Source organism: Lissotriton helveticus, chromosome 7, assembly GCF_964261635.1.
Source record: "Lissotriton helveticus chromosome 7, aLisHel1.1, whole genome shotgun sequence".
Classification (NCBI taxonomy): domain Eukaryota; kingdom Metazoa; phylum Chordata; class Amphibia; order Caudata; family Salamandridae; genus Lissotriton; species Lissotriton helveticus.
The window spans coordinates 1,943,697,136-1,943,769,224 of NC_136068.1; positions in this window are offsets into that span (position 1 = coordinate 1,943,697,136).

The following is a 72,089-nucleotide window of genomic DNA, read 5'->3' on the forward strand; positions in this document are numbered from 1 at the left end:
CCATCGATTTTGCCTGGTGGTGCTTGGTCCTGCGAGGGTGCGGGACTGCGAGTCCCAGGCGGCAGTGCGCGGTGGAGATCGAGCGCACCTGGGACTCTTCCCGCCCCCTTCTTCCCTGGTCTACTAAAGCACGCCCACTGTACGCGCATCCCGGGACGCGCGCGGGCAAGCCGGGCGAAGCCCGGCCAAAGGGCAGGCCGTCTTAGGCCGTCAGAGGCAAGAGGAGGCTGGGCTGGGCCCTCCCTCTAATGTTTCGTTTTAAACCCCATTACGCTTCCAGGACTTTGTGACAGTAAGCCTATCAATCAATCAATCAATCAATCAAGTCATTTATAGAGCGCACTACTCACCCGTAGGGTCTCAAGGCGCTGGGATGGGGGGGGGGTGCCGTTACTGCTCGAACAGCCAGGTCTTGAGCTTCTTCCTGAAGGAGAGGTGGTCTTGGGTCAGGCGCAGGTCGGTCGGGAGTGAGTTCCAGGTCTTGGCAGCCAGGTAGGAGAAGGATCTTCCTCCTGTTGTCGCTCTTCGGATGCGGGGGACGGCGGCGAGGGCGTGGCTGGTTGATCTGAGGAGGCGCGTGGGCGTGTAGAAGTTGATCCGGTTGTTGAGGTAGCTCGGGCCTTGGTCGTGTAGGGCTTTGTGCGCGTGGGTGAGGAGGCGGAAGGTGATTCTCTTGTTGACCGGGAGCCAGTGCAGATCTCTCAGGTGTCCGGAGATGTGGCTGCGTCGGGGGATGTCGAGGATGAGTCTGGCCGAGGCGTTCTGGATCCGCTGGAGTCTCTTCTGGAGCTTGGCGGTGGTTCCGGCGTAGAGGGCATTGCCGTAGTCCAGTCGGCTGGTGACGAGGGCCTGGGTGACCGTCTTCCTTGTCTCGGTGGGGATCCACCGGAAGATCTTACGTAGCATGCGCAGGATGTTGAAGCAAGACGAGGAGACGGCGTTTACTTGTCTGGTCATGGAGAGGGAGGAGTCCAGGATGAAGCCAGGTCAGGACCGACCCTTATTTTCTCCTACTTGCTAGTTACTGTATTGGGGCTGTTTTGCAATTTGGTGAATGATTTGTCCACATTTGATTATTTCTTTTATTGTTATTGATCTTATGATCCAGGATGTCTACAAGCGTTCCAAACTCCTTACCCTCTACCGTTGGGGTTTCTATACTTGGGCCTTTAGACAAGTATTTCGCTAGGGCCACTAGAGAAGTAGATAGAGAGATTGCGCTGGCTGACAAACGTGCTGAGCGCCGTTTTTCTATCGAACTACTTAAAAATAAGCACCCAATTTCGGTCCAGAAGGATGTACAAACTCCACAAATATTTAACAACACGTCAGCAGATGCAGACGCGGAGCTTTTTAGTACCGAAAGTATCCCACTAATCTTTCAAGATAGGTCACCACCAATATCTGTCACCGATACTAATTCTGAAGTTTCAATCAATGGGCGGCCTATCACATCGAACCTTTTAATAGATTTAAACTCCCCAATAGTCCTTGATGTAATCTCCCAGACTCAGTCTAATATCGATGCCTCATTCCCTTTACCTAACCTACTAGAGGAGGCTGTAGTAGATACGGGGTTGCAATCATCGATAGTAGTTAATGTACCCAAAGAAAAGTCACAAATTAAGAGGCAACAGGGAGTACACTGTTCTCCACCTAAAAAAAGGAGAAGGAAGGGAGGGGTTAGAAAAGGTGGAAAAATTTCAAATATATCTTTACCACCTCTGGACCCAACGAAAAAGCTAGGGGAGGAAGCACTATCGGGCCCTATAATAAAACAAGTATGTTTCCAGAACCCTTATCGGGTAAAGGGATAATGGAGGCTATTGAAAACCTTCTAAGATCTTGACTGATGCCACTTACTGAGAGAGTTAAGAGGCTGGGGGGGAAATGGATTGTATTTTGGCTGCTTCCAATCTTAAGGAGGCCCAAAAACAATTGAATCCTGGGGAAACTTGTCCAGTAACTAAACACCCAATACATATAACACCTAGGCCCCAAGTGGATAACCCCATACCTAAAAAAACGACCCAAGTGGACAACCTTATATCTAAAAAAAACAACTTCTTACACTAACTCTCCTAGACCGGTGGCCTTGCAAGATTCACATAAAGAGAGGGCTAAATTAGGTCCCCCGAAAGTCCCTGTTACCAGAAATCTTCCTTTCACGCAGCCATCGAAAATGAACATAGCAAAATCAATTTCCAGCAATAACGTAGATTTACCACCTGAATCATCTAACTACGTTATTATCCTAACTGGAGTTCCGGTTTTGTCAGCAGGAATTTCAGAATCCTATATTAGTCTTAAAAATAAAGTCATTTACTGGCTGCGAAACAATAGACCCCTCCCATCACATTTAGATGGTGACATAATACCCGTAAGGCGGTGCAACTGGGTGGGTTTACGACCTAAAGATATAGAGGGGGACGTGGTGTTAGTAAATTTCAGGGATAACAGAGTAGTTACGTATATCAGTGACTGGTTTCCAGGGAGAGGTGAGGGTAGCGTATCATCGCGTAACCTCAGCTATTTTTATCCTGAGGCTCTGATGACGCCCCCTAATCGTCTACCAATACTGGGTCACTATGATTCTCTGCAATTTCCTGATCACAATCCGCACCACACTGTTTCAAGACAGCATGTAAACAGGTTACCCCCTTTTTTCCCACCTCAGCGCTTAAATAGGTTCTTCCTTCCTCCTGGCAATAGATATCATCCCATTAATCGAAACGAGTACTGGAATATTCCACTACAAAATCTATTTGAACCCCTCTCTAGCTTAGATACAAACGAATGACTCATTACCTCTGCTACCGAAGTAAGAAGCATTGAAGTATGGTCGGATAACTGTAAAACAACTAATGAATTACCTAGTGTTAGTTCTAATCCCACAAATAGTTCACCCAAGCCCTCACAAGAAACGAGGGGGGATCATAGAGTATTAAAAATAGACCTGAATGTGAGTCTAGGGACGGATGTATGACATTACAATGCATGCTTTTACATCGCATGCCAACGCATACCATTACAACGCATAGTGCTTTTAGGCGCTGGATAGTGAATTGTTTAATTTACTATTCCAACTCCAGTCCCCGTGGATAGTAGGGAAGGTGTTGGATAGTTAGTCAAAGGGGAGATCCCTGGAGTCGAATAGTCTACTTATCACACAGGCCTTTCTTGTTATACAAGGAGAGGTCACAGTATGTCATAGGTATTCAGACAAACATAAGGTGTTGGATAGTACATTAAACACATTCCCTATCCTAGAGCGCCCCCCAGCGCAATGCGTTGTAATGGTTTGCGTTGTAAAAGTTGCGTCGTAAAGGCACTGCGTGGTAAAAGTTGCGTTGTAAAGGATGTTTCCCCTAGGGACTGGTACTGAGCCCCCGGATCCTACTACATTGCGTGATACTGCGCTGTATCCATCTCATCATGAGGAAAATAATGTTTGTTTCGAGGGGTGTAACTTCTTTCACAATAGTACTGCTATTTCGACTAGCTCTGGTAAGCTTAGCCCAGGAAACTCCCCATATGTACCGCTAGGGGTACATACTACGAAAGGTTTGAGAGTTACATTTTGGAACATTGCGGGGCTTCGTTCTAAGATAAATAACCCGATCTGGGTAGATTTTATTAAAGATGTGGACATATTATGCCTGCAAGAGACTTGGACTCTTGAGGAAATTTTCATAGATGGTTTTAAAACATTTCATGTACCAGCTGGTTCATCCAGTCATGGGAGAAGCAAAGGGGGGCTTAGTGTATATATAACAAACCTATTGGGGGTAGTATCACTGAAAATGGTGAGGTCATGTAGCAAATATCGAATTATTGTAATACAGGTGTCCCCCAAGGTTGAGATAATTGTTATGAATATGTACAACAACTTAGAAAAGGGCTTAGTAGGTGATATGGTAAACACCCTTAATAAGGAGGTAAGGATCTTGATGGATAAACTGGGGAGGGATTCCATCCTTATTTGGGGAGGCGACTTTAACCACAATCTTTGTAAACAGATTCAAAGTGGATGTGGAGATCAAGTGGCAGACAATTTCGAGTACCAACCCCATTTTTCTCATAATAATGGTGGCGATTCTTTTAATGAGATGATGGCCTCATATAATCTGGGATTTGCTAATATGTTATGCACACCTATAGTGGAGTTTAGCCTAACTTATATGGGGAGAGGGTATAGTACGCTGATCGATTTTATTACCATCTCAAATACCCATGCAACTTGGCTAACTGACTTTGTTACCCATATGATAGGAATAAGCGATCACTTCCCACTTAGCTTTTGTATTCAACTTCCTAAAGCTAAAGAATGTACACTGGTAGAAAGGTCGGCATGGTCCACTAATTGCACAGTGAATAGACAAAATGGTTATGCTCTTAGATGGTCAAATAGTAATCCGGAGGCGACCAACATAAAAATTATAAAACAAGCCCTAGCATCTATTATCAAATGCCTTCAGGATGAGGTATTAGATTCTTTTGATGATATCACAAGGATTATCCAAGCGAATTTAGAGCGCCCTAATAGAGGCAAGAAACCGTGTAAAAATGGGTGGTTTGATACTATCTGCACGAAGACTCATGCTCACTTAATGGGGGCCTTGCATAAAAATCAGAGAAACCAGGACGAAATAAAAAAATGTAGGCATGAGTATAATTTAGCAAGAAAGTTCTGTAAAAGTAAAATAAAAAATGCCGCGTGGGGGAACCTTTACGAGGCCTCGCTGAAAAGGGATAGTTCCTCTTTTTGGGAAGCAGTCAAGGCACCGTTCTTTACCACAGGGGACATGGCGAGAATGGAAGTGGCAATAACAGAAGATTCCTGGATAGACTTCTTTGCGTAAGTCTATAATCCTGGTGGGGCAAACAAAATTGCAGTCAAGAGGACAAAAACTTATGGGTATCGGGAAAAATTTGTCCCAATTGATTTAGAGATCACAGTTAAGGAAATCTCAGAGGCCATTACACAGAGTAGGGGAAATAAAGCCCCGGGAGCGGATGGCGTTCCCATAGATTTATTTAAATATTCGAGTGAGCTATGGTCCCCGTTACTTACACGCGTCCTTAAGGCAAGTTGTGAATTGGGTTTTATTAATACTTGGTCTGATTCAATAATCATCCCGATATTTAAAATAGGGGACCGGGAAAACCCTTCTTGTTATCGTCCTATATCCCTCCAGGATTCTTTTATGAAAGTTACAGGGAGGGTAATCTTGAACCGCCTACAACAATGGGCAGAAGATGCTAATATTTTATCCCCCGTACAATACGGATTCAGGGAGGGACGGGGTACTATTGAACAGGTCTTAAATTTCACTATGCTTTTAGGGAAATATACACAGGCTAAGGATGGCATTTTATATGCAGTGTTTGCTGACTTAAGCGCTGCATTTGACTGTGTAATCCACAGTCGTCTATGGCAGATTTTAAAGGACCTGATGGTGGATGAGGTGCTAATCTCCTTCCTAAGGCAACTTTATGCAGGAGCCAGGGCGAAAGTGAGATACGGCAACAATGGGGAATGCACTAAACCGTTTCATGTAATGCGGGGAGTAAGGCAAGGATGCGTACTCGCCCCTTTTCTTTTTAATTTATATACTAATGATTTGGAAAAGGAACTGGTGGCTGAAGTTCGTGATTCCCCGCAGGTTAATCATAAACAAATTGTGTCCCTCCTGTATGCGGGCGATGCCGTGATCATGGCACGTACACAAAGAGGCTTACAAACGGCATTAGACACTTACTTGAATTTTATGGATAACAGGGGTCTAAAACTTAATGTAACTAAAACTTTTGTTATGACCTGTGGTAGACATAAGAAGAGAGAGTGCCGTTTGTCTGCTGGGAAGGAAAAAATTGCCTCAACAAAAACTTTCTCCTATTTGGGCTATTTTAGAAGAAACTGGGTCCTGGGGGCCTGCCATTAGAAACAGGACAATGATGTTTAAAAGAGCCACGGCAGCACTGGTGTGTTTCTCTAATAAAATGGGAAAAAGACCTCCCGATATTCTGATAAAAATTTACCAGGCTAACAGCCTGATTCATCAAGCCGAAATCGGCTCGCAAAGGGCCAGATTCTGAGAATCTGGCCCTTTGCGAGCGCTATTTTTGCATTTGGGATTCATCATCCCAAATGCAAAAATCGGTAATAGCGATTTCGCTATTTTGCGAGGAATTACATTTAAGGAATCTCTATTTGAGATTCCTTAAATGCAATTCATCATCCATTTAAAAATTGCGAATTCGCAATTTCGGCCCGCTATTTACCGCGAGGTCAAACCTCGTGGTAAATAGCGAAAACTTAGAAAAATGCTTTTAAAAGCATTTTTCTAAGTTGCATGTTGCGCACACACATGTCCTTTGGACATGTGTGTGCGCAACACCTGTTTCAATTTGCATTTAAGGGGTGCTACAGGGTGTCCGTTGGACACCCCTGGCACCCTTTAAATCGCTATCTAATTTGCGATTAGCAAATTGCTAATCGCAAATAAGGAACACTCCCCATTCATTCCTATGGGCCTGCTGGCCCATAGGAATGAATGGGGAGTTATTCCTTATTTGCGATTAGCAATTTGCTAATCGCAAATAAGGAATGTGTAGGAATCGCATTTCTTTATGCAATTTCTACATGAATCCCGTTTTGCAAGTCTTTAATAGCGATTCGTTATGAATCGCTATTAGGGGCTCGCAAAACGGGAGAATGAGGAATCAGGCTGTAAGTGTATTAGTACAGCCATTTACGGGGCGGGTGTGTGGGGAATATCTGATTCCACCCCTATTCAGAAGGTAGAGAATGCTTTTTTAAGATTTATCTTGGCAACCCCCCAAAGTTCACCAGTGTTTAATTGCCACTCAGAGTTGGGCATTCGATATGTGAGTGATCTCATCAGTATGCAACCCCTACTGCTATGGCATAGAGTCTGGACATCACCGGATCTTACGCTCAACAGAGACATTATTACTGATTGCCTGGGTTTGGACAGGGCCATCAGGATACCCTGGCTGTCCTATATTTGCAAATTCGCCATGGACCTAGGAAGACCGGAGTTTTTTAATCGCCCTGACTCTATGTGCACTATCTCGAGGAAGGATTTGAAGCTGCTGTGCTGGCATCACCTTGAAGCTCTCAGACTAGGAGTAGAATTATCCCAAAAAACTGTAATGCAACATCAACTTACCCTAGTCTCTTATTCAATTCAGCCCTATCTAACTTGGTGTCTGGAGGGCTGTGACCGTTATTTATTGACAAGATTTAGGTTTGACGTCTTTTTTCGTTTAATTGCATTTCCAAAACCGAACGACTGAGCAGAATCCTTTGCAAGTGCGCGTGCGATGATTTATCCAAACAATCCACACTGCATGGGATTTGCTTTTGCAAATTCTATGAGGTAGAAAGGTCCAGGTGGATCAAACCACTTTTAAAAAAACAAGGCGCCATTGCCCTCCGGCACTATTGTTTTTTTTACTATCTTTAAAGGACGTACACTGTGTGGCCGTAAGGACAGGCTTTTTAAAAAGCATTTTTAAAAAAAGGAAAAGCTGAATTAATTTTTAAAAATCATGTTTTTATTCTTTGATTGTTTATGTGTGGGATATATGTTTTGTATATGAAATGAACTTGTTGCTTTTATGATGTTATGCATCTTGAAATCGAATAAAGCTTTTCACTAACTCACTAAATATGGTTAATGCAATGGTCACTTATTCATAAAACATTCCGCGTTTGCTGTTCTTGGTGGGACGAAGGGAGCTGTGGCGGTGCTTTTGAACCAGTGACAACTTGTAGAGTCGGTTCTACGACGAGAGAGTGTCGGACAGTCCGGCGTGTCCGCTGTGGCAGCCGCAGGGTGGACTCGGAGCGGCCTCTGGTGGGTAAAGAGATCAAACCCCTGCACTTGGAGGCGGTGTGGAGAGGGCTGCAGGGCTCGGCGGGGCCCATGGGGGTGCCGAGGGGGTCAGGGCCCTGGGGGTGCCGAGGGGGTCAGGGCCCTGGCGGTGCCGAGGGGGTCAGGGCCCTGGCGGTGCCGAGGGGTCAGGGCCCTGGGGGTGCTGAGGGGGTCAGGGCCCTGGCGGTGCCGAGGGGTCAGGGCCCTGGCGGTGCCGAGGGGTCAGGGCCCTGGGGGTGCCGAGGGGTCAGGGCCCTGGGGGTGCCGAGGGGTCAGGGCCCTGGGGGTGCCGAGGGGTCAGGGCCCTGGGGGTGCCGAGGGGTCAGGGCCCTGGGGGTGCCGAGGGGTCAGGGCCCTGGGGGTGCAGAGGGGTCAGGGCCCTGGGGGTGCCGAGGGGTCAGGGCCCTGGGGGTGCCGAGGGGTCAGGGCCCTGGGGGTGCCGAGGGGTCAGAGCCCTGGCGGTGCCGAGGGGTCAGGGCCCTGGGGGTGCCGAGGGGTCAGGACCATGGCGGTGCCGAGGGGTCAGGGCCCTGGCGGTGCCGAGGGGTCAGGGCCCTGGCGGTGCCGAGGGGTCAGGGCCCTGGGGGTGCCGAGGGGTCAGGGCCCTGGGGGTGCCGAGGGGTCAGGGCCCTGGGGGTGCCGAGGGGTCAGGGCCCTGGGGGTGCCGAGGGGCAGGCCCGGACTGGCCGTTGCAGGCACCGGGCAATCCCCCGGTCGGCCACGAGGGTGGAGGCCGGTTTTGGGCTCCAGGGGGCCGGTTTTGTTACAGGGTCGGTTTTTGCAGCATAGCTGCAAAAACGGCACTGTAACAAAATCGGCCGAAAACCGGCCCTAGCAAAGAGCGCGGTCGCACCCCCCAACCCCTGAGGGGGAGGGGGAGGCTGGCCGAGCACTTTGCCAGGGCCGGTTTCGGTTCCCTGTCCGGCCCTGCCGAGGGGTCAGAGCCCTGGCGGTGCCGAGGGGTCAGGTCCCTGGGGGTGCCGAGGGGTCAGGGCCCTGGGGGTGCCGAGGGGGTCAGGGCCCTGGGGGTGCCGAGGGGTCAGGGCCCTGGAGGTGCCGAGGGGGTCAGGACCATGGCGGTGCCGAGGGGTCAGGGCCATGGCGGTGCCGAGGGGTCAGGGCCCTGGGGGTGCCGAGGGGTCAGGGCCCTGGGGGGTGCCGAGGGGTCAGGGCCCTGGGGGTGCTGAGGGGTCAGGGCCCTGGGGGTGCCGAGGGGTCAGGGCCCTGGTGGTGCCGAGGGGTCAGGGCCCTGGGGGTGCCGAGGGGTCAGGGCCCTGGGGGTGCCGAGGGGCAGGCCCGGACTGGCCGTTGCAGGCACCGGGCAATCCCCCGGTCGGCCGCGAGGGTGGAGGCCGGTTTTGGGCTCCAGGGGGCCGGTTTTGTTACAGGGTCGGTTTTTGCAGCATAGCTGCATAAATGGCACTGTAACAAAATCGGCCGAAAACCGGCCCTAGCAAAGAGCGCGGTCGCACCCCCCAACCCCTGAGGGGGAGGGGGAGGCTGGCCGAGCACTTTGCCAGGGCCGGTTTCGGTTCCCTGTCCGGCCCTGCCGAGGGGTCAGAGCCCTGGGGGTGCCAAGGGGTCAGGGCCCTGGGGGTGCCGAGGGGTCAGGGCCCTGGGGGTGCCGAGGGGTCAGGGCCCTGGGGGTGCCGAGGGGTCAGGGCCCTGGGGGTGCCGAGGGGTCAGGGCCCTGGGGGTGCCGAGGGGTCAGGGCCCTGGGGGTGCAGAGGGGTCAGGGCCCTGGGGGTGCCGAGGGGTCAGGGCCCTGGGGGTGCCGAGGGGTCAGGGCCCTGAGGGTGCCGAGGGGTCAGAGCCCTGGCGGTGCCGAGGGGTCAGGGCCCTGGGGGTGCCGAGGGGTCAGGACCATGGCGGTGCCGAGGGGTCAGGGCCCTGGCGGTGCCGAGGGGTCAGGGCCCTGGCGGTGCCGAGGGGTCAGGGCCCTGGGGGTGCCGAGGGGTCAGGGCCCTGGGGGTGCCGAGGGGTCAGGGCCCTGGGGGTGCCGAGGAGTCAGGGCCCTGGGGGTGCCGAGGGGCAGGCCCGGACTGGCCGTTGCAGGCACCGGGCAATCCCCCGGTCGGCCGCGAGGGTGGAGGCCGGTTTTGGGCTCCAGGGGGCCGGTTTTGTTACAGGGTCGGTTTTTGCAGCATAGCTGCAAAAACGGCACTGTAACAAAATCGGCCGAAAACCGGCCCTAGCAAAGAGCGCGGTCGCACCCCCCAACCCCTGAGGGGGAGGGGGAGGCTGGCCGAGCACTTTGCCAGGGCCGGTTTCGGTTCCCTGTCCGGCCCTGCCGAGGGGTCAGAGCCCTGGCGGTGCCGAGGGGTCAGGGCCCTGGGGGTGCCGAGGGGTCAGGGCCCTGGGGGTGCCGAGGGGGTCAGGGCCCTGGGGGTGCCGAGGGGTCAGGGCCCTGGAGGTGCCGAGGGGGTCAGGACCATGGCGGTGCCGAGGGGTCAGGGCCATGGCGGTGCCGAGGGGTCAGGGCCCTGGGGGTGCCGAGGGGTCAGGGCCCTGGGGGTGCCGAGGGGTCAGGGCCCTGGGGGTGCTGAGGGGTCAGGGCCCTGGGGGTGCCGAGGGGTCAGGGCCCTGGTGGTGCCGAGGGGTCAGGGCCCTGGGGGTGCCGAGGGGTCAGGGCCCTGGGGGTGCCGAGGGGCAGGCCCGGACTGGCCGTTGCAGGCACCGGGCAATCCCCCGGTCGGCCGCGAGGGTGGAGGCCGGTTTTGGGCTCCAGGGGGCCGGTTTTGTTACAGGGTCGGTTTTTGCAGCATAGCTGCAAAAACGGCACTGTAACAAAATCGGCCGAAAACCGGCCCTAGCAAAGAGCGCGGTCGCACCCCCCAACCCCTGAGGGGGAGGGGGAGGCTGGCCGAGCACTTTGCCAGGGCCGGTTTCGGTTCCCTGTCCGGCCCTGCCGAGGGGTCAGAGCCCTGGCGGTGCCGAGGGGTCAGGGCCCTGGGGGTGCCGAGGGGTCAGGGCCCTGGGGGTGCCGAGGGGGTCAGGGCCCTGGGGGTGCCGAGGGGTCAGGGCCCTGGAGGTGCCGAGGGGGTCGGGACCATGGCGGTGCCGAGGGGTCAGGGCCATGGTGGTGCCGAGGGGTCAGGGCCCTGGGGGTGCCGAGGGGTCAGGGCCCTGGGGGTGCAGAGGGGTCAGGGCCCTGGGGGTGCCGAGGGGTCAGGGCCCTGGGGGTGCCGAGGGGTCAGGGCCCTGGTGGTGCCGAGGGGTCAGGGCCCTGGGGGTGCCGAGGGGTCAGGGCCCTGGGGGTGCCGAGGGGCAGGCCCGGACTGGCCGTTGCAGGCACCGGGCAATCCCCCGGTCGGCCGCGAGGGTGGAGGCCGGTTTTGGGCTCCAGGGGGCCGGTTTTGTTACAGGGTCGGTTTTTGCAGCATAGCTGCAAAAACGGCACTGTAACAAAATCGGCCGAAAACCGGCCCTAGCAAAGAGCGCGGTCGCACCCCCCAACCCCTGAGGGGGAGGGGGAGGCTGGCCGAGCACTTTGCCAGGGCCGGTTTCGGTTCCCTGTCCGGCCCTGCCGAGGGGTCAGAGCCCTGGGGGTGCCAAGGGGTCAGGGCCCTGGGGGTGCCGAGGGGTCAGGGCCCTGGGGGTGCCGAGGGGTCAGGGCCCTGGGGGTGCCGAGGGGTCAAGACCCTGGCGGTGCCGAGGGGTCAGGGCCCTGGGGGTGCCGAGGGGTCAGGGCCCTGGTGATGCCGAGGGGTCAGGGCCCTGGGGGTGCCGAGGGGTCAGGGCCCTGGGGGTGCCGAGGGGTCAGAGCCCTGGCGGTGCCGAGGGGTCAGGGCCCTGGGGGTGCCGAGGGGTCAGGGCCCTGGGGGTGCCGAGGGGCCAGGGCCCTGGCTGTGGACACGCTTTACAGTCAGTCATAAGCTTTTATTCGATATGCAAGATATCTTGTAAGCAAAATACAATACAACCATGTAAAAATGTACAAAACCAATACATAAAAAGTCAGTAATAAACTCATTTAAAAAGGATAAAAGGACATAAAAATGCCCAGAATAAATTATCTAAAAAGAGAATTAAACTGCTACTGACAGTCTCTTGCAACGAATAAGCCAAAACTGCTTTAAAAATTTTGCTATCCCACATATGATTGGGGGGGATGTGTCCGTCATTAGGATGCGCAAAGCTACTAGGTAACTACGTGTACCCATATTTCGGCAAAGAGGTTTAAGCCAAGTGCTCCTGGGCTTTGCATAGTCCGGACATTCAAACAGGATGTGCGTGATGGACTCAATCCTGCTCGGACAACATGCGCAGTTGGGAGACTTGTGAGCAGCTGATTTCCATTTTGATACCACAGCCCCAAGCGGGAGAGAGCCAACTCTAAATTTAAAATATAGTGCTCGGTCAAAAGGAAGGGTAATGAGGTCCAAATAAGGCTCAAATGCCACCACGTCTTTTACCACTAAAAAAGCAGCAGTGGACTTGCAGTGATTCGGGTTTGTAACTAAATTCTCCGCAGTCCATTTCCAATAAAGACTCTTCACAACTTCTTTTGGTGGGGCTGTGCGAGTTGTCCAACAGTCCCCCAGTCCAATTTTCTCCAGAAGCTTTTTAGTGTCTCTCAGCCATCTTATTTTTGCCCAGCCACCCAGACTCATTATTTCAACCAGTCCATCAGCATATGATTTCAGTTCTTCACACCTCCAGATTCTTGCCCATAATAGGAGGGGACGAAGTTGGGCCTGGTCTTTGATGTTTTTACAGCCAGTGTCCAGCAACACAGGTATAGTTGGGGAGCTCGGGGGGATGGCAATAATGGTTTTTAGCAGCTTACTTTCCGCTGTGGCCAAGGCCTCCAAACGGCAATGACCCCACAATTCTGCCCCATACAAGGCCGATGTTACTACCTTGGCCTTGTAGATTTCAATTACTGGGGTAAGCGATCTCCTTGGTGAAGCCCGGAATTCCCTCAACAAGGCTCCTCCTACCCTTTTGTGGTTGAGAACCATCTTATCAATGTGGGGTGCCCAAGACATTTTGTCCGTTATCCGAATTCCAAGATAATCGAATTCGGATACTTTCTCCAAGACAACAGAATTGAGCGTGGGTGGACGGCCCAGTTTCCTTGGGGGATGTAGGACTAGATATTTAGTTTTGTCCACATTGATTACTAGGCCCTTTGAAGCACAAAAATCCTGAAAACGGGTTAGCAGTTTTTGGAGACCTTGCGGAGTCTTGGAGATCAAAAGCGTGTCGTCCGCAAATAGCAGGGTGGGAATCCGCACACCTCCGAGACAAGGAGCGTCGGCTGGGTCCAGTTGGAGATATTCTACCACCCCATTCACATATAGTGAGAACAGGGTGGGCGCCAGGACGCAGCCCTGTCTCACGCCCCTGGATACCGGTATTTTCTCGGTGAGCTCTCCGCTTTTACCCCAGCGGACCTGGGCGAAGGTATGGGCATGTAGGCTGACGAGGAGGGACAGGATGTAGGGGGGCAGTCCCAACTCATGAAGCACCCTCCACAATTCTTCCCGTGGGACTAGGTCAAAGGCAGTCTTTAGGTCTATAAAGGCCAAGTATAGACTGCCTTTGCCTAGCTCCACCACCTTCCACCCCAAGAGTGCCAACCTAAACACCTGCTCTATTGTCCCCATTCCTGCCCGGAAACCTGCCTGAAAATCGGATAGTATCTTGTTCTCCTCCACCCAGTGTAGGATCCTCCCAAGTATGGCTTTGCCTGCTATCTTTTGGGTGGAGTCTATCAGGCTTATAGGGCGGTAGTTCCCCGGGGTTTCTCTACACCCTTTTTTATAAATCGGTACCACCACCGCCCCTTTCCATGATTCTGGCACTGGCCCTCCCCTCATGATGTCAATTAGGAGTGCTGCAATGACCCTACCCCACTCAACTGGATATGCCCTCATAAGGTCCCCAGGAAGACCATCTGGGCCAGATGCCTTACGGGGGGCTACCCACCCTATCACTTTTTCAATCTCTAGAGTGGTAAAGAGATCATAGGCATGCGGTTCAATTGCTAGAGGGGAGTACGCCCTCACATTCAATTCCCCTTGTGCCGGGAGGTATAAAGTTCCAAAATGTTTTACCCAACTTTGTGGCGGGATGTTACAGGGTCTCATAGCTGCCTCGGGCCTATTCCGTGATCCTATAAGGTTCCAAAAAGCCCTTGAGTCCCTACGTTTGCTAGCTTGGAGCAGATCTTCCCAAAATGTATCTTCCCACTCCCTCTTAGCATGTTTGAGGGATCTGTTGTAGGCCTTCCTTGCTACCTGTATATCACTGTGGGAATTACACTTTACTGCCTCAACAAGCCTTGCCTTATGGACCCTACATGAATGAGTATACCAGCCATCTTCAGGTTTTTTACTTCTCTTGTTACTCAGCTTGCTAGAGTGGATGGTAAATACATTAGTCAGAGCCTCTACTAAGGAGACAAAGAGTCCACTTGGCCTACCCACCCCTTCTAGGGGCGACCCCAAGGATGCCACTGCATGGTTTAGAAGGGAAGAAATTTCACTGACCCTTGCCTCCGATAGGACCAGTTTAGCCCATTTTATTCGTCTGCCACATGGCGAGACTTCGGACTCATCGGGGGGCGTTGCTACCGGATTAACATGACCTTCTAATGCAGATCGCCACCACTGTTTCATGCTTAAAGAAAGTGGGTTGTGATCACTTTCAGTTGTTGGGACTACTAGCATGCCCATCACATGCTTCCATAGGTACACATCTACTAATATGTAATCTATCCTGGACGTGTGTCCTGGTCTATTGTACGTGTGGGCACCCCCCCTATCCGAGGTTGTCCTCCCATTAACTGCCCTTAGATTTAATTCCAGGCTCAGGGAGTATAACTGTAGCGCCACTTCAGACCACCTTCTGATAGATGGAAGTTCCAATACGGGGATCCCCAACCTAATGTCCTCCTCATCTTGTTCAAGCGCAACATCCGAGCCCAAAGGCTCGAACGTACAGTTCATGTCGCCCACGACCAGCGTATGCAAACTGTGGGGGGTTTTATTTAAGAGGGTCTCGAGAAGCGATATTACCGGTGACTTTCTTCCACCCTTAGTCCCTCTGGCATAAACATTATAGACATTTAAAACCAGTCTTCCCCGCTGATCTAGTAGAATAATGTTTTGGATATCCGGGTGACCTGTATGAAGTTCCTCTACTCTACAATCTAGGGCGGCTGCTACCCAAATAAGCAGTCCACCCGAAGGACGCCCTCTTCCAGTTTCCGAGGTCAGTGCAGGGACAGAGTGGGAAGAGAATCCCACCCTGTGTACCGGCACCAAGCTCCACGTCTCTTGGAAGATACACAGAGAGTGTTCATCCACCCATGCAGTGAAGTCAGGCAAGGCCAACTTCCTTGTAATCCCTGCGACGTTCCAGCTGAAAACCTTAAATACTAGGCCCGTCACAGCTGGAGCGGCGCAAGGGGCAGGAATACCCATATCTGTGGACCTCGTCCCAATAGTATCTCCAATATCTCCAATTGGAGAGAAGACGATTTGGGAGGATAATACTACCTTTGGGTCTAGTACACTCACGGATACTTTGTCAATGGCTTCATTTTTGCATACCCCACGTTCGTCCTCCTGTAGTCAGTTGGACCCTGACACCCGCACTGGGTTCATCCCTCCACCCCCAGGTGCCCCGGCCCCAGGTGTCTCGGGGGATCTTAAGCTTTCTCCAGTTAGACTAGCAATTTGCCTGGGGTAGAAATAGGACAAATCTACTACTTTAACCCCTGGGGCCCCCATATTATTTATTGGGGTACAGATGGAAGGGACTACTCTGGGGTCCTGAAAGTTTATTATTATACAGTCCCCCTCCTGGGTTTTCTTTCCCTGCCCTACCCAACCTACCCTACGAACACTTAGAATAATCCCATCCACACCCGGCGGAATTGGCTTATTTGCCTTTAGCCAGTGGATGCATTTATTCTTAAGTGATTCATGATTTTCCAACTGGCCTTCCTTTAGTGGTGGTACGTTTACCAGAACTGTAACAAAAGGTTGACAGTCTGGCGGGAGATTTATTGGAGGAGTATGACGTACTGGTTTCCTAGGAGCCGGTACGGTGGTAGTTAGAGGTGTAGGTTGGGAGGCGGGAGTGGAGATTTTCCCTGTTGCTAATCCCTGAGCTTTGTCACATGAGCCTGATGTTTGTGTATTTTTTAATTTGCCACTGGTTGTCTGGGGCTGCTTTTGTGGCAATGGTTTGGGCTTAGGTGCGGCTACCTCTGTATGCGCTGGTGGCCCCTTAGGATTCAACCCTGCTTTAGGAGGGGGAAACGTTTTAGGAACTGGGGTTTGTAGTCTGTTAATGTCAACCTTATTTACGCTTTACTTTCGAAAGACCCCCTGGAGGCGTGTGGACTGTGATCGCTCATCGTTCACAGCCCGCTCCTCCTCGTTCTGCTGTACAGACAGACAGGCCTGCTGTGCCTTTGTGTCTTGAAACCGCCCCTTTCTTGAGGGTTTCCAGAGCAGCTCTTTCCAAGGGGCTCTTATCAGAGCAATATTATCTTATTGTCACCAGGAGGTTCACAAGGAGCCCCCAGTGAGCCCCCGCCGCCCCGGGTGTAGTCTGGATCCTCTGCCGAGGGTCACACGTGCATCCTCTGCCCAGGGTCACACGTGCATCCTCTGCCCAGGGTCACACGGTGCATCCTCTGCCCAGGGTCACACGGTGCATCCTCTGCCCAGGGTCACACAGTGCATCCTCTGCCCAGGGTCACACGGTGCATCCTCTGCCCAGGGTCACACGGTGCATCCTCTGCCCAGGGTCACACGGTGCGCAGAGACAAACGGACTCTCCCACTCCCCTCCCTCCCAGCCTCCTGGGGCTCTAGTGAGCCCCCGCCGCCCCGAGTACAGTCTGGATCACCTGCCCAGGGTCACACGGTGCATCCTCTGCCGAGGGTCACACGGTGCATCCTCTGCCCAGGGTCACACGGTGCATCCTCTGCCCAGGGTCACACGGTGCATCCTCTGCCCAGGGTCACACGGTGCATCCTCTGCCGAGGGTCACACGGTGCGCAGGGACAGACGGACTCTCCCACTCCCCTCCCTCCCAGCCTCCTGGGGCTCTGTGAGCCCCCGCCGCCCCGAGTGCAGTCTGGATCACCTGCCCAGGGTCACACGGTGCATCCTCTGCCCAGGGTCACACGGTGCATCCTCTGCCCAGGGTCACACGGTGCATCCTCTGCCCAGGGTCACACGGTGCATCCTCTGCCGAGGGTCACACGGTGCATCCTCTGCCCAGGGTCACACGGTGCATCCTCTGCCCAGGGTCACACGGTGCGCAGAGACAGACGGACTCTCCCACTCCCCTCCCTCCCAGCCTCCTGGGGCTCTAGTGAGCCCCCGCCGCCCCGAGTGCAGTCTGGATCACCTGCTCAGGGTCACACGGTGCATCCTCTGCCGAGGGTCACACGGTGCATCCTCTGCCGAGGGTCACACGGTGCGCAGGGACAGACGGACTCTCCCACTCCCCTCCCTCCCAGCCTCCTGGGGCTCTGTGAGCCCCCGCCGCCCCGAGTGCAGTCTGGATCACCTGCCCAGGGTCACACGGTGCATCCTCTGCCGAGGGTCACACGGTGCATCCTCTGCCGAGGGTCACACGGTGCATCCTCTGCCCAGGGTCACACGGTGCATCCTCTGCCGAGGGTCACACGGTGCATCCTCTGCCCAGGGTCACACGGTGCGCAGGGACAGACGGACTCTCCCACTCACCTCCCTCCCAGCCTCCTGCTCCTCCCGTGAAGCCTCCGACGCCTTCGGGGAAAGTCCGCGCTATATACAAACGCATCAAATAAATAAATAAAATAAATAAATAGCCCCGTCGGGGGAGTCAGGGGTCAGAGCAGTGTCGAGTCCATACCTCTGCGGGGTCGGTGTTACGGTTCCTGCCTCCCCCTGTTCTTGCATTCCTTGTTCTGTAGGCCCCCCTGGCCCCACTGCGCATGCGCATCGGATGGGATACTGAGCCCCAAACATGTCCTGATGGAGCCTCACGTGCGCTGATGACCCTGAAGCATCAAACGCATCATTTATTTAATGTAGTTCTTGTATTTTCCTGCTTTGATGTAGCGCCGGCGCGGCTGGGGGGCCTCGAAGCGCTTCATGCCACAACTCAAACATTGACATCATAAGGGGAATATCACAGAGTGTCAGCCAGGAGCAGTGAACACCAGGAGGGGGTACATGGGGTGAGAGAGGAGAGTTAGACGAGCCTGACCATTCATGAGAACCGAGCCAGGGCCGGCCCGGCTCCAACAGCCCAAGTAGGAGCCGAGCCGAGCCGAGCGAGCCCTGGAGAAAACAACAAAAACGGCAGCAAAACAGCGAGTTCAGGGCACCGTTATCCTGGACCCTCCCTACAACCCAGCCAAGTCTCACTCATCAGGGGTTAGACTAACGCAAATTAGTCATTTTCCCAATATTCCTGCATTGATTAACTGACATTACACAATTCACAACTCCTGGATCCTAACCACATATGCAAAACTACACTCACAATTTCAACAAACTGCGCACTAGAAGCGGAGGTGCTCTGGTTGCCAGGGTAACTGGCGGCGCTGTCTGCACACTGTGCACTAGACGCAGAGGTGTTCTGGTTGCCAGGGTAACTGATTGTGCTGTCTGCACACTGTGCACTAGGAGCAAATGTGTTCTGGTTGCCAGGGTAACTGATTGTGCTGTCTGCACACTGTGCACTAGGAGCAAATGTGTTCTGGTTACCAGGGTAACTGGTGGCGCTGTCTGCACACTGTGCACGAGGAGCGGAGGTGTTCTGGTTGCCAGAGTAACTAGTGGCGCTGGTTGCCAAGGTAACTGGGAGTGATGTCTATGCACTGTGTACTAGCAGTGGGGGAGTTCTGGTTGCCAGGGTAACTGGTGGCCCTGGTTGCCAAGGTAACTGAGAGTGATGTCTACGCACTGTGCACTAGGAGCGGAGGTGTTTTGGTTGCGAGAGTAACTGGTGGTGCTGGTTGCCAGGGTAACAGGGAGTGATATCTGCATACTGTGTACTAGGACTGGAGTTGTTCTGGTTGCCGGGGATACTAGCAGTGCTGTCTGCACACTGTGCACTAGGAGCAAATGTGTTCTGGTTGCCAGGGTAACTGGTGGCGCTGTCTGCACACTGTGCACTAGGAGCAAATGTGTTCTGGTCACCAGGGTAACTGGTGACGCTGTCTGCACACTGTGCACTAGGAGCGGAGGCGTTCTGGTTGCCAGAGTAACTAGTGGCGCTGGTTGCCAAGGTAACTGGGAGTGATATCTGCATACTGTGTACTAGGACTGGAGTTGTTCTGGTTACCAGGGATACTAGCAGTGCTGTCTGCACACTGTGCACTAGGAGCAAATGTGTTCTGGTTACCAGGGTAACTGGTGGCGCTGTCTGCACACTGTGCACGAGGAGCGGAGGTGTTCTGGTTGCCAGAGTAACTAGTGGCGCTGGTTGCCAAGGTAACTGGGAGTGATGTCTATGCACTGTGTACTAGCAGTGGGGGAGTTCTGGTTGCCAGGGTAACTGGTGGCCCTGGTTGCCAAGGTAACTGGGAGTGATGTCTACGCACTGTGCACTAGGAGCGGAGGTGTTTTGGTTGCGAGAGTAACTGGTGGTGCTGGTTGCCAGGGTAACAGGGAGTGATATCTGCATACTGTGTACTAGGACTGGAGTTGTTCTGGTTGCCGGGGATACTAGCAGTGCTGTCTGCACACTGTGCACTAGGAGCAAATGTGTTCTGGTTGCCAGGGTAACTGGTGGCGCTGTCTGCACACTGTGCACTAGGAGCGGAGGTGTTCTGGTTGCCAGAGTAACTAGTGGTGCTGTAGGCACACAGTGCACTAGGACCGGAGGTGTTCTGGTTGCCAGAGTAACTAGTGGTGCTGGTTGCTAAGGTAACAGGGAGTGATATCTGCGAAGTGTGCACTAGGAGCGGAGGTGTTATGGTTGCCAGAGTAACTAGTGGCGCTGTATGCACACACTGCACTAGGGGCGGAGGTGTTCTGGTTGCCAGAGTAACTAGTGGTGGTGGTTGCCAGGGTAACTGGGAGTGATGTCTACACACTGTGTACTAGCAGTGGGGGTGTTCTGGTTGCCAGGGTAACTGGTGGCGCTGTCTGAACACTATGCACTAGGAGTGGAGGTATTCTGGTTGCCAGGATAACTGGTTGTGCCGTCAGCACATTGTGCACTAGGAGGGAGAGTGTTCTAGTTGCCAGAGTAACTGGTGGCGCTGTCTGCACACTGTGCACTAGGACCGGAGGTGTTCTGGTTGCCAGAGTAACTAGTGGTGCTGGTTGCTAAGGTAACAGGGAGTGATATCTGCGAAGTGTGCACTAGGAGCGGAGGTGTTATGGTTGCCAGAGTAACTAGTGGCGCTGTATGCACACACTGCACTAGGGGCGGAGGTGTTCTAGTTGCCAGAGTAACTGGTGGCGCTGTCTGCACATTGTGCACTAGGAGGGAGAGTGTTCTAGTTGCCAGAGTAACTGGTGGCGCTGTCTGCACATTGTGCACTAGGAGCGGAGGTGTTCTGGTTGCCAGAGTAACTAGTGGCGCTGGTTGCCAGGGTAACTGGGAGTGAGGTCTATGCACTGTGTACTAGCAGTGGGGGTGTTCTTGTTGCCAGGGTAACTGGTGGCACTGTCTGCACACTGTGCACTAGGAGCGGAGGTGTTCTGGTTGCCAGAGTAACTAGTGGTGCTGGTTGCCAGGGTAACTGGGAGTGAGGTCTATGCACTGTGTACTAGCAGTGGGGGTGTTCTTGTTGCCAGGGTAACTGGTGGTGTTGTCTGCACACCGTGCACTAGGAGCGCAGGTGTTCTGGTTGCCAGGGTAACTGGTGGTGCTGGTTGCCAGGGTAACTGGGAGTTATGTCTATGCACTGTGTACTAGCAGTGGGGGTGTCTGGTTGCCAGGGTAACTGGTGACGCTGTCTGCACACTGTGCACTAGGAGCAGAGGTGTTCTGGTTGCCAGAGTAATTAGTGGTGCTGGTTGCTAAGGTAACAGGGAATGATATCTGCGTACTGTGCACTAGGAGCGGAGGTGTTATGGTTGCCAGGGTAACTGGTGGTGCTGGTTGCCAAGGTAACTGGGAGTGATGTCTGTACACTGTGCACGAGGACCGGAGGTGTTCTGGTTGCCAGAGTAACTGGTGGTGCTGGTTGCTGAGGTAACAGGGAGTGATATCTGCGAAGTGTGCACTAGGAGCGGAGGTGTTATGGTTGCCAGGGTAACTGGTGGTGCTGGTTGCCAAGGTAACTGGGAGTGATGTCTGCACACTGTGTACTAGCAGTGGGGGTGTTCTGGTTGCCAGGGTAACTGGTGGCACTGTCTGTACACTGTGCACTAGGAGCGGAGTTGTTCTGGTTGCCAGGGTAACTGGTGGCACTGTCTGCACACTGTGCACTAGGAGCGGAGGTGTTCTGGTTGCCAGGGTAACTGGTGGTGTTGTCTGCACACTGTGCACTAGGAGCGTAGGTGTTCTGGTTGCCAGGGTAACTGGTGGTGCTGGTTGCCAGGGTAACTGGGAGTTATGTCTATGCACTGTGTACTAGCAGTGGGGGTGTCTGGTTGCCATGGTAACTGGTGACGCTGTCTGCACACTGTGCACTAGGAGCAGAGGTGTTCTGGTTGCCAGAGTAATTAGTGGTGCTGGTTGCTAAGGTAACAGGGAGTGATATCTGCGTACTGTGCACTAGGAGCGGAGGTGTTATGGTTGCCAGGGTAACTGGTGGTGCTGGTTGCCAAGGTAACTGGGAGTGATGTCTGCACACTGTGTACTAGCAGTGGGGGTGTTCTGGTTGCCAGGGTAACTGGTGGCACTGTCTGTACACTGTGCACGAGGACCGGAGGTGTTCTAGTTGCCAGAGTAACTGGTGGTGCTGATTGCTGAGGTAATAGGGAGTGATATCTGCGAAGTGTGCACTAGGAGCGGAGGTGTTATGGTTGCCAGGGTAACTGGTGGTGCTGGTTGCCAAGGTAACTGGGAGTGATGTCTGCACACTGTGCACTAGCAGTGGGGGTGCTCTGGTTGCCAGGGTAACTGGTGGCACTGTCTGTACACTGTGCACTAGGAGCGGAGGTGTTCTGGTTGCCAGGGTAACTGGTGGCACTGTCTGCACACTGTGCACTAGGAGCGGAGGTGTTCTGGTTGCCAGGGTAACTGGTGGTGTTGTCTGCACACTGTGCACTAGGAGCGTAGGTGTTCTGGTTGCCAGGGTAACTGGTGGTGCTGGTTGCTAGGGTAACTGGGAGTTATGTCTATGCACTGTGTACTAGCAGTGGGGGTGTCTGGTTGCCATGGTAACTGGTGACGCTGTCTGCACACTGTGCACTAGGAGCAGAGGTGTTCTGGTTGCCAGAGTAATTAGTGGTGCTGGTTGCTAAGGTAACAGGGAATGATATCTGCGTACTGTGCACTAGGAGCGGAGGTGTTATGGTTGCCAGGGTAACTGGTGGTGTTGTCTGCACACTGTGCACTAGGAGCGTAGGTGTTCTGGTTGCCAGGGTAACTGGTGGTGCTGGTTGCCAGGGTAACTGGGAGTTATGTCTATGCACTGTGTACTAGCAGTGGGGGTGTCTGGTTGCCATGGTAACTGGTGACGCTGTCTGCACACTGTGCACTAGGAGCAGAGGTGTTCTGGTTGCCAGAGTAATTAGTGGTGCTGGTTGCTAAGGTAACAGGGAATGATATCTGCGTACTGTGCACTAGGAGCGGAGGTGTTATGGTTGCCAGGGTAACTGGTGGTGCTGGTTGCCAAGGTAACTGGGAGTGATGTCTGTACACTGTGCACGAGGACCGGAGGTGTTCTGGTTGCCAGAGTAACTGGTGGTGCTGGTTGCTGAGGTAACAGGGAGTGATATCTGCGAAGTGTGCACTAGGAGCGGAGGTGTTATGGTTGCCAGGGTAACTGGTGGTGCTGGTTGCCAAGGTAACTGGGAGTGATGTCTGCACACTGTGTACTAGCAGTGGGGGTGTTCTGGTTGCCAGGGTAACTGGTGGCACTGGCACTGTCTGTACACTGTGCACTAGGAGCGGAGTTGTTCTGGTTGCCAGGGTAACTGGTGGCACTGTCTGCACACTGTGCACTAGGAGCGGAGGTGTTCTGGTTGCCAGGGTAACTGGTGGTGTTGTCTGCACACTGTGCACTAGGAGCGTAGGTGTTCTGGTTGCCAGGGTAACTGGTGGTGCTGGTTGCCAGGGTAACTGGGAGTTATGTCTATGCACTGTGTACTAGCAGTGGGGGTGTCTGGTTGCCATGGTAACTGGTGACGCTGTCTGCACACTGTGCACTAGGAGCAGAGGTGTTCTGGTTGCCAGAGTAATTAGTGGTGCTGGTTGCTAAGGTAACAGGGAGTGATATCTGCGTACTGTGCACTAGGAGCGGAGGTGTTATGGTTGCCAGGGTAACTGGTGGTGCTGGTTGCCAAGGTAACTGGGAGTGATGTCTGCACACTGTGTACTAGCAGTGGGGGTGTTCTGGTTGCCAGGGTAACTGGTGGCACTGTCTGTACACTGTGCACGAGGACCGGAGGTGTTCTAGTTGCCAGAGTAACTGGTGGTGCTGGTTGCTGAGGTAATAGGGAGTGATATCTGCGAAGTGTGCACTAGGAGCGGAGGTGTTATGGTTGCCAGGGTAACTGGTGGTGCTGGTTGCCAAGGTAACTGGGAGTGATGTCTGCACACTGTGCACTAGCAGTGGGGGTGCTCTGGTTGCCAGGGTAACTGGTGGCACTGTCTGTACACTGTGCACTAGGAGCGGAGGTGTTCTGGTTGCCAGGGTAACTGGTGGCACTGTCTGCACACTGTGCACTAGGAGCGGAGGTGTTCTGGTTGCCAGGGTAACTGGTGGTGTTGTCTGCACACTGTGCACTAGGAGCGTAGGTGTTCTGGTTGCCAGGGTAACTGGTGGTGCTGTCTGCACACTATGCACTAGGAGTGGAGGTGTTCTGGTTGCCGGGGATACTGGCAGTGCTGTCTGCACACTGTGCACTAGGAGCAAATGTGTTCTGGTTACCAGGGTAACTGGTGGCGCTGTCTGCACACTGTGCACTAGGAGCGGAGGTGTTCTGGTTGCCAGAGTAACTAGTGGTGCTGGTTGCCAAGGTAACTGGGAGTGATGCCTATGCACTGTGCACTAGGAGCGGAGGTGTTCTGGTTGCCAGAGTAACTAGTGGTGCTGGTTGCCAAGGTAACTGGGAGTGATGTCTATGCACTGTGTACTAGCAGTGGGGGAGTTCTGGTTGCCAGGGTAACTGGTGGCCCTGGTTGCCAAGGTAACTGGGAGTGATGTCTACGCACTGTGCACTAGGAGCGGAGGTGTTTTGGTTGCGAGAGTAACTGGTGGTGCTGGTTGCCAGGGTAACAGGGAGTGATATCTGCATACTGTGTACTAGGACTGGAGTTGTTCTGGTGGCCAGGGACACTAGCAGTGCTGTCTGCACACTGTGCACTAGGAGCAATTGTGTTCTGGTTGCCAGGGTAACTGGTGGCGCTGTCTGCACACTGTGCACTAGGAGCGGAGGTGTTCTGGTTGCCAGAGTAACTAGTGGTGCTGTAGGCACACAGTGCACTAGGACCGGAGGTGTTCTGGTTGCCAGAGTAACTAGTGGTCCTGGTTGCTAAGGTAACAGGGAGTGATATCTGCGAAGTGTGCACTAGGAGCGGAGGTGTTATGGTTGCCAGAGTAACTAGTGGCGCTGTATGAACACACTGCACTAGGGGCGGAGGTGTTCTGGTTGCCAGAGTAACTAGTGGTGGTGGTTGCCAGGGTAACTGGGAGTGATGTCTACGCACTGTGTACTAGCAGTGGGGGTGTTCTGGTTGCCAGGGTAACTGGTGGCGCTGTCTGCACACTATGCACTAGGAGTGGAGGTATTCTGGTTGCCAGGAAAACTGGTTGTGCCGTCAGCACATTGTGCACTAGGAGAGAGAGTGTTCAAAGTAACTGGTGGCGCTGTCTGCACACTGTGCACGAGGACCGGAGGTGTTCTGGTTGCCAGAGTAACTAGTGGCGCTGTAGGCACACGGTGCACTAGGACCGGAGGTGTTCTGGTTGCCAGAGTAACTAGTGGTGCTGGTTGCTAAGGTAACAGGGAGTGATATCTGCGAAGTGTGCACTAGGAGCGGAGGTGTTATGGTTGCCAGAGTAACTAGTGGCGCTGTATGCACACACTGCACTAGGGGCGGAGGTGTTCTAGTTGCCAGAGTAACTGGTGGTGCTGTCTGCACATTGTGCACTAGGAGGGAGAGTGTTCTAGTTGCCAGAGTAACTGGTGGCGCTGTCTGCACATTGTGCACTAGGAGCGGAGGTGTTCTGGTTGCCAGAGTAACTAGTGGCGCTGGTTGCCAGGGTAACTGGGAGTGAGGTCTATGCACTGTGTACTAGCAGTGGGGGTGTTCTTGTTGCCATGGTAACTGGTGGCACTGTCTGCACACTGTGCACTAGGAGCGGAGATGTTCTGGTTGCCAGAGTAACTAGTGGTGCTGGTTGCCAGGGTAACTGGGAGTTATGTCTATGCACTGTGTACTAGCAGTGGGGGTGTCTGGTTGCCAGGGTAACTGGTGACGCTGTCTGCACACTGTGCACTAGGAGCAGAGGTGTTCTGGTTGCCAGAGTAATTAGTGGTGCTGGTTGCTAAGGTAACAGGGAGTGATATCTGCGTACTGTGCACTAGGAGCGGAGGTGTTATGGTTGCCAGGGTAACTGGTGGTGCTGGTTGCCAAGGTAACTGGGAGTGATGTCTGCACACTGTGTACTAGCAGTGGGGGTGTTCTGGTTGCCAGGGTAACTGGTGGCACTGTCTGTACACTGTGCACGAGGACCGGAGGTGTTATGGTTGCAATAGTAACTGGTGGCGCTGTCTGCACACTGTGCACGAGGACCGGAGGTGTCCCGGTTGCCAGAGTAACTGGTGGTGCTGGTTGCTGAGGTAACAGGGAGTGATATCTGCGAAGTGTGCACTAGGAGCGAAGGTGTTATGGTTGCCAGGGTAACTGGTGGTGCTGGTTGCCAAGGTAACTGGGAGTGATGTCTGCACACTGTGTACTAGCAGTGGGGGTGTTCTGGTTGCCAGGGTAACTGGTGGCACTGTCTGTACACTGTGCACTAGGAGCGGAGGTGTTCTGGTTGCCAGGGTAACTGGTGGCACTGTCTGCACACTGTGCACTAGGAGCGGAGGTGTTCTGGTTGCCAGGGTAACTGGTGGTGTTGTCTGCACACTGTGCACTAGGAGAGTAGGTGTTCTGGTTGCCAGGGTAACTGGTGGTGCTGTCTGCACACTGTGCACTAGGAGCGGAGGTGTTCTGGTTGCCAGAGTAACTAGTGGCGCTGTATGCACACACTGCACTAGGGGCGGAGGTGTTCTAGTTGCCAGAGTAACTAGTGGTGGTGGTTGCCAGGGTAACTGAGAGTGATGTCTACGCACTGTGTACTAGCAGTGGGGGTGTTCTGGTTGCCAGGGTAACTGGTGGCGCTGTCTGCACACTATGCACTAGGAGTGGAGGTGTTCTGGTTGCCAGAGTAACTAATGGTGCTGGTTGCCAAGGTAACTGGGAGTGATGTCTATGCACTGTGTACTAGCAGTGGGGGAGTTCTGGTTGCCAGGGTAACTGGTGGCGCTGTCAGCACAATGTGCACTAGGAGGGAAAGTGTTCTGGTTGCCAGAGTAACTAGTGGCGCTGTACGCACACTGTGCACTAGGAGCGGAGGTGTTCTGGTTGCCAGAGTAACTAGTGGTGCTGGTTGCTAAGGTAACAGGGAGTGATATATGCGTACTGTGCACTAGGAGCGGAGGTGTTCTGGTTGCGAGAGTAACTGGTGGTGCTGGTTGCCAGGGTAACAGGGAGTGATATCTGCATACTGTGTACTAGGACTGGAGTTGTTCTGGTTGCCAGGGATACTAGCAGTGCTGTCTGCACACTGTGCACTAGGAACAAATGTGTTCTGGTTGCCAGGGTAACTGGTGGCGCTGTCTGCACACTGTGCACTAGGAGCGGAGGTGTTCTGGTTGCCAGAGTAACTAGTGGTGCTGTAGGCACACAGTGCACTGGGACCGGAGGTGTTCTGGTTGCCAGAGTAACTAGTGGTGCTGGTTGCTAAGGTAACAGGGAGTGATATCTGCGAAGTGTGCACTGGGAGCGGAGGTGTTATGGTTGCCAGAGTAACTAGTGGCGCTGTATGCACACACTGCACTAGGGGCGGAGGTGTTCTGGTTGCCAGAGTAACTAGTGGTGGTGGTTGCCAGGGTAACTGGGAGTGCTGTCTACGCACTGTGTACTAGCAGTGGGGGTGTTCTGGTTGCCAGGGTAACTGGTGGATCTGTCTGCACACTATGCACTAGGAGTGGAGGTATTCTGGTTGCCAGGATAACTGGTTGTGCCGTCAGCACATTGTGCACTAGGAGGGAGAGTGTTCTAGTTGCCAGAGTAACTGGTGGCGCTGTCTGCACACTGTACACGAGGACCGGAGGTGTTCTGGTTGCCAGAGTAACTAGTGGCGCTGTAGGCACACAGTGCACTAAGACCGGAGGTGTTCTGGTTGCCAGAGTAACTAGTGGTGCTGGTTGCTAAGGTAACAGGGAGTGATATCTGCGAAGTGTGCACTAGGAGCGGAGGTGTTATGGTTGCCAGAGTAACTAGTGGCGCTGTATGCACACACTGCACTAGGGGCGGAGGTGTTCTAGTTGCCAGAGTAACTGGTGGCGCTGTCTGCACATTGTGCACTAGGAGGGAGAGTGTTCTAGTTGCCAGAGTAACTGGTGGCGCTGTCTGCTCATTGTGCACTAGGAGCGGAGGTGTTCTGGTTGCCAGAGTAACTAGTGGTGCTGGTTGCCAGGGTAACTGGGAGTTATGTCTATGCACTGTGTACTAGCAGTGGGGGTGTCTGGTTGCCAGGGTAACTGGTGACACTGTCTGCACACTGTGCACTAGGAGCAGAGGTGTTCTGGTTGCCAGAGTAATTAGTGGTGCTGGTTGCTAAGGTAACAGGGAATGATATCTGCGTACTGTGCACTAGGAGCGGCGGTGTTATGGTTGCCAGGGTAACTGGTGGTGCTGGTTGCCAAGGTAACTGGAAGTGATGTCTGTACACTGTGCACGAGGACCGGAGGTGTTCTGGTTGCCAGAGTAACTGGTGGTGCTGGTTGCTGAGGTAACAGGGAGTGATATCTGCGAAGTGTGCACTAGGAGCGGAGGTGTTATGGTTGCCAGGGTAACTGGTGGTGCTGGTTGCCAAGGTAACTGGGAGTGATGTCTGCACACTGTGTACTAGCAGTGGGGGTGTTCTGGTTGCCAGGGTAACTGGTGGCACTGTCTGTACATTGTGCACTAGGAGCGGAGTTGTTCTGGTTGCCAGGGTAACTGGTGGCACTGTCTGCACACTGTGCACTAGGAGCGGAGGTGTTCTGGTTGCCAGGGTAACTGGTGGTGTTGTCTGCACACTGTGCAGTAGGAGCGTAGGTGTTCTGGTTGCCAGGGTAACTGGTGGTGCTGGTTGCCAGGGTAACTGGGAGTTATGTCTATGCACTGTGTACTAGCAGTGGGGGTGTCTGGTTGCCAGGGTAACTGGTGACGCTGTCTGCACACTGTGCACTAGGAGCAGAGGTGTTCTGGTTGCCAGAGTAATTAGTGGTGCTGGTTGCTAAGGTAACAGGGAGTGATATCTGCGTACTGTGCACTAGGAGCGGAGGTGTTATGGTTGCCAGGGTAACTGGTGGTGCTGGTTGCCAAGGTAACTGGGAGTGATGTCTGCACACTGTGTACTAGCAGTGGGGGTGTTCTGGTTGCCAGGGTAACTGGTGGCACTGTCTGTACACTGTGCACGAGGACCGGAGGTGTTCTAGTTGCCAGAGTAACTGGTGGTGCTGGTTGCTGAGGTAACAGGGAGTGATATCTGCGAAGTGTGCACTAGGAGCGGAGGTGTTATGGTTGCCAGGGTAACTGGTGGTGCTGGTTGCCAAGGTAACTGGGAGTGATGTCGGCACACTGTGTACTAGCAGTGGGGGTGTTCTGGTTGCCAGGGTAACTGGTGGCACTGTCTGTACACTGTGCACTAGGAGCGGAGGTGTTCTGGTTGCCAGGGTAACGGTGGCACTGTCTGCACACTGTGCACTAGGAGCGGAGGTGTTCTGGTTGCCAGGGTAACTGGTGGTGTTGTCTGCACACTGTGCACTAGGAGCGTAGGTGTTCTGGTTGCCAGGGTAACTGGTGGTGCTGTCTGCACACTGTGTACTAGCAGTGGGGGTGTTCTGGTTGCCAGGGTAACTGGTCGCGCTGTCTGCACACTATGCACTAGGAGTGGAGGTGTTCTGGTTGCCGGGGATACTAGCAGTGCTGTCTGCACACTGTGCACTAGGAGCAAATGTGTTCTGGTTACCAGGGTAACTGGTGGCGCTGTCTGCACACTGTGCACTAGGAGCAGAGGTGTTCTGGTTGCCAGAGTAACTAGTGGTGCTGGTTGCCAAGGTAACTGGGAGTGATGTCTATGCACTGTGCACTAGGAGCGGAGGTGTTCTGGTTGCCAGAGTAACTAGTGGTGCTGGTTGCCAAGGTAACTGGGAGTGATGTCTATGCACTGTGTACTAGCAGTGGGGGAGTTCTGGTTGCCAGGTTAACTGGTGGCCCTGGTTGCCAAGGTAACTGGGAGTGATGTCTACGCACTGTGCACTAGGAGCGGAGGTGTTTTGGTTGCGAGAGTAACTGGTGGTGCTGGTTGCCAGGGTAACAGGGAGTGATATCTGCATACTGTGTACTAGGACTGGAGTTGTTCTGGTGGCCAGGGATACTAGCAGTGCTGTCTGCACACTGTGCACTAGGAGCAATTGTGTTCTGGTTGCCAGGGTAACTGGTGGCGCTGTCTGCACACTGTGCACTAGGAGCGGAGGTGTTCTGGTTGCCAGAGTAACTAGTGGTGCTGTAGGCACACAGTGCACTAGGACCGGATGTGTTCTGGTTGCCAGAGTAACTAGTGGTCCTGGTTGCTAAGGTAACAGGGAGTGATATCTGCGAAGTGTGCACTAGGAGCGGAGGTGTTATGGTTGCCAGAGTAACTAGTGGCGCTGTATGCACACACTGCACTAGGGGCGGAGGTGTTCTGGTTGCCAGAGTAACTAGTGGTGGTGGTTGCCAGGGTAACTGGGAGTGATGTCTACGCACTGTGTACTAGCAGTGGGGGTGTTCTGGTTGCCAGGGTAACTGGTGGCTCTGTCTGCACACTATGCACTAGGAGTGGAGGTATTCTGGTTGCCAGGATAACTGGTTGTGCCGTCAGCACATTGTGCACTAGGAGGGAGAGTGTTCTAGTTGCCAGAGTAACTGGTGGCGCTGTCTGCACACTGTGCACGAGGACCGGAGGTGTTCTGGTTGCCAGTGTAACTAGTGGCGCTGTAGGCACACAGTGCACTAAGACCGGAGGTGTTCTGGTTGCCAGAGTAACTAGTGGTGCTGGTTGCTAAGGTAACAGGGAGTGATATCTGCAAAGTGTGCACTAGGAGCGGAGGTGTTATGGTTGCCAGAGTAACTAGTGGCGCTGTATGCACACACTGCTCTAGGGGCGGAGGTGTTCTAGTTGCCAGAGTAACTGGTGGTGCTGTCTGCACATTGTGCACTAGGAGGGAGAGTGTTCTAGTTGCCAGAGTAACTGGTGGCGCTGTCTGCACATTGTGCACTAGGAGCGGAGGTGTTCTGGTTGCCAGAGTAACTAGTGGCGCTGGTTGCCAGGGTAACTGGGAGTGAGGTCTATGCACTGTGTACTAGCAGTGGGGGTGTTCTTGTTGCCAGGGTAACTGGTGGCACTGTCTGCACACTGTGCACTAGGAGCGGAGATGTTCTGGTTGCCAGAGTAACTAGTGGTGCTGGTTGCCAGGGTAACTGGGAGTTATGTCTATGCACTGTGTACTAGCAGTGAGGGTGTCTGGTTGCCAGGGTAACTGGTGACGCTGTCTGCACACTGTGCACTAGGAGCAGAGGTGTTCTGGTTGCCAGAGTAATTAGTGGTGCTGGTTGCTAAGGTAACAGGGAGTGATATCTGCGAAGTGTGCACTATGAGCGGAGGTGTTATGGTTGCCAGGGTAACTGGTGGTGCTGGTTGCCAAGGTAACTGGGAGTGATGTCTGCACACTGTGTACTAGCAGTGGGGGTGTTCTGGTTGCCAGGGTAACTGGTGGCACTGTCTGTACACTGTGCACTAGGAGCGGAGGTGTTCTGGTTGCCAGGGTAACTGGTGGCACTGTCTGCACACTGTGCACTAGGAGCGGAGGTGTTCTGGTTGCCAGGGTAACTGGTGGTGTTGTCTGCACACTGTGCACTAGGAGCGTAGGTGTTCTGGTTGCCAGGGTAACTGGTGGTGCTGTCTGCACACTGTGCACTAGGAGCGGAGGTGTTCTGGTTGCCAGAGTAACTAGTGGCGCTGTATGCACACACTGCACTAGGGGCGGAGGTGTTCTAGTTGCCAGAGTAACTAGTGGTGGTGGTTGCCAGGGTAACTGAGAGTGATGTCTACGCACTGTGTACTAGCAGTGGGGGTGTTCTGGTTGCCAGGGTAACTGGTGGCGCTGTCTGCACACTATGCACTAGGAGTGGAGGTGTTCTGGTTGCCAAAGTAACTAATGGTGCTGGTTGCCAAGGTAACTGGGAGTGATGTCTATGCACTGTGTACTAGCAGTGGGGGAGTTCTGGTTGCTAGGGTAACTGGTGGCGCTGTCAGCACAATGTGCACTAGGAGGGAAAGTGTTCTGGTTGCCAGAGTAACTAGTGGCGCTGTACGCACACTGTGCACTAGGAGCGGAGGTGTTCTGGTTGCCAGAGTAACTAGTGGTGCTGGTTGCTAAGGTAACAGGGAGTGATATATGCGTACTGTGCACTAGGAGCGGAGGTGTTCTGGTTGCCAGGGTAACTAGTGGTGCTGGTTGCCAAGGTAACTGGGAGTGATGTTTACGCACTGTGCTCTAGGAGCGGAGGTGTTTTGGTTGCGAGAGTAACTGGTGGTGCTGGTTGCCAGGGTAACAGGGAGTGATATCTGCATACTGTGTACTAGGACTGGAGTTGTTCTGGTTGCCAGGGATACTAGCAGTGCTGTCTGCACACTGTGCTCTAGGAACAAATGTGTTCTGGTTGCCAGGGTAACTGGTGGCGCTGTCTGCACACTGTGCACTAGGAGCAGAGGTGTTCTGGTTGCCAGAGTAACTAGTGGTGCTGTAGGCACACAGTGCACTAGGACCGGAGGTGTTCTGGTTGCCAGAGTAACTAGTGGTGCTGGTTGCTAAGGTAACAGGGAGTGATATCTGCGAAGTGTGCACTGGGAGCGGAGGTGTTATGGTTGCCAGAGTAACTAGTGGCGCTGTATGCACACACTGCACTAGGGGCGGAGGTGTTCTGGTTGCCAGAGTAACTAGTGGTGGTGGTTGCCAGGGTAACTGGGAGTGATGTCTACGCACTGTGTACTAGCAGTGGGGGTGTTATGGTTGCCAGGGTAACTGGTGGCTCTGTCTGCACACTATGCACTAGGAGTGGAGGTATTCTGGTTGCCAGGATAACTGGTTGTGCCGTCAGCACATTGTGCACTAGGAGGGAGAGTGTTCTAGTTGCCAGAGTAACTGGTGGCGCTGTCTGCACACTGTGCACGAGGACCGGAGGTGTTCTGGTTGCCAGAGTAACTAGTGGCGCTGTAGGCACACAGTGCACTAAGACCGGAGGTGTTCTGGTTGCCAGAGTAACTAGTGGTGCTGGTTGCTAAGGTAACAGGGAGTGATATCTGCGAAGTGTGCACTAGGAGCGGAGGTGTTATGGTTGCCAGAGTAACTAGTGGCGCTGTATGCACACACTGCACTAGGGGTGGAGATGTTCTAGTTGCCAGAGTAACTGGTGGCGCTGTCTGCACATTGTGCACTAGGAGGGAGAGTGTTCTAGTTGCCAGAGTAACTGGTGGCGCTGTCTGCACATTGTGCACTAGGAGCGGAGGTGTTCTGGTTGCCAGGGTAACTAGTGGCGCTGGTTGCTGAGGTAACAGGGAGTGATATCTGCGAACTGTGTACTAGCAGTGGGGGTGTTCTGGTTGCCAGGGTAACTGGTGGCACTGTCTGCACACTGTGTACTAGGAGCGGAGGTGTTCTGGTTGCCAGGGTAACTGGTGGCACTGTCTGCACACTGTGCACTAGGGGCGGAGGTGTTCTGGTTGCCAGGGTAACTGGTGGTGCTGGTTGCCAAGGTAACTGGGAGTGATGTCTGCACACTATGTACTAGCAGTGGGGGTGTTCTGGTTGCCAGGGTAACTGGTGGCACTGTCTGTACACGGTGCACTAGGAGCGGAGGTGTTCTGGTTGCCAGAGTAACTGGTGGCGCTGTCTGCACACTGTGCACGAGGACCGGAGGTGTTCTGGTTGCCAGAGTAACTGGAGGCGCTGTCTGAACATTGTGCACTAGGAGCGGAGGTGTTCTGGTTGCCAGAGTAAGTAGTGGTGCTGGTTGCTGAGGTAACAGGGAGTGATATCTGCGAAGTGTGCACTAGGAGCGGAGGTGTTATGGTTGCCAGGGTAACTGGTGGTGCTGGTTGCCAAGGTAACTGGGAGTGATGTCTGCACACTGTGTACTAGCAGTGGGGGTGTTCTGGTTGCCAGGGTAACTGGTGGCACTGTCTGTACACGGTGCACTAGGAGCGGAGGTGTTCTGGTTGCCAGGGTAACTGGTGGCACTGTCTGCACACTGTGCACTAGGAGCGGAGGTGTTCTGGTTGACAGGGTAACTGGTGGTGTTGTCTGCACACTGTGCACTAGGAGCGTAGGTGTTCTGGTTGCCAGGGTAACTGGTGGTGCTGTCTGCACACTGTGCACTAGGAGCGGAGGTGTTCTGGTTGGCAGAGTAATAGTGGCGCTGTATGCACACACTGCACTAGGGGCGGAGGTGTTCTGGTTGACAGAGTAACTAGTGGTGGTGGTTGCCAGGGTAACTGAGAGGGATGTCTACGCACTGTGTACTAGCAGTGGGGGTGTTCTGGTTGCCAGGGTAACTGGTGGCGCTGTCTGCACACTATGCACTAGGAGTGGAGGTGTTCTGGTTGCCAGGATAACTGGTGGCGCCGTCCGCACACTGTGCACTAGGAGGGAGAGTGTTCTAGTTGCCAGAGTAACTGGTGGCGCTGTCTGCACACTGTGCACTAGGAGCGGAGGTGTTCTGGTTGCCAGAGTAACTAGTGGTGCTAGTTGCCAGGGTAACTGGGAGTGAGGTCTATGCACTGGGTACTAGCAGTGGGGGTGTTCTTGTTGCCAGGGTAACTGGTGGCACTGTCTGCACACTGTGCACTAGGAGCGGAGGTGTTCTGGTTGCCAGAGTAACTAGTGGTGCTGGTTGCCAGGGTAACTGGGAGTTATGTCTATGCACTGTGTACTAACAGTGGGGGTGTCTGGTTGCCAGGGTAACTGGTGACGCTGTCTGCACACTGTGCACTAGGAGCAGAGGTGTTCTGGTTGCCAGAGTGATGGCTCTTTCTCAGCACACTGCACGTTCCCTTCTGCACATGTAATTCCAACTGCTCCAAAAACCATCTGCCCTTTCTCTCCCAAGGATCGTCTCTGTCTCTTCTACCAAGAATCATCTGCGTGTACAAGAATCGTCTGCCCCTCTGCTCTCTTGCCCTCTGATAATATAGAACGCTCTCTCCTCATGGAAATTTCCATCCAGCAGGCCGCCTCCCACCGAATTCCTGTACCAGCTCCCAGGCTCCCTGCGCACTCGCAGTGGCCACTTGCGTGTTGCATCTATGTTATATGTTATGTTATAAAAGAATTTATACATCGCGCACTGCTACTCAAGAATGTCCTGGCGCGTGGGAGAAAGAAAAATGAGAGACCGGAGGGATTAGAAGGACTGTTTAAACAGATACGTTTTTACCCTCTTTTTAAATGCGGACAATTCCTCAATATGCCGGAGGTCCTCAGGGAGCCCATTCCAGAGCGTTGAGGCTTTAACTGAGAAGGACATCCCCCCCAGACGCGCTCTCCGAAATAGCAGACCGCAAAGGGCGATTGGGCATGTAGGGGGACAGCCTGGCACCAATATAGGCAGGTCCCTGACCATGAAGAGCCTTATGGGTCATAGTCAGTGCTTTGTAATACACTCGCTGGGCAACTGGGAGCCAGTGCAGATTGCTCAGCTGCTTACGCACGCTTAGGCATCTAGGGATATTAAATACTAGCCTAACAGCCGCATTCTGGATAACCTGTAGTTTTCCCAGACGATATCCTGGGATGCCAAGGTAAAGGGCATTGGCATAATCCAGGCGAGCTAGTATTAAGGCCCTGACCACCGTCTCCCTAGCAACGCGGGGAAGCAAGGGGAAAAATCTTCTCAGGGCTTTTAGTGTGCCAAAGCACACCCCAGATAGCCGCGTTATCTGTTCGTGAAAGTCACCCCCAGACCAAATTCCAAGATTTTTTGCAACACCGCAGTCTCCTGAGGGGCACGGAAATCCGGGAGGCCAGAGAGACTCTCTAAAGGCAGGTGGAAAATGACCATAGAGGAGCACCTCGGACTTTTCTTCATTACATTTCAGGCTAGCCTGGGCCATCCATGAGAAAACTGCTGATAAGCAGCGATGGGCCACCTCTGTTTGCAAGTCATCCCCCTTCCAGGTAAAGAGAAGCTGGGTGTCGTCGGCATAAGCCATAATTTTGGCACCCAGCCTCTCCGCAAGACTGATCAGGGGGGTGAGGTAAATATTGAACAAGAGGGGGCTCAAGGTAGACCCCTGAGGCACCCCTGTTGCAACCCTGGAAACCGATGAAGAGAAAGGGGGCATCCACACCTGTTGGGAGCGATTATCCAAAAAGGATCTAATCCATTCCCAAGCTGTGCCATTGATCCCAATGTCAGACAGGCGGGAGAGGAGCTGGGGATGGGGAACCGTATCGAAGGCGGCAGAGAGGTCGAGTAAGATCAGAGCCGCCCTGCCGCCTGCGTCCAGACACTCCCTAATAGCCTCCGAAACCTCCACCATGGCCGTCTCAGTGCTAAATGCAGTTCTAAACCCAGATTGAGCTGGATGTAAAGCTCCTGTAGTCTCCACAAATCTCTCCAGTTGTTTGAAAGCCACCTTCTCACACACCTTAGCCAGGGCTGGTAGGAGGGAAATGGGGCGATAGTTGGGAAGAAGTGAGGGGTCAGCAGAAGGTTTCTTGAGAAGGGGAAGGATTTTTGCATGTTTCCATTGCCCAGGCACCCTCCCTGATTGGAGTGAGTCATTCACCAGCTTCACTACCTCCGGTACCACTGTCTCAGCCACCCCACTCAGGACCCTAGCGTGGCAGGGGTCTGCCGGTGAGCCAGATTTTAGAGACTTGAGTATGGCTAGGACATCTCTCTCCTCGGCAACGGAAAAATGTAAAAAGAATTGGCTGGGAACAGTGGGACCTAAGGCAGGGTGATCAGATAGAGGGGACTGTCCTGAAGGGCTAGTCCGTAGGCTATCTTGAATCTTTTGTAGCTTGGCAGTGAAAAAGTTAGATAGATCCTCACACCATTGGAATGAATTCGGAGAGGGGGGAAGTTCCGCATTAGGAGACAGAAAACTGCGTACAATAGCAAAGATCTCCTTGCTATTCATGTTAGCTTTAGAAATTCTGTCAGCAAAAAAGTTACCCTTAGCTTCTTTAATTGCAGCGTAATATTCCCTCTGAGCGGCCCGCAGTGCCGCCTTCGCACGAGGACAAGTTTTTTACATGTTATTTTCAAAGCTTTAAGGGAGTTGGTAAACCAAGGTTGGGAGGGAGAGCCTCGAGGGGGGCCCTTCCTCACGGATTGGGAAAGTGAGTTAGTTGCCTGGCGGATCCAGTTAGAGAAGCTTTCCACTGCCTCAACCAGGTCGGTGGTTTTGACCGGAGATGTAAGGGCCAAAGCTCTAGCTAGAGCTGGGATGTTAGTCTTTTGTGGATGCTGACTAACAGCCAGACCAGGTGACCGAGTAGAGCGGCCTATGTTCCAATTGAAACAGATCAAAAAATGATCAGACCAGGTGACAGGCCTAGGGGCTAATACCCTGAGCTCGAAGTTCGAACATATTGGTTCTAATACATGCTCTCCAATATGGGTGGCCGCCAGCACCTGCTGGGTCATATGAGTAACATTACAGAGATCCAACAGGTCCCTCGACCCAGGAGCCAGCCGGTCCTCTAGGTGTATATTCAGGTCACCTAAAAGAAGAAACCTGGAGAACTGGAGAGCCCGGGAGGCAATAATCTCATCCAGAAATTTAAGGAAAGTGCTTGGAGAACCCGGTTGCCGGTAGACCAGTACCCCACCTAAAGAAAACTGAGGAGACAAGGCCAGTGAGAATTCTAATACCTCGGCCTCTGGGATCACCCTTGTGCACTCCTTCTTAATTGTCCATATGTCTCTAAACACTATGGCAACACCACCCCCTCTGCCAGATAAACGGACCACCCTCACTATCTTATACCCCCTGGGAATAGCTTGTTCCACCACTGGCGAGCATGACTCGTTCAGCCAGGTCTCGGTGACAAATAAAAGATCAAGTTGTTCGTCAATGATCAAATCGTGGATATCAGCGGCATGTTTAACCATGGACCTTGCGTTATTGAGTGGCGCTCGGATGTTAGCTTTAAGGCCAGAGGGATGGGCGGGAGCAGGTTGACTCATGTTGTAGCGAAACTGGCAGAAAGGGCAAGTCCTCGTCCTATCTTCCTGGACGTCCCAGCCTCTAGACCCACAGGAGACGCTACCAAGTTTAAGCAATGTATCCCGGTTATATGATATCCTTACTACCACATCCTCGACCACAGAGGGTTCAGGGCTCCTGGCCCTGGGCGCTGCCGAGGCGCGGACGAGCGCAGACGGGCTTACCTCTGGCACACCTCCGGCGCGCCATCGTTGCGCGCACGAGGGCACATCGCGTTTTAATGGAGAACACCCCCGAGCAGCTGGACCGCTAACTGCGGTCCAAGCAGCCTTCAGGCTGCACCCAAAATGGCACCCGCCCTCCACTCAATCGGCACGAACAGCCGTGGTGGACTGGGGCTGGGGAGGCCACACACGAGGTAATAGAGCACAAATTATAATATATTTTTAAAAGCGCAGCTTACAATAGCAATTTATCACAGTTTAAAAAGAAGTTTGGCGCCTGCCTCTGAATCATGCAGGAGCCCCGTTAGTCATTAGTTAAAATGCACAGTAGTAATCACTGCAGCCTCTCGCTGTTACAATGCCCCCAGTGAGGAACAGGAGCTGCCACCACCTGCAACACCCACAGCGAGCATTGAAAGTACTGCCGCTTTATGGAGAACACCCCCGAGCAGCTGGACCGCTAACTGCGGTCCAAGCAGCCTTCAGGCTGCACCCAAAATGGCGCCCGCCCTCCACTCAATCGGCACGAACAGCTGTGGTGGACCGGGGCTGGGGAGGCCACACACGAGGTAACAGAGCACAAATTAATATATTTTTAAAAGCGCAGCTTACAATAGCAAAAGCATCTAGGACCCAAGAGACAAACACATTCCTTCGATAAGAACCAGTCTTCACCGGGTCCACACCAGCACATAACAGGCTAAACTCTAAACATTATCTTTACCCTTCAAGCATCTCAGACAGCTGAGGCAAGAACAAAGATGGCTTCTCTCTAGTTTAGGCCTCCAGGCCCGAAAAAGAGGCAAAGAAGGCACAGAATCATGCTAAAGCCAATAAGTAAACCCTACAAATAGGCACAAATAAGGCTGAAATAAAGGATTCATGAGTATATACTGAGATGGCGGTGGACAGCAGTCACCATCAGTCCAAATAGGACAACTTATCCGGGCACTACAGAGGGAAAGTGTTCTGGTGGCCAGGGTATCTGGCGGCGCTGTCTGCACACACTGCACTAGGAGCAGAGGTGTTCTGGTTGGAAGGGTAACTAGTGGTGCTGGTTTCCATGGTAACTGTGAGTGATGTCTGCGCACTGTGTACTAGCAGTGGGGGTGTTCTTGTTGCCAGAGTAACTGGTGGCGCTGTCTGCACACTCTGCACTAGGAGCGGAGGTTGTCTGGTTGCCAGGGTAACTGGCGGTGCTGTCTGAAAGTCCTGGGGCATGGAAAATATGTGAGGTATTGTCTAGAGTCTTATGCTGCTAAGCTGAGCTGCTGCCGGACTCAGGGATGAAAGCGTGAACCCAAACTGTGTGTCATGTGCTGTGAAGTCATGTGCTCTGGCCGCTGTGCCACATCTGTCCAAGTAGTGTCAGCATGTAGTTATACCTACTCGGAGGAAGTTTTGTTTCGAACATTGAAACTTGTGTATGGTGCTTAGGGGGTGCTATACAGGGAGTGCGAAGGTAAATTTGTGCGTATCATATCGATTCGATATGTGTAAAGTGCAAACTACTCACTCCTACGGGTCTGATGGCGCTGGGGGCGTAAGCTGAGCTGCTGCCGGACTCGGGGATAAAGCCGCTGAACTACTGACCCAGACCAGTCTGAAACTGCTGGGTACGGAAATTAAGTGAGGTACTGCCTAGAGTGTCATGCTGCTAAATGAAAAATTCCCTAGTTAGCACAAAGGAAAGTTTCAATTCTATTAAGGACGCGGAGGCGAGGATTATGCATAATCTTTCTTCACTTTATTAACAGCAAGTTCAAAGGTAAACCAAAAAACACACTCCTTGAACTACATATCGCCTGAACCTTAACGGTAACCATGGATACCAAGTAACCAATCATCAATCATAGTCCATTAACCAAGTCCTTATAAGCAATCCTCCATCGTAGTCCTTCATCTTTCGCTGCTCAAGGAAGTTAAGCCATCCGCATTCTGTTCCGTTTTGGGATCGGAACCTAGGAGGACAGAAAACACTATAATCTCCAGGCTCAGCAGAAACTCATAAATAAAAGGAGCAAAGGACTATCAGGTAGAAAAATCGTGTAAACAAGAATGTAATAACAAATAAAAGAACAAAGAAATATATACTTGATTCAAGCAAGGCATAAAGAACAAGAACGAAAATGCAAATGTTCACTGTACAAAACTGAAAACAAACAATTATAAGACCAGTAATACACCCTGGAACGCAGAAGTAAGAATCAGAACACTCATGAAATCCGACAGATTGTCAGGGTGGGAGGCAAATAAAGTTGCCTGGGGGGATAATCCTCGCCTCCGCGTCCTTCATAGAATTGAAACTTTCCTTCGTGCTAAATAGGAAATTTCTCATTCTATGTCAGGAAGCGGAGGCGGGGATTATTCATGTTGAAAGCTTACTGACCGCCAACGCTGCGGCTTCGTGAATTGGTGTGAAATAAAACTTTTTAAAAGTGGATTTCGAAGACCAATCAGCCACATTCATAATGTCTTCCAACCTGCCACCTACATGGACAGCCTTGGAAGCCATAGCACCCCTCGTAGAATGTGCACCATATTCCCTGACATCAATGCCGGATTCCGACATAATCCATTTGACCCATCGAGCGATGGTAGGAGAGGACACCGCCTTAAACGTTTTTTTAATGGCAATCAACAGTTGCCATTGTCCAGGAGGTCGAACCTCTGATGTCATATCCTCGTAGGATTTTAAGCATCTGACCACACACAATTTTGGAGAATCAGGGAAAGCAGGGTAAGTTACTGACCTTGTACTCGACGTAGTCCTCCTGGAAATAGTAAATGTAACCACTTCCAGGATAAAAATCCGAGCAGTAATGTCAAGCGCTCTGACGTCGGACGCTCTCTTGCAGCAAATAAGACAAAGGAGCATGGCTAGCTTAGCCAAGATCTCCTTTCTGGATAGAAAATCGTTATCCTGCCAAGAATTCAGCAAATGAAGAACTAAGTTAACATCCCAAAGACCCGCATAGCGAGGCTCGGGAGGGCGAGAAAGTCTAATACCCTCTAGAAGCTTACATATCCAGGGATGTTCGCCAACTGGGGCACCATCCACCAAAGAATGACCAGCTGAAATGGCCGACCGGAAGGAATTAATGGTGCAATAAGCTAACCCCTGCTGAATAGTTCCACCAGGAAGTTAACTACCTCAGCAAAGCTGGCGCCCACGGGATCCAGGTGTTTCGCTACACACCAACAAACCCATCTCCCCAAGGCGGATTGGTATCGCTTGGTAATACCCGGGGCCCCGGCCTGTTGGATAAGGAACTCAGCGTCCCTCGAAAGCGAGACGTCAGTCCATCGTCCCCTGAAATCCTCCATGCCATAAGATGTAGATGGCCCTGGAAAACCAGAGGATGAGGCTGACCCAGGGGATCCGACAGGATTCCGTGGAACGAGGGCAGTCGAATTGGTCTGTTCCAGATCAACTCCAGAAGGGACGGAAACCAAATCTGGGCCCGCCAAATTGGGGTAATCAGGATCAGAAATGCTCTCTGTCGACGGACCTGGGCAGCAACTCTTTGGATGAACAGGAATGAGGGAAAGGCATAAGCTAGGATCCTCGACCAATCCTGAAGGAAAGCGTCCACAACCTCCGCTCCCGGGTCCGGGTTCCAACTGAAAAATCAGGGAAGTTGGGCATTCCATCTGGAAGCAAATAGATCCACCAGAGTAAAACCCCAAAGGCTCGTAATCTGAAGGAAAACCGCAGGATCCAGCCGCCAGTCGCTGGCATCCCTGAAGTGTCTGAAGTTCCAATCCGCTACACAATTCTGATCCCCTGGGAGATATTCTGCCATCACCGAAATCTGACGTTGAAGGCAATAACGCCAAAAATCCTTGGCAAGCTCCGCCAGGATTTTTGAGTGAGTACCTCCCAGATGGTTGATGTACTGCACCGCCGTTGTGTTATCCATTCTGAGAAGAACACAACAGGAGACTCTGTTCGTCGTGAAGGAGCAAATGGCAAAGGAGCCCGCCAGGAGTTCCAGACAGTTGATATGAAGAAGTTCCTACTCCGTCCATCTGTCTCCCACAGAGAGAGTCCCTCACCTGGCTCCCCAGCCCAGGCAACTGGCATCCGATTCTATCACCAGATCCGGACGGGACCCCAAAATCGCTCTCCCATTCCATGCTTCCATGTGGTCGATCCACCAAAGAAGTTCCGACCTGGCTCCAAGGTTAGGGAGATCAATTCCGAATAGGTGAGTCCCCTCCAAAGATGCGAGGCATTCGACCTCTGAAGAGCCCTGTAATGCAGAGGCCCAGGAAAAACGGCTTGTATCGAAGACGATAACAATCCCACAATCCTGGCCAACTGTCGTAAGGAGATTCTGTCTCTTCGGAGAACGTTCCGAATCTCCTTTTTGATCATGGAAATCTTCTGGGACGGAAGATTCAAGGTTGCATTCCCCGTGTCGATGCGAAAACCCAGAAAACTCATGCTCTGTTGCGGAACAAGATCCGACTTCAGAGCATTGATGGTAAAGCCCAGATTCTGCAGAAGGGAAACTGTAATCCACAAGTGGAGGAGAATCTGGTCCCTGGACTGATCCATCAAGAGGATATCGTCCAGGTAAATAATCAATCGGATGCCCTTTGTCCGGAGGTGTTCCACTTCCGGTCTGAGAAGTTTGGTAAAGCACACCAAGGTGCTGAGGAAAGACCAAAGGGAAGAGTTCTGAACTCAAATATCTGATCCTTCCACTGGAAATGAAGGAACCTGCAATGTGCAGGAAAGATGGGGACCGACAGGTACGCATCCTTGAGATCCAAACGAACTAGCCAATCGTTTTGGAAAAGGAGGTCTCTGAGGAGGTGGATCCCCTCCATCTTGAAGTGACGGTAAACCAGCCACTCATTGAAGGACCTGAGGTTGATAACCGGTCTGAAGCCTTTTTCTTTCTTTTCTACAAGGAATTGTTTCTTAGAACTCCTCGCGGATGGAGACGTGAAAGAGAAACTGCGCCTTTGGACAGAAGATAGTGAACTTCTTGATCTATCAGAGACTTTTCTAGGGCTGAAAGAACCAAAGGACGTGGACGGAAAGTTTGAATGGGAGTGCCGTAGAACTCTATGTGAAAACCTTGAACCGTCTCCAACACCCAAGGGTCTGATATGGGAGACGCCCATTCTCCTAGAAAACGAGAAATTCTGCCCCCAACCGAACAGGAAAGAGGAGATCTAGGCTTACCATTGTATCCTCCGGAATTGGCCAGACCTCTACCACGGCCTTTGTTCTTTCCTCTGCCGCCACGGGAGGAGTAGAAGGTGCCTTGACGACTATCATTCCAACCGTTGTTGCACTTGGCCTGTGCTCTGTTGGGGCCTTGATTGTATTGGCGGCCGGAAGAGCAACCCCTGCCTCGTCCAGCCCCACCAAAAACCTTTTTGGGAAAGATCTTTTTCATAGAAGCTTGTGCCTTGTCCAAGGCTGAAAAGGTGGCGACAAACTTTCCCAATTCCTTAACAAAAGCATCGCCAAAGAGAGTGCCCTGCGCCACTGGTCCGGCCTCGGAAGAAGACAACTCCCCAAGTTTGGGGTCAATCTTTAACAATTGGAAGACTTCAGTAAGCCGACTGAAGCCTTCCAGGTGCTCCGCGTCACGATTAACAGCCCTGCGTGGCATCACAGAGTGCATGCCACTAGGCCAAGCTCCTCCGTCACCCAGGATGCCAGTGCTAGACTTAAAGATGTGTCCAGACAACTTGTTGACACTATCCTGCAGAGGTGCAAGCGCCTGGGCAATGGCTGAAGAAAGGAGCTTGTCCACCTCTGCAGGAGGGCGTCCTTGGGAGGGCTGTTCCTCATGTGAGAGTAAGGCAACATAGTCATACTCATTACGAGACTGCATTTGAAGCGAATGTCGGGCACCCATAAAATGAAAAACAGCCTGTTAAAATATGAAAGGGTTCCCCCTTCACCAGTGCCCTTTAATTGAACTGCTCAGAGCATTGCTTGCACCTGTATTGAATTAAAACAAATGTGTACAGAAAAGGGGGCAAAGCCCGTCAATCTTACCGCAAAGCGGTGTCAGGTGAAGTGGGGAGGGACAGAAATGCCCTGGAATGAAGCGCTGCAAGTCCCTGCACGTTCATACCACACGCAAGCAAAGGGCGCTGTGGAGGAACAGAGAAGCGCCGGCGGCGCGAGGCGGCACCACACAGCGCACTCGCGCAAAAATCAAAGAAAAACGCGGGCCAAAGCCTACCGGGTTAAACACCCAGCGTGTGAACACCCCGCAATACAAACAGTCACAATAAATATATATACGTTCAATAATAACCAAATACCCCACGCGTCATATTCCCAAAGGCAAATAAGTGCGTGAAGGGACTTAACTGACGGGGGCAGCAATGAAGAAAGAGGAAGGACTACGATGGAGGATTGCTTATATGGACTTGGTTAATGGACTATGATTGGTTACCTGGTATCCATGGTTACCGCTAAGGCTCATGGGATATGTAGTTCAAGGAGTGTGTTTTTTGTTTTACCTTTGAAATTGCTGTTAATAACGTGAAGAAAGATTATGCATAATCCTCGCCTCCTCTTCCTGACATAGAATTGAGCTGCTGCTGGACTCGGGGATTAGACTGTGAGCCTAAACTGTGTGTCCTGTGCTGTGAAGTCATGTGCTCTGGGCGCAGCGCCACACCTTTCCAACTTGTATATAGTGCTTAGGTGCTGTTATATAGGGATTGCGAAGGTAAATCAATACGGTATTTGTAAAGCGCAAACTACTCACCCGTATGGGTCTGAAGGCCCTCGAGGCCGGCGTGGAAATTATGTGAGCTATTAAGTGAGCTATTGCCCAGAGTCACATAGTGCTGAGCTGAGGTGCTGCCGGAATAGAGTATTAAATTGTGAGCTCTGTGCTCTGAACTCATGTTTTCTGGCCGCTGCGGCACACCTATCCAAGTAGTGTCAGCATGTGTGCTTACGTACTAGGAGGAACTTTTGTTTTAAACAGTGTGACATCTGTAAGGCGATTGGGGGGTGCTACATAGGGAGTGTGAAGTTCAATTGTGCCGTTTCGAATCAATACGGTATTTGTAAAGTGCAAACTACTCACTCGTACGGGTCTGCAGGCGCTGGCGGCCGGCGTGGAAATGAATTGAGCTATTGCCCAGAGTCACCTGGTGCTATCCTGAGCTGTGGCTAGAGCCGGGGACCAAGCGAGAGCTCTGTGCTGCAAAGTCAGATGGTCGGGCCGCAGCGCCTCGACTGTGTGGAGAATACATTTGGGCGAGGGTCCGGTAGTTGCCGTTACCTGGCCCTAAAATAGCAGGCCTAAGTTGTCAGTTATAGGGTGGCTCTAAAATGAGACCTTGTGTTCATTAGTTGGAGCTACATATAAGTGCTGATGTACAGCTTCAAGTTATTCAGAAAAACTCGATTTCCCTGATCTGTGAAGTGTACTCCATCACTTCTGTAGATATCAGCCATATCAAAACGTATGTTGTTGTTGTAGATGGATCCCATTCTACGGTCACTGAGGTATGCAGACACAGCTTTGTTGACTTTCTTCATATATTCTTTCAATCTGAGGACAAAATTGATTTGACCATTTCCACTTCTGTCTTTGGCATATATTGGAATATACAAAGACAGTTTGAGGCAAAAGTAACATCAATTGTCCAAAGGTGTTCTTTATTAGCATTTCCAAACCTACCCCAGTCAATGTGCCTAGGTCGTTTCCACCACAGTGCACAATCATGAGGTCAGGGTGTTGGAGATGCAAACAGGTCTTAAGCAAAGGCAACAATTTGTGCCACTTCAATCCTCTCTATCCAAACCATTTAATGTCCACATTTTTTAAACCGAGGTCTAAGTCAATACGTCTCTGTTCTGCATACGTCTTGCACCAGAAAACATAGCTATGTCCTACGATCCACACTAGCATTTTGAAGGTATGGCTGGAAGGTATGGAAAGATGTCTGTAGCTCTTGCAGTTCCTTCGTAGAATAAGAGATATGTTTAAAGATGGAGAACTACTTTTTTTTTGCCATACAAAACGATACTTGATTGGGAGATGAAAAGCATTGTTTTTTAAAAGTAAGGTGCACATTCGTTTTGTGGAAAAGCAGCTTTGTGATTGGTTAAAAAAAGCAGTTTCAACTGGAGTACATATCAAAGCATAAAATTTGCTCAACTCAACCACACCTGCTACTTGCATTTGGAAGGCATTGTTCGAACTTAAAACAATCTGGAACTTTTAACCTGCACGTGCCGTTAAATGTTCGAGAAAATGTTGCAAAAAAATATCGTTAGGTTTAAAAAAAATGATGAACTTTTAACCTCCACGTGTTGTAGAATGTTGATAGAATACGTTGCACTGCTGACTTCTATGTGTCATTGAATATGAAAAAAACTTTATATGGAAAATTAAAAAGAAACTAATAGAGAGAAGTTTTGAAACCTAAAAGAATCAAGCAAGTATTTTAATTTGTTCTTTACATGTATTTATGTGTGGAGGAACAAAATTATAGAAACAACAGCACCAGGAAAAGTAAGAAGCAGGGAGTGGGTGGACGGGGGAGATGGCCACAATGGCACACATGCACAATCAAGTACAGCACAAGTATAGACAAACAATGGCCAAAATAAAACACACCAAAAAGGTGCACAAGTCACACAACCCGCCAACATCACACCACTGAATGACCATAGAAGTGAAAACCACGATGCATTCATACAGGATGTGTACAAAGGCCGGTCGTGGGTGTTGTGGGATGTCTGCGACCGTGGTCATCATGGATGAGATGCCCAGAGACACACTTACCGTACTTCCTGCACATGGACATGTGCGAGACACCTCGTTCCCCTTGCCGGATAGGCACACCCCTGCGCTGCCCTGTGTACGCCGGACCAGCACATGCCTGTTGTGCCTGGAGGAGGATGCGTATGTAGCTACTTGTCCAGGGTCACTGCCAACGCTGAGGTGACATGGTAACATCTGGTGAAGACAGCAGACTGTGATGTTGCAGGGCCAGTGCCTATCACACTAACACAATGACCACAGGGACACACTTGCTCATATGCGGGTTTGGGGGGCGTTGGCAGTCCTGGCGTTGTTGCAATGAGTCTTGTGGCTCTCATGGGTATCCCTGTATCATGCTCATTGGCTCTATGGCACCTGTGGGTGTTCCGGTGTGGCTGTTGGCTGTGTTTCCTTTCATGCTGCAGGTAGTCGTCCTGCTTAACACCAGCAGAATGCAGGTGTAAAATCCCTGGTGGGAACGTGGCATATCGCCGGAATTTGGTTCGCATTGCAGTTGTTGTGAAAGTTGTGATGTGATTTTTTCATGTGCAGAACAATATACGAACTAGGCAGTGTATCCTGTCAAGATCCAGCACCTGATGCACTGTTCCCAATCAATATAAATTCAATGAGATTTCTTCATTGATTTTGTGTGTACACTGTAAGTGCAGCCACCACCTCAGTGCAATTCAATACAGGATTTTAGTATTTAGAATAAATCGCAAAGGTGCACCTCGTGTCTTTTTGCAAGGGTACGGCTACTCTGCATTTCATTATCAGCACTTTAATGCAACTAAAGTTGAGATAAATCTAACACAGTATTCAGAAGTTGGTGCAAACTGCAGACATCACCAGTATTCCTGCAATAAGTACCCCAAAATTTAACACCATGGTGGATACCACCAAATAACAGTAATAAGAACAAGAAAGAGTCACACAGCAGAAAACAACCAAAAAGGTTATTCATTTTTGTTGTCAATCTTTATTTTTTATAAACATATATAAACGATAAATTAATAAACAAAATTTAACAAAAATAATACAAAACAACAAGGCGGAAGACTCCTGTGGGTACCATGGATGTCGACGACAGAACCTGGAAAATAAGGCACAAAATAAGGATGTGTGTAATGCGCTTATCAAAGGACTGAGAAAGAGAAACAGAGAAGGAAAAACAAGGCAGAGAGAAAAAGAGAGGGAAGGAAAGAAAGGGAGTGAGAACAGGAGAAGGGAGAGGAGATAGAAGGAAAGGAATGAAGATAGTGAGAGAGCGAGAGAGAGAGAGAGATAGAGAGAGAGATATAAGAGCCTTTACAGCCCTAAAAACTTTGGCTTCCAACCTACATATGGTGCACTGTTATCCCAATCTGCTGAGATATTGAAGTCACCACACATTATTGTGGGGGTCATCCAACCAGCTAATTCTGTTTCTAAAAAATCGTAGATCTCAGGATCATCTCTAATTGAGCCATAGACTGCACATAGTGTAAAGCCCATTTCCAGCTCGACGATTACCCATCTACCCAGACTATCTGTCTTTGTGCGTTTCATCCCTCCCAAAGATGTTCTTGCTAAGATTGCAACCCCCCTGATCGTCGAGGATTGCGTAGAACAGGCGAGCAACTCAAAGCCACTAAGAAACATTAAGTTCCTCTTAGCCCATGGAAGATGAGTCTCTTGGAGAGAGAGAACATCAATACTGTTGTATTTCACAAAATGGGCCAGTCTTTGACGTTTCCTCCAATCATTCAGCCCCCCAATGATAAGTGAGCATATTCTAATGTTCATCCACGGGGTCCGGCAGAGGAGATCGCTAGGTGCCGAGCGGGTGTTTGGCGTTGCGGGCGGTGTGCCATTGTCGCCACCACCCCCCTCCCGAGACCCATGAAGTGTGGATCATTAAACTAACAAATCACAGGTTTCGCATTATTTTTGCGAACCACCACTTTTTGGTTTGTTTTTTTGCACTACCTTTTACACTTTATTTTTAACTTTCACGTCCTCAGGCAAGAGTGGGCCTTAGCGCGTCCATACCACCGAGGTACACGATGACATGGTCCTGACGAAAGCCCCGTAAACCATTACACATAAGGGCAGAAACATGTTGACCCCACTCTAAAGGGGAAAACACACAACACAATAGTTGGTAAATTTCCCGACACACTGATTTTATCCCATGCCCAGCTAACCATTGAATAAAGTTTTTTTATATGGTATAGTCTGTTGGCATTTTTAATTCACCATATTTTTTGCACATTATTGTCACACAACCAGCTCCGCAGTAATCTGGCGTTGTAGCACACCAGGGAGGCATTCGGCTTCTCCTGGTGGGCCCGATGATGAAGCATGTCACCACCCAGGGTGGTGAGTGAGGGCTTTCTAAAGAATCCCTAAGTGACTCCTTCTTAGGTCGATTCCTTTCCTTTCTTGATAACCTGTGCTGGATATCCTTTTTCCTTATGCAGACACTCTTTTGTTGTTTATAAATATTCTAATGTTCACCATCCTGACAAGCTAGTTGACCAACTGCATTGACCTGAGTCTTAATCCAGCTATTCGTTAATGAATTTATGAATTGTATATAAGAAAAAAACAAAATATTCCAAAACGCACCATTTTTCTTCATTTTTCTGATTTTCTCCCCTATCCAACCCAACCCTCCCTCGCACCCCACCCACCACCACCGACCCACCCCCCTTTCCCCCTGAACACCCTCCCAAAAACCCACTCCGTGAAGCGCTCAGACCTAGTCTGTGCACGTGATGGTTTTGCAGTGTGAGCAGTGAGGCCTAAAACTGAAAACAAAACCAAGAAGATTCCGATAAAGCCCTACAAACCAGTGATCATAGTAAATCCTTCACAACCAAACAAAACCCCCTCCAGTTCTCAACCTGTGTCAACAAGCTTTCCAGTTTATAGGAGACACTGACCCAGCCTTAGTTTGTGCATTTAAGTCTACTAACCAACAGAGTCTAAGAACTCATTTGCTTTAATTTCTGAAGAGAAATATAGTGTCCTCCCTTCATTGATTACTTTTAGCTGGGCCGGGTTTATCAAATAGGCTTGAATCTTTTTGTCCTGAAAAGGCTTGATCATTTCCCTCAAGCGCCACCTTCGCTCAACAGTCGAGTGGCAGTAATCTGGGCGGACGAAGAAAGAGACCCCCTCACTGCTTCTCCTTGTCGTTGGGTCTGGCCTTTTCCGCGATTGCCTGCCTTAAAATAAAATTACCAAGGAATATTAGAACTGCTCTGGGTTTGTCCACTTCCTTAGCGTTCCTTCGTATTTTGAAGGGAGTACGGTGTACCCACTGCAGCTCGACAGACCAGATCCAGCTGGAAAGCTCAGGGAAAGCTTTCTCGAAGAGCTTGATTATATACGCCCTTATATCAGAACCCTCAACCCCCTCCCGGATTCCCAGGACCCTTAAGTTGTTCCTGCGAATCTTGTTTTCCATCTCCTCGAGCTTCCATTGAAGATCTATCACCTGAGCACAGTGGGCATTGACCTTACTAGTGGCTGCAGCCGCCTCGGCCTCGGTTAACACCACTCTCTCTTCCAAGTTAGAGACTCTGTCCCCGGTGTTAGTGCAGGCTTTGGATAACTTCCTGACCACCCCCTGCATTTTTCTCATAGCGGCCTGAGATTTCCGATTGTCTTGCCGTGTTTCCTCCCTATGGGCGAGAATCTCCTGATGGATTGTCTCCAAAAGTGACATATGGGTGAGTTCCTCACAGGGGCTTCCCTGCAGAGGCATGGCCGAGGAATGATACCAACTCGGTTCTTGTTGTGAATGAGCTTTGGCCTTCGTAATCGCCTGAGATTTAATCGCGGTTGCTGGTTGATCTAGTTCGGGGTCGCTCTCTGAACCTGGATAAGAGCTATGTTCCTCCTCCTCCTCCTCCGACCAACCGACCCCATCTGAGGCTGAGTAGAAGGCTTCGCTTGGAACTTTCTCCCTTTCATTACAGCCTCCACCCGTAGCTTGTTCTGATTCTACGCTCTGGATATCCGTGTACTCTGTATTTTCTGTAACCCCCAGCTCTGACATTTCTGCCATATTCTCTTTACTGGGATCCTGTGAGGGAGTCTGGTCATCACCAGCCGGTGCTTTAGTTACAGGACACGGAGAGGAAGTCTCAGTCTTTTTTCCAGGCTTGGGGTTAATTCTCCTCGGGATATCTCCTCTATTACAGCCTGTTGTTTCTCACTACCCCCCGGTGTGACCGCGACTGAAAGCGGGGCAAGGTTAGGGGGCGGTTCATTATACCCAATAGTTTGATTCTCCATATGTGTTTCGCCCGCTTCTTTCGCTTCTCTCACCACCTTAGTTTCTTTCCCCTCCTTCTCCTTACCCGCTTTGGCAAACATGTCCGCAATTGAGGCTGCCGCCTGACGAGTCCTCCCTGCAACTTGTTGCCTCTTTTTGGTTTGTTCTGCCGGGGGTGAAATATCTCGCCGCACCTGCTCACTTTCCTCTGCCTCCATTCCCTCCCGGGCCGCTTTTTTCTTCAGGTATGCCGTTTTCGATGTGGCATTTATTTTAGGAGCCATTGTAACTTTCCGATACTCTCTCCTCCTGCTGATGCGGGCTCTGATTGGAGCTCCCTGGCGTCCACCCGCCTCTCCAATCTCCTCTCGGTGCTCCGCACAGCTCCGCCAGCTCCGCACTCGACTCCGCCCACCATCTCTCGCAGAACGTCCGTGGCCGGGAGAGAAGACCGAGAGTGTCGACAGCAGCGCCCGCAATAATTCCCTGGCAGACCCTCGACAAGTGAGTGCTGTCAGCATGCCGGTTTGTTTAGCGGGAGAACAAATCCTTTAATTACGATGTCGGGGGGAATTTTTTGACCACGAAGGTTACATCTCCCCTGGGCTCTTTCCCGGCCTCACTGCTCCGCTGCAATGGCTGCAACTACGCGGCCGCCATCTTGCTCCCATTGTAGCGCGTTAGTTCCAATTAGAGATGAGATAGAACATTTTTTGGAGGGGCTGCTAGGTCATAAGATCGATCTATCCCCAACTCTGATGCTACTGGGTATAGATGAGAAGCGACGGCTGGGAAAATATGCGTAGCGGTACTCCGGCTTTTAATCTCTTCAGGCTGGAAAGATACCTTCGCTCCCTCATTCCAAATGTGGCTCACCAGATTATTGGGCATACATAATATAGAGTCTGCCCTCTATGAACAGAAGGGTAAAAAAATGCGGGAGTTGGGAAGCCGCATTTGGGCTCCACTCACAGAATGGAGAGAGCAAAGATCGTAATCACTGCAATTATTGGTTCAGCTCTCCCTGTTTAAATCTGATCAACTCTTAGAGTTTTTATTAGTAACATCGTTTTTTATTCTATGACTAATATTCTAACTGTCCTGAACCTGCAATTGTATATCTCTTTTTAAATGTTGGACCTAGATTGGCTTAGAGTTTTTATGAATAATGAATTGTATTTGTCTTTTATTTATCCCTTGTAACGCACCAAAAATTCTTAGTAAAAAATAAATAAAAAAAAGAGAGTGGTTTCCAAACCATGAAGGTTTATTAGCTAATTAGTTAGAGTTATAAGCTTAAGTTTATTCATTCAGTAAATCAATCATTCAATTAAAAATGAAATTTAGTATTGTTAAATAATCCTCATACATGTATCAGGTAAAGGATAATGCAAATTATTATAAAGTACAAAATGCAAAACAAAGATGGTATTGGTTTCTTAAAGGAAATTCCCTATTCTAAATAAAAAAAATTGAAAGATGGCAAGGGGACATACTAAGCAGAAGGTTAAAGTTCAGTGAAAAAGGCAGAAACTTTCAAGGGATTAACTCTACAATTTAGGAATATGGAATCTCAAATTGCAGAGTTAGGGAAATGGCTTTACTCAGCAAAGTTAGGACAGGATCTCCTAACCACTATTCTAAACACACTATTAAAATATGCTGCAAATTTCTACTGAATGTCATCCCACTGAATCCCTCCAAACTTGGACCAACCAGATTGCACCGTCTACCTGGAGCAGGTAAACTTCCATCATTGGACAAAGGCACGCACAGCTGCATGGCCTTGAATGTATACGTGGTCAGGACTGTTTGGTACAGAAGGATTGTTCTCATCCCCTGCGTTCTGAGGCTTTCAGACTGACATCTCTGGTTTGCAATTCCGACCACCTAATAACAATGTAGGTAGTTGGAATTGAAACTGGATGGTCATTCTGGCCGTATTCCGACGAGGTCAAGGAGCCAGTCGGCCAGTTGGAGGCCCCAACGTAATCCCTGAGGATGGCATTTCTGCCGTAGAGATAACAAAGTCTGTTTCTGACAAGCTTTCCATGCCGGGCTTTCTGACATGGGGAGAAAGTTACTTTGGCGGCTCCTAGCAGGCTCCCAGTCCTCCACCGCCTCCAGTTGGGGGCCGAGGGGGCACCCATGGCCGGCCTGTGTACAGCAGAAGCACAAGCTTCCACTATGGAAAAGTAGAAGTATGCGACCGCACCATGTGCGTTCGCTTTGTAATGGCAGTGTCAGGACCGCCATCCGGAGGTCGTCGGTCCCAAGACCACAGCGATCACGTCTGCCCGACATCATAATTAGGCCCATAGAGTATACAAGAGACTCCTAGGTAAGTTATCTACTCTAACTCTTCTGTAAAAAAACATGGAGATCCTCTTTTGATTTTTTTAAGTTATCCCACTCCTTGAAGAAGAAAAAAATGTGAAAACATTTAGAAAACAACATTAGGTCAGCAATGAAAGCTTGGACCTTTGAGGCCTAGTAGCAGTTAAAACAACTTTAAAATTGCACATTTGGTAAACATAAGGATACAGCAAGCTAAAGATTATACACCAGTTATATAAATTGTGGCCTCTTTATACATATTTAGCCACACACACAAACGCACGGATGAATATGTGTTTGATAAGATTATGGAGCATGAAATTTGCATTGCTCTAAAAATAATGTCACTTTCCCGGGTACAGGCCGATGTTTCTTCCCTTCAGGACTCTGTGGCACACTCATTTACTGAGAATGATTATTTCAAGGCCTCATCTTTTGGGACCACACTGCGATTTATATGAGAACTTGACCTTGTATAACCTATAGCAATCTTTGCACTAACTGTTGTGAGGCCTGAGGAGCTCCAAGGATGGGAACTATATTAGGTAAAATTGTAGGATAATGCTGACAAATTTGATGTAAGAGATGTATCTTTTTTTAAAACATGACTGGTTAAATTCATATGATTCTGTCATAATTGTATTTCATTTACGGATGTATTGTATTTTGCAATATAAAAGAAGCCCATTCTTGAAGGTGGTGGAATCATTCTCTCTTGACTTTCAGGAGGCAACTCCTCCTTGATCTCACCTCTGATTTATAACTTTCATTTATTTCTTTAGACTTGAACTGTATTCGGTTATACTATTTCATTAATTGCATTTTCGTCTGAGCATCATGTGATTGATTAATGCCTTTGAATCCTTTAATAAACCCTGAGACCTAATAGGACATTTAGTCCTATTTCTATGTCTATAAATGTCTCTCTCTCTCTCTTGAACAATTTTTACTGATTTTATCAAAGTTTTCCTACTCAGTTCCAGAGAACATGTCTTCACACTCATTTTCCCATAATGCAATGTGTACATGGCTTTGACGTAGGAAGAGGGAGATATAGAATGGCTGAATAAAATATATATATATGTCATCACTCGGACCACCTGACACTTTCATAGTTCTTAGAAAAATAAGGACAGACGACATCTGCATAAAATGGCAGACATGACAATGATTCTGCATCCTGGGAAAAAGATGGCGACCTCTATGATCTAAAATGGAGACGGGGCTTACCTAAAACCAAGTCAGATGAATACGACCTCAGAGGTTTCACATCATGGAGAGGATGTTTTCCTTTACTTCATTTGAACTAAGACAGTAGTATAGAGGACATGGACGCCATTTCTTCCACATTTAAGATGTTATGGTTCTATTTTAGACCTACAAATGTTTACAAATACTTGCTGCTATAATTTGCAAATATTTTCTGAGTTCTCCTTTTCATAGGACAAGACCATTGATCTAGCTATAACCTGAGAAGCAGTAGGTTTAGTTACTTGTGCTGAAGCTTTACATTAGATCACCGGGTCAGGATTTCTTTCTACCCCATATAGTTTCTTAAGCTCAGTCTAACTGTTCTCATATCTTAAGCTACTGTTACATAGATTATCGTCATGCAGCATTAGTGACCACCATTATGGATTCTTAGATGAAGGTGAGGTTTCTAGCAATCTGAAGGGCAACTATCAACCTACCCATGACAACAATTATCAGCATGACCATGACAACAGGACTATGACATGCTATTACCATTAGACCTTGCATTTAGGTGACAATAGCTTTCTCAGATCCTTCCAGACTTTAGGTCTTCCATCTTCTCCTACAGAGCTTGTCGCTGAAGGACCATACTGGCAGGATTTGTGTCTTCTTAGACATGCGGGTTTGCTAAACTCGCTCTCCTTACACAGTTATTACAACTGCTTGGTTCGGTTCCCAAAGAAGAAGTTGAGGTTATCTTTGAGTACTCTTTAAGTTTGTATCTAGAGTTTTCAAACTAGCCAGTTTGATTTGTGGAGGGCCTCCTTACCCAACTTTCAAGGAATTCAGAGGTTGCTACCAGTGAACAGAGCTTCCTTCTCTGTAGGAAGGAAATGGCGTTGTTTGAACATGCGTGCACAACTCTGTGTATAAACAAGCCCTCTTACCGATGTCTGACACATGTACCACTGAGGCATTCATTCAGGAAGAGGTGTGGCGCCGCGGCCAGGGCGACTGACGCTGGAATCTGGGGACCACGGTTCGATCCCCGGCTCCGGCAGCAGGTTAGCCCAGCACCATGTGACTCTGGGCAATAGCTCGCTTAATCTTCCCGACGGCCCCCAGCGCCTAGAGACCCTTACGGGTGATTGTGCGCTTTACAAATGTGGACTTTACTTTACTTTACTTACTCATCAACACACCCATACACACACTCACCCAGCCATACAGCTCTTCACAGATACAGTCTTGAACATATATACCCAGTGAATTAACCACTCACAAATCTATGCACAGAGTCACACTCCCCACACACCTACACAGACACTCAGGCACCCATAGAGATACTCAGACAACCAATCAATAGCCCATATAGATCCTTATTTAGCTGCTAACCAACCTCCTACACAGCAACTGACAACCTAAACTGTGTGAATGTCTGTATCAGTCGCTAACACATGCATTCAGTAAGACACAATTAATTACTCACTTATACAGTCAGTCACACACCTACTAAATCATCCATCCTGACTCTATACACCTATTCATTCTTCAATACACCTTGGCATATATATATATTACCTACTGGCGGTCGCCAGTAGGTATATATAGTTAGGATTTTTTCTCTATGGGATTTTTGAAAATTCTATGTCTAATAACTTTGGCGTTTGTGGACGGAATTGGCTGAAATTTTCAGGAAAATGGAACATTTTGTTTCTGAGCAGCACCTGGAAATTTGGGGGGGGGTTCGTCCAGGGGGGGTCGAGAAAAAAGGGGGGTCCCAAAACGTGTTTTTAACATTGAGTTTTCCATAGGGCGGTTGGCCTCACTTTTAGCCCGAACGGCTGAATGGATTTGCACGAAACTTGGCAAAATTGTAGGGACTGGTAGCCCGATGTGCCTTTTGTAGGTCTCAATATATGTGCTCCAGTGGATTTTGAGAAATTAACGTTTAAAAAAAGATATATATCTGTAAGCGCGGACCAGGCAGCGCCCCGGTTCGCGGACCTTACGCGTATCGGAACTTCGCGTAGCGAAGCTGATTGGTTCTCCGGTGTCTGTCAACATTCTAAACAGTCCGGAGCGGCCGCCATCTTGTCTCTCGGTAGGATTGAGAGACAAGAGGAGGCCAAAACAAAGGGGGAAATAACCATAAGGGGGCATACTAGCTCCTCCCTGACCCCCTAGGTTTAATGTGGAGGTTTTAAAAGGGCCCCGCGGGGAAAAATAAAATAGAAATTTTTTGTTTTTTTTGCGTGGGTAGCGCCCGGTCCGCGAACCGGGAAGCGTTCTGGGCAGCGTAACGTAGCACGTCATATGACGTATCACGCGACAACGCGAAACGTCATGCTGACGCGACGCGTCACGATGTTGTTTTCTAACGCGACAGTTGCGCAAACGGAACGTTTACCGGTTCGCGGACCGGGTCGCGGCTCCGAATTGAGCTAACGGGAAGCTAACCGGTTCGCGTACCGGGAGCGAAACAATAAAAATAATTTAAAAAAAATTGTATTAAAAACATGTAAAAAATATTTTTCGATTTAAAGAAGAATACATTGTAAAGGTTTTGATATTTGCTATTAAAAAACCATTGAAATTCACTGAAAAAACCATAGGTTATAGACCATATACGGTTAGGAATTAGCATTTACAAAACCTTGAAAATTCACTGAAAAAACCATAGGTTATAGACCATATATAGTTAGAAATTAGCATTTAAAAAACCTTATTTTATTCACACAAAACCATTGAAATTCCATATATAGTTAGTTGCACTAACTATATATCGCGCACCCGCAATCCACTGCTGATCATGTCACATATTACATCATTCATGACATGGTCAGTGACATCACTGATGACATCACTGATGACATCTCAAATGACATCACTGATGAGATCACTGATGACATCTCATTTGACATCAATGACCACATCACTGATGATATCATTCATGTGACAATACAATGCATCTCCTCACATTTTAATATAACCTCTGTTTCACCCAGTGTTAAATACAGAGTATAATTTTTGAAACCATTGACACACCAATACTAGTTACTACATACGTACTCACTGATTCCTACGTCTACACACACATTCACTCATTCACCCATACAATCATTCATACTTACAATCACTAATCTTAACAACACTATCATATGCACTCATACACCTATACAGACACTCACACTCTGCCACTCATCCATGGAGTTACTCACACACCTAGTCAGTCCTGTAAAGAATCAATCACACTTCCATTTTCTTGTCTATACAGTTAAACATAGAGCACCTTACATTTTCAAACATATACTAACACATACTTACTTTCTTATACAATCATTGATACAAGTACACATTGATCTGCACAGAGTCACACACCTCCCAGCCAGCCACACACACACTCAGTCTCCCATACAAATACTTAGACAATCAATCAATAACCCATATAGTTAATCATATAGCTACTGATCAACACATGCAGCAGTTTACAGAACAACAGACATAATGATGCACAAATTAAGACAGTTTAGTCACTAACCCATGCACTCAGTGAGACACATTTAATCACTCACTCATACATTCAGTCATGCACCTACTAAATCCTTCGTCTAGACACTTATACATCTACTCATTCTTCAATATGTAAAACATATTTAAACTTTACAGAAACACACAGTCACTGGATGATGTCATCAGTGATCTCATCAGTGATGTCATTTGAGATGTCATCAGTGATGTCATCAGTGATGTCACTGACCATGTCATGAATGATGTAATATGTGACATGATCAGCAGTGGATTGCGGGTGCGCGATATATAGTTAGTGCAACTAACTATATATGGAATTTCAATGGTTTTGTGTGAATAAAATAAGGTTTTTTTAAATGCTAATTTCTAACTATATATGGTCTATAACCTATGGTTTTTTCAGTGAATATATATATATATATATATATATATATATATATATATATATATATATATATATATATATATATATAAATATATATATATATATATATATATATATATATATATATATATATATATATATATATAAAACATATTTACATTTTATAAAAACACATAGTCACTGGATCAGTGATGTCATTTGAGATGTCATCAGTGATGTCACTGACCATGCCATGAATGATGTAATATGTGACGTCATCAGCAGTGCATTGCGGGGCGCGAGTTAAAGTTAGCTGAACTAACTATAGCTGGGGAATTTCTATTGTTTTGTATGAGTGAAAGGTCCAACTATGTATAACGTCCCTGAAACCTATGACCGCCAGTAGTTTATATACACATATATATTCACTGAAAAAACCATAGGTTATAGACCATATATAGTTAGGAATTAGCATTTACAAAACCTTGAAAATTCACTGAAAAAACCATTGGTTATAGACCATATATAGTTAGGAATTAGCATTTAAAAAACCTTATTTTACTCACACAAAACCATTGAAATTCCATATATAGTTAGTTGCACTAACTATATATTGCGCACCCGCAATCCACTGCTGATCATGTCACATATTACATCATTCATGACATGGTCAGTGACATCACTGATGACAACATCCAGTGACTATGTTTCTGTAAAGTTAAAATATGTCTTACATATTGAAGAATGAGTGGATGTATAAGTGTCTGGACGAAGGATTTAGTAGGTGCATGACTGAATGTATGAGTGAGTGATTAAATGTGTCTCACTGAGTGCATGGGTTAGTGACTAAACTGTCTTAATTTGTGCATCATTATGTCTGTTGTTCTGTAAACTGCTGCATGTGTTGATCAGTAGCTATATGAGTAACTATATGGGTTATTGATTGATTGCCCAAGTATTTGCATGGGAGACTGAGTGTGTGTGTGGCTGGATGGGAGGTGTGTGACTCTGTACAGATCAATGTGTACTTGTATCAATGATTGTATAAGAGAGTAAGTATGTGTTAGTATATGGTTGAAAACGTAAGGTGCTCTATGTTTAACTGTATAGAGTAGAAAATGGAAGTGTGATTGATTCTTTACAGGACTGACTAGGTGTGTGAGTAACTCCATGGATGAGTGGCAGAGTGTGAGTGTCTGTATAGGTGTATGAGTGCATATGATTGTGTTGTAAACATGAGTGATTGTATGTATGAATGATTGTATGGGTGAATGAGTGAATGTGTGTGTAGACGTAGGAATCAGTGAGTACGTATGTAGTAACTAGTATTGATGTGTCAATGGTTTCAAAAATTATACTCTGTTTTTAACACTGGGTGAAACAGAGGTTATATTAAAATGTGAAGAGATGCATTGTATTGTCACATGAATAATATCATCAGTGATGTGGTCATTGATGTCAAATGAGATGTCATCAGTGATGTCATCAGTGATGTCATTTGAGATGTCATCAGTGATGTCATCAGTGATGTCACTGACCATGTCATGAATGATGTAATATGTGACATGATCAGCAGTGGATTGCGGGTGCGCAATATATAGTTAGTGCAACTAACTATATATGGAATTTCAATGGTTTTGTGTGAGTAAAATAAGGTTTTTTAAATGCTAATTCCTAACTATATATGGTCTATAACCTATGGTTTTTTCAGTGAATTTTCAAGGTTTTGTAAATGCTAATTCCTAACTATATATGGTCTATAACCTATGGTTTTTTCAGTGAATTTCAATGGTTTTTTAATAGCAAATATCATAAGCTGTCGAATGTCAAGTACGTGGTAAGTGAAAACATTTTCGTGTTTATGCACACTGATCTGCTTTGAATGGTGCCCCCCCCCCTCATTTCTATTAGGAGTACTCTCTCTTTGCAGATAGTGAAAGGTAGTTAACGCAGGCCTTTGCCCCCGTTGTAATCCGTCGTGCCTGCTTCTCTCTCCATTTGATTGATTGTTATCCAAGTATTTACTGTTTTAGAATTAGTTCTCTTTGGTTCATTCTCTATTTACAAACAAACACAGAGTCGCAATACTCTGTTTAGTCTTTGCAGATAACGAAAAATCGTGTAAAAAAAAGAAAAGGAATCGAGCAAAATCAGTAGGCCACTAATGGGATCTCTTTTTGACCTCGCTAAAATAGAAACATTAGGAACAACCCCTCATGACAAATACAAAACTAGTGAGATGAACTGAACTCCACACAATGATGGCTGCAAAACAGCTCGGCTCCGCCACCCACCCCGCCCAAAATAACGATAAAGAGCGGCTGCCATGATTGGTTGCGGAATGGCCACGACGGAGCTACGAAATGATGCTGCTCTCATGCTAACCCCAGCTTCAGTCTGAAACATCCAGAAACACTGTAGACTACCAATTCGATCAGTTCCGGTAGCGCCCCAATGTAACCCGGTAGAGAAGAACTAGCCCTCCCCTCTTTGACTGATGGTTCTTGTTGCCTGTCCCTTCTGTTGTCATTTAACAGAACTATTTAGCCTGCTGAAAGGGGTTGTGTTCCGACCGCTGGTTGGTGGAGACATTTTGACTATATTCTGGACCTGCGTTGTCGCGTAATGCGTCATATGACGCGCCGCGTTAGCGCATCCGGAAGTCATCCGGGGCGCGCAGCGCGTAACGTAAGCATAACAAGTCATGTGACTTGTTAATAAAACTTTTCATTGGTTCATTTTACTTTTCTTATTGTAATGATGAAAGGCTTGGTCATATGACCTAAAAATTACGCTTTTCATTACTTCCGAACATTATTTTTTCTTAAATATATGTTATAATGTTCCAGACTAATGTACTTTCCCGGAAATTTTACAACTGTCCTGCAAGTAAAATATATTCTTTTTTCGAGAAAAAGAGCGTTTCTTCGTCCCATGATGGAGCCGTTGAGCAAAAGAGGGTCGACCTGCTGTCTTAGTCGCCGATACGCCTGAATATGAGATTCTTATCGATCACTTTATGTTGCAGGAATAGAAAACACAACAGCCCTTGACCATTTATCTTTACTGCGTTCCTTCGTATTATACCTTTTACCCTTCATGTAATTGGTCTGCTTTATTTCACTTGCCTTTTAATGATTCTAAAACAGTGACTATTATTACAAACTTTACCAATGTATATACTACTACCATGTTTTCTTTTAAAAACCTTTATTGTGAAAATTTCATTATACAAATACGAGCCTATAACCACGTGGGCCGGCCACGGAGCAAACTGTAATCGTATGTGATGAGTAGACATTTACACTGTAGAGGAACGTAACGGGCGGGCCATTAGGTTGCAAGAACTAAGGTGTCTAACAGTTACGGAATCGGTGGACGTACATTTTATAATTAAAATACGACAGGGCCAGTTACAATAAAATTATCTAGATATACATTTGCGGGCAAGTACCATGGGTGACGTTAATTCGAACTTTCAACAGTACAGTAATCAATAACACATCAGAACTTAATATCAATAGGGATGTCGAAATATTCAATCAATTCTCGTCCCCGCCCGCCATGTGCTTCAAAACTGCATACGTATCTCGTGATTTCAAGGTTCTGCAACCAGTACACAACAAGGAGTTACGAGTCCCATTTATTCCGGCGCCATTTTGGGCGAGGACGGGCAGGTCCAGGATATAGTCAAAATGTTTCTACCAACCATCGACTATGATGATGTTCATATGCTGTATTTATTAGAGTAACACTCATCTGTCCACATGAAATTAATTTGCCACAATCTAAACATGTCATTTTAATCTTTCCAAAGTTCTTCTAAAAATTTGGGACCGTTTCCCTTGCCTCTGAAGCTCTCAGTGCCACTTCTTTGATGAATGTACTAGCAGGTCAGGGGTTCTCCTCCAAATCTCTCTTTTATGCAGCACTATAATTAATTGGTGCCACCTCTCCATATGACGATGCATGGTATAGTTACCACAACTATATTTTTTTTCGGTTCCTCTGGAGAGTTCATCGTGGCAGATGAAGCGTGTAACGTACCGGGCATTTACCTTTTTTTGCATGTACAGGAAAGGAAAAAAAAATCGAGCGTCCGAGTTCTAAGGTGTCCCAGGGCCATTTTAGTGGACCAGGCCCAAATCCAAAGAACAGGCCGCCATTTTGAGAGTCCTGTTGCAGCCGCCTGTCGCTGTAGCATCAAGAGCAGCCGAAACTCAGCTGAATGGCAACTGAAACGGTAAAGGGGCGCCCCACTACAGCAGACGAGCCAGGCCCAAATCCAAAGAACAGCTATCTCACAGGCTAATGGGGCGACCCACGCCGAGTTTCAGCATTGTAGGATGACCACACAAGTACAGCAACTTGCTAGACATCACCTCGGTGCCATCCGGATCTCGGCGCCCCACTGCAGATGAAGTGCCTCTCAACTATGAAACCACCACGGTGACATCCGGATCTTGGCGCGTTGTGCTGCCTTCGGCCTATTCGCACATCGGTCCGCTACTGACGCCATCTCACAGGCTAATGGGGCGACCCACGCCGAGTTTCAGCATTGTAGGATGACCACACCAGTACAGCAACTTGCTAGACATCACCTCGGTGCCATCCGGATCTCGGCGCCCCACTGCAGATGAAGTGCCTCTCAACTATGAAACCACCACGGTGACATCCGGATCTTGGCGCGTTGTGCTGCCTTCGGCCTATTCGCACATCGGTCCGCTACTGACGCCATCTCACAGGCTAATGGGGCGACCCACGCCGAGTTTCAGCATTGTAGGATGACCACACCAGTACAGCAACTTGCTAGACATCACCTCGGTGCCATCCGGATCTCGGCGCCCCACTGCAGATGAAGTGCCTCTCAACTATGAAACCACCACGGTGACATCCGGATCTTGGCGCGTTGTGCTGCCTTCGGCCTATTCGCACATCGGTCCGCTACTGACGCCATCTCACAGGCTAATGGGGTGACCCACGCCGAGTTTCAGCATTGTAGGATGACCACACCAACTTGCTAGACATCACCTCAGTGCCATCCGAATCTTGGCATCTCAACGCCTAGTGGTATCTTCCATACAAAAAATATTGTTACGCTGCCTTTGGCCCCATTCGCACATCAGTCCGCAACTTAGACACCACCTCGGTGCCATCCGGATCTTGGAATGTCAGCACCTTTTGGTGTCTTCTCGTCAGAAAATATTGTTGCGCTGCCTTTGGCCCCATTCGCACATCAGTCCGCTACTGACGCCATCTCACAGGCTAATGGGGCGCCCCACGCCGACTTTCAGCATTGTAGAATAACCACACCAGTACAGCAACTTGCTAGACATCACCTCGGTGCCATCCGGATCTCGGCGCCCCACTGCAGATGAAGTGCCTCTCAACTATGAAACCACCACGGTGACATCCGGATCTTGGCGCGTTGTGCTGCCTTCGGCCTATTCGCACATCGGTCCGCTACTGACGCCATCTCACAGGCTAATGGGGCGACCCACGCCGAGTTTCAGCATTGTAGGATGACCACACCAACTTGCTAGACATCACCTCAGTGCCATCCGAATCTTGGCATCTCAACGCCTAGTGGTATCTTCCATACAAAAAATATTGTTACGCTGCCTTTGGCCCCATTCGCACATCAGTCCGCAACTTAGACATCACCTCGGTGCCATCCGGATCTTGGCATCTCAGCGCCTTGTGGTGTCAGTCAGAAAATATTGTTGTGCTGCCTTCGGCCTATTCGCACATCGGTCCGCTACTGACGCCATCTCACAGGCCAACGGGGCGCCCCACGCCGACTTTCAGCATTGTAGGATGGCCACACCAGTGCGGCAACTTGCTACACACCACCTCGGTGCCATCCGGATCTTGGCATCTCAGCGCCTTGTGGTCTCTTCTACACCGGAAATATAGTAGAAAATATTGTTGCGCTGCCTTTGGCCCCATTCACACATCAGTCCGCTACTGACACCATCTCACAGGCCAACGGGGCGCCCCACGCCGACTTTCAACATTGTAGGATGGCCACAGAAGTGCGACAACTTACTAGACACCACCTCGGTGCCATCCGGATCTTGGCGCGTTGTGCTGCCTTCGGCCTATTCGCACATCGGTCCGCTACTGACGCAAACTCACAGGCCAACGGGGCGCCCCACGCCGACTTTCAGCATTGTAGGATGGCCACACCAGTGCGGCAACTTCCTACACACCACCTCGGTGCCATCCGGATCTTGGCGCGTAGTGAAGCTGCAGCAGCTGCAAATAAGCTTCAGACAGTGTTACAACCGCTGCTCAGAACTCTCAACTATGACACCACCTCGATGCCATCCGGATCTTGGCGCGTTGTGTTGCCTTCGGCCTATTCGCACATCGGTCCGCTACTGACGCCGCCTCACGTGCCAACGTATTTTCTCCGCATTTTATACCCTATGCCGCATAACAGGTCATGTGACTTGTTTATAAAACTTTTCATTGGTTCATTTTACTTTTGGTTTCCTAATGATGGAAGGCTTGATCATATGACCTAAAAACAACACTTTTCATTGGATGAAAACTTTTTTTTTCCCCCAAACGATGAAAGCCCCACCTTGTTTCTGGATGTTTCAGACTGAAGCTGGCGTCACCATGAGAGCACCACCATCTCGTAGCTCCGTCGTGGTCATTCCGCGAGCAATCATGGCAGCCGCTCCCCACCAGAAGCCTGCAGGAGTCGGGGCCCCCAAAACTTTTGATGAATTCTCAAGGCGGAGGGGACGCTTTCGAGAATGGGGTCCAAGACCTAGCAGACAAGCGTCCGATTTCCAAGGTGTCCCAGGGCCATTTCAGTGGACCAGGCCCAAAAAGGAAACAGCCTGCCGCCATTTTGAGAGTCCTGTGACAGCCGCCTATCGCTGCACCGCAAGAGTGGGCGCAACTCAGCTGAATGGCGGATTTTGACACAGTGGACCAAAAGCGGACGGAATGGCAACTGAAACGGTAAAGGGGCGCCCCACTACAACAGACGAGACTCCACCTGGAGAGGCCCGTTCACGCCGCCTCCCCCGGGGCGCTCCACGCCGTTATTCGGAGCAGCATTGTAGGATACCAAAACCAGTGCGGCAACTTACTGGACATCACCTTGGTGCCATCGTTCTGCTGCCTTGGAACTATTCGCACAACAGTTTGCTACTGATGACCCACCCCCCGCGACGCCCCACGCCGTTATTTGCTGGGTGGCAACTTACTAGACATCACTTTTGTGTCATCTAGATTTCGGCGCGTTCTGCTGCCTTGGAACTATTCGCACAACAGTTTGCTACTGATCACCCACCCCCCGCGACGCCCCACGCCGGAAATCTGGACGTTGTGCTGCGTTGGGACTATTCGCACAGCCGACCGCTACTTCGTTGTTTTTCTCTAAAAATGTTTATATGTTATTACTATTTTTGTTTTCTTGTATATATTTATAAATTATTAAAGTTTTATAATCTTACTACTTTGTCGGAGTGCTATATATTTTTAATGTGACACATAATTGTAAAAACTTTGATGTACAAAGAGTCATCCCTGGAATCTTCCGCTTCACGCTCGGTCCCCTCCCCAATCACAATACAGGATGGTTTTCAGATAATAGCAACGCTTCTGCTGTGACGGATCTCATCGAGTGTGGGCCTTGATCTACTATAACTCCTTTGAAGACGGGTGATTCTTTACAGCTGTGGCTATAAACTACATCTGCAGGGCTAGCTGATAGCCTAGGACCGGCCTGGACAATCGGACACAGAGGAAAAGGAGTGTCAGAGGGTGCGGTAGTGAATAGGGCGAAAGGGAGGTGTCGGGCGGGCACAGGGTGTGATTCTCAGGGAAGAACAGCGCAGATGGGGGGAGGTTTATTACCCATGCATAAAACAGAGAGCGGGGGTGACCACTGCCTGGGGGAGATGCTTGCGAGGGTGGGGAGCCATGCTAAGGATCGACAGCGTGCACAGAGTGCATCTGGTCAAGGCATCTAAAATGGCTGCCGTGCACGACAAAAGTGTGGCATTTGAAAAAAGACAAGATGGCGCACACAATGTTTTTCAACAATTCCTGATTTCCTTCGAATCGAACGTTAACAGACGTTGGGGCATATTACCAAAGTTAAGCGATATTTATCCCTAACGATGCATTGCAAAGATTTTTTTACCGTCAGAAATTATCGCAGATAAACCTTGCTATTATCAAGGTTTATCGCAAATACGATAAAAAACGAGCGCAATGCATTAATATCGCTGAAAACTCCGCGATATTCATGCATTACCGAGCTAATGCTCTTAGCCATGTTATCCACCTCCCATTGGATAACATGGCTAAGAACTGCTCAGGGCAGCTGTTACTTTTTGGAGATATTCGCGCTTATCTCGAATATTTCCAAAAGTTGATAATAGGAGATAGCGATGTTAGCGACTGTTTCCAGTCGCTAACATCTTGGCATGCCCACTTTGCATGTCATTAGTGATAAATATCACTCACATGCAAAGTGGGGCCCAAGATGGTCGCTATCTCCTACTAGCCGTCGCTAAATGGTGCTAGCAACAGCTACGTAATACAGATATAATTTTATCTCCGCGAAGCGGAGCGCTGTTACAGATATATATCTTGTTTTTGAACGTTAATTTCTCAAAATGCACTGAAGCACATATATTGAGACCTAGCAAAGGCACATCGGGCTACCAGTCCCTAATATTTTACCAAGTTTCGTGCAAATCCATTCAGCCGTTCGATTATTATTATTATTTATTTTTTTTGCCCCGCGGGGCCCTTTTAAAACCTCCACATCAAACCTAGGGGATCAGCGAGGATCTACTATGCCCCCTTATGGTCATTTGCCCCTTCGCTTTGGCCTCCTCTTGTCTCTCGATCCTACCGAGAGACAAGATGGCGGCCGCTACGGACTGTTTGGAATGTTTACAGACACCGGAGAGCCAATCAGCTTCGCTTCGCAAAGCTCCGTAACGCGAAAAGTACGCGAAGCGGTCCGCTGTTACAGATATATATCTTTTTTTGAACGTTAATTTCTCAAAATCCACTGAAGCACATATATTGAGACCTAGCAAAGGCACATCGGGCTACCAGTCCCTACAATTTTGCCAAGTTTCGTGCAAATCCATTCAGCCGTAAGATTATTATTATATTTTTTTTTTTTGCCCCGCGGGGCCCTTTTAAAACCTCCACATCAAACCTAGGGGGTCAGCGAGGATCTACTATTCCCCCTTATGGTCATTTGCCCCTTCGCTTTGGCCTCCTCTTGTCTCTCGATCCTACCGAGAGACAAGATGGCGGCCACTACGGACTGTTTGCGGCCACTACGGACTGTTTGGAATGTTGACAGACGCCGGAGAACCAATCAGCTTCGCTTCACAAAGCTCCGTTGCGCGAAAAGTACGCGTCCTAGGCCGCTGCCCGGTCCGCGCTTACAGATATATATCTTTTTTTAAACGTTAATTTCTCAAAATCCACTGGAGCACATATATTGAGACCTACAAAAGGCACATCGGGCTACCAGTCCCTACAATTTTGCCAAGTTTCGTGCAAATCCATTCAGCCGTTCGGGCTAAAAGTGAGGCCAACCGCCCTATGGAAATTAACATGGGAAAAACGCGTTTTGGGACCCCCCTTTTTTCTCGGCCCCCCCTTGACGAACCCCCCCCAAATTTTCAAAGGCTGCTCAGAAACAAAATGTGCCATTTTCCTGAAAATTTCAGCCAATTCCGTCCACAAACGGCAAAGTTATTAGACATAGAATTTTCAAAAATCCCATAGAGAAAAAATCCTAACTATATATACCTACTGGCGACCGCCAGTAGGTAATATATATATCGCGTAGTACCGCGTTTTCACTCCATGCGGCAGCGCCAACTCGCCCTGCCGACAAAGAATTCACGGACACGGACGTGTTCGGTGCAGAATAATTTATTGGTGCAAAGTAAGTCACATGACGTTTCGACTCTGTAGAGCCATGCTCACATGACGGTCGCCAGTAGGTAGTTATAGTTAGGACCTTGTTTCTATTCAAAAGCATTTTTCTTTTCCCAATAACTCTGACGCCGGTTGATGAATCTTCGCAAAATTTTCAAACCTCATGGGGCGCTCCAGTCAGCTCCTATCTTGAACATTTCGGGGTGATTCAGCAAGTGGGGGCCGAGAAAAAAGGGGGGGTCCAAAAATGTGTTTTCTCCATGTAAATTCCCATAGGAAACTTTAGACACTGCTACAGTCCGAACTGCTGAACGGAATTACACCAAATTTGGCACAAAGGTAGCGCTTGTTTCAGAAAGAACTCTTTTTCTTAAATGGTGTAAATCCGTTCAGTAGTTGCTGTGAAAATAAAGTTTTGATATTTAGAGGCACAGTGGTGTCTTGGACCCTCCCGACCACAAGCTGTATTCTAATTGGCTGTCAACACTCCAAACCAGGAAGTGTTGACAGCCATCTTGTGACCAAGTCACAAGAAAACAGGGAAACAAAGGTGAAAAAAGGAAAGGGGGCAGGGTAGAAACACCCTGTCCCCCTAGGCCTGCTCAGGGGGTCCCACAAGGACCCCCAGGGTCAAAAAAAGCATTCTTTTTAAAAAAAACAAGTCAGTGAGATTCGCCGCCCAGCGTGAATTTTGGCCGAAAATAAAAAAAACAAAGTGCGGGCTCCCGCGCTTCGCTATTATTTAGCCTCTGGGTGGGCCAAATGCTCATGTATATATATATTTATTTTCACATATATGTACATACACATTCAGATGCAAATGTTAGGATATATCTGTGCGTGTGTATACATTCATGCTTTAATGCCACTTGAGGAAATGAATATGGCTGAATGAATCAAATTCATGAAAACAAGTGAAGCAATGACATCAGAATGAAAAGTCGAGATGCTCTCTTATGTCAACGGTGCAGTGAGGCGTGCACTGTGGGTCACTGTCCACAGAAGAGAAACAGTCCCGCTCTCACAGCGCCTGTCTATCTCTATTCATGTTGTCTACACCTTCTAGGAAAGTAAAAATCACATGAACAAATGCAGGTATGCAGACTAATAATATCCACTCACAATCCCTGATGGCGGGAAGAGCATTGTTAGACCATCCATGCCCCGCGCTCAGCAGCAGAAACAACGAGCAGATGCCACCCTGTGCCTCTGGGTGTGTGCAGAGTGTAACATCTGGAATGTATATGTTTATACTATGGCAGTGGAAATATATCTGACCCAATAACTCGTTATTTAGAGCTACTGTGCTCAGAAACCGGCATTCTCACAGCTCTTACTGCTGTGCAGGTTAAGGCTCCTGCTGTGAAACATTTGCACCATGAACCTTGTGGGGTGCAGGCCTGCAAATATGTGAACATCCGGACAGTCCTTAACAATCCAAAGAATCTTTCTCAAGTGTGCGCGAGGAGACGGTGTAAGAGTGCAATGACTGCCGGGGAGGAGGGGCGGTGGTTGTGGTGGAAGTAGGGGTGGAATGTATGACATTACAATGCATGCTTTTACCACGCATGCCTTTACAACGCAGTTATTACAACGCATGCTGTTACAACGCATAGCGCTTAGGGGTGCTGGATAGTGAATAGTTTAATCTACTATTCCAACTCCAGTCCCCGTGGATAGTAGGGAAGGTGTTGGATAGTAAATTAAATCTATTCCCTATCCTAGAGCGCCCCCCAGCACAATGCGTTGTAATGGCATGCGTTGTAATAGTTGCGTCGTAAAGGCATTGCGTGGTAAAAGTTGCGTTGTAAAGGATGTTTCCCGTAGGGGTGCTCACAAATTACCAGCGCTACTCCTCAAACCATCTCTGAACTCAATGCAAAATGGGACTCCTCTGCATTGTTCTTTGCCTCTGCGTGTGGTTACGTGGATCTGTATGCAAACATGTGTGTATAGAAGCCCAGTGTCCTGTGAGCATATGTGTCCGCATGCATCAAACCAGATTGCCACTGTGTGTGCACATATGTAAGCCTATGCAATGACGCCTGAAACAAGCCCAATTCCTGGAGGGTGCCCCTATGTGTTTGCATGGAAACATGGGTGTAACCAAGCCTGTTTGACCCTGTATGCCCACATGTATGTGCGTGCAGACAAATGTGCATAAACGCGCCCTCTTACCTCTGTGTGCACTTATATGTGTATGCGAGCACATGAAACTCTTGACGTTGTATAATCATGCTTGTGTGCAACCGTGTGCTCATATGTATATGCTTGCAGACTTATATGTTTAAATAGGTCTGCTTGCCGCTGTGTGCGCATATCTTTGCTTATGCAGACATATGTGTAAATAGAAGCTCCCTTGCCGTTGTGTGCACATATATGTGCGCATATGAATCACAGGTAAACAAGCCCGCTTGCCTGTGTGTGTGCCCATAGCTATGTTTATTCAAGTGTACATGTAAAGAAACTCGCTTACCTCTGTACGAGCACATGCATGTGAACGCAGACATTTGTAGAAGAACTCCCTATTACCGCTGTGTGCACTTATCTATGTTTATGCCACCTCATGAATCAATATTGAAACCTTCTTGCCGCTATAGAAATAAACTTACTTGCCACTGTGTTCGTATATGTAAGTGTATGCACACACATGTGTATAACTAAACATGCTTATCCATGTATTCCAACACATATGTGCATGCAGACATATGTGAGTTACCCCTCGTACTGCTGAGTCCGCATTAGTCTCTGCAGGCAGGGAAATGTGCATAAACAAGCCCTATCTAACCGTGTGCGCATACACACATGCGTGCACAACTCTGTGTATAAACAAGCCCTCTTACCGATGTGTACGCATAGGTATGTATGTGCAAACATGTATACACATGCCCATTCGCCGGCCTTGACCCTTTGCGCGCATATGTGTGTGCATGTTGACGTATGTGCATAAGCACACCTGCTTGCCTCTGTGTGCGCATCTGTCTGCGCATGAAGATCTGTTTCTTATAACGAGCCCTCTTAGCGACGTGTGCTCCTAGGCATGTGCATGCATCGCATACACATCTGTATGCACCAGCCCTTTAGCCGCACACACATCTGTATGCACCAGCCCTTTAGCCGGACACACATCTGTATACACCAGCCCTTTAGCCGCACACACATCTGTATACACCAGCCCGTTAGCCGCACACACATCTGTATACGCCAGCCCCTTAGCCGCACACACATCTGTATACACCAGCCCTTTAGCCGCACACACATCTGTATACACCAGCCCTTTAGCCGCACACACATCTGTATGCACCAGCCCGTTAGCCGCACACACATCTGTATACACCAGCCCTTTAGCCGCACACACATCTGTATACACCAGCCCTTTAGCCGCGCACACACATCTGTATACACCAGCCCTTTAGCCGCACACACATCTGTATGCACCAGCCCGTTAGCCGCACACACATCTGTATACACCAGCCCTTTAGCCGCACACACATCTGTATACACCAGCCCTTTAGCCGCACACACATCTGTATACACCAGCCCTTTAGCCGCACACACATCTGTATGCACCAGCCCGCTAGCCGCACACACATCTGTATACACCAGCCCTTTAGCCGCACACACATCTGTATACACCAGCCCTTTAGCCGCGCACACACATCTGTATGCACCAGCCTGTTAGCCGCACACACATCTGTATGCACCAGCCCGTTAGCCGCACACACATCTGTATACACCAGCCCTTTAGCCGCACACACATCTGTATACACCAGCCCTTTAGCCGCACACACATCTGTATGCACCAGCCCTTCAGCCGTGCGCTTTAGGAGGGGTTTTCAAGCTCATGAATACACAAGTCCTCTTGCTGCTGGGATGAGTATGGAAGTGCGTGCAACATACGCGTAAAATACAGAAGCCCATGAGCGCATGCA